The sequence below is a fragment of the Lepus europaeus genome, chromosome 9 (assembly GCF_033115175.1).
Source record: "Lepus europaeus isolate LE1 chromosome 9, mLepTim1.pri, whole genome shotgun sequence".
In the NCBI taxonomy this organism is placed as follows: Eukaryota; Metazoa; Chordata; class Mammalia; order Lagomorpha; family Leporidae; genus Lepus; species Lepus europaeus.
In genome coordinates this window covers 4160986-4233074 of record NC_084835.1, presented here as the reverse complement: position 1 = coordinate 4233074, position 72089 = coordinate 4160986, and positions in this window count along the sequence as shown.

Here is a 72089-nt window from a genome sequence, read left to right as displayed (position 1 = left end):
TGTTGCAGGCAAAACATTTCAATGTTAGCATATAATTAATGCACCTAATAATGGCAAAGGAAACAGTAGCAGAAAAAAACGCACGCATGAAAATCTAAAATTTGTCACCTCCACAGAGTCAATAGACACACATCAAAACACTACCAGCGATGAATCACTGAGGATTTTCCAGTTTTACACACATTATCTTGAAAATGCAAATGTCTATGCTAAAGAAAATTGGGTAGCTCATTGCATCTGAAGAGAGAAAAAAATGCAGCTGTTTTCAAGATCTGGGTAGGAGGAATTACAGACAAATTCTTCAAGGGCTGTCGTAAAACTCTGATTTTCTACTCTCTTTTGTTCTTAGGATACAGTTCCTTGTAGGAAGATTCTGAGTGGATTTGTATAGGTCAAGTACCCACTTCTTAGCCAGATAATAAAAGGCAATGTGATGGACAGCCTTACCAAGAAATCACAGAAGTGGGGGAGTGGCAGAATTTTTGCGAAACCACATTATCACGTTACTAACTGCGGAAGAGTAAAATGTGGCCAAGGTTAAAAATGACATGTACTGGGGCCAGCTTTGTGGCATAGCAGGTAAAGCCACCACCTGCCACGCTGACATCCCATATGGGTGCCAGCTCAAGTCTTGGCTGTTCCTCTTATAATCCAGCTTGGTGCTGAAGGCCTGGGACAAGCAATGGAGGATGGCCCAAGTCCTCGGGTCCCTGACTGCTATCCATGTGAAAGATCCCGGATGAAGCTCCTGGCTTGAACCTGGCCCATCCCCAGACATTGCAGCCATCTGGGGAGTGAACCAGCAGATGGGACTGTGACTTTGAAATAATTAAACAAAAAAACACACCTAATGATGGTAAGAACAGCAGTTAGCATGTGCTGAACATTTCCTATGATCCCGGTAATTCTGTGACGGCTCTGCTTTACACAGATGTTCTCACTGCAACCTCTCCACACAGCAGGTTTTATGTTAACTCCAGTTCCTACAGTTACAAAGCACTCAGGAAGGTCAAATAACCTGGAATCTGACCCACAGCCTCGCTGTCCAGCTACAAAGCCTGGAGATCCAACCACCAGCGGCACCAGAGGCACCACGTTTCCATCACCACTACAACATTTCAGCGCCACTCCACCAACCCAGACGCTGGGCAGAGACCTGAGCCCAAAGCCCGTTTCTCCTGCACAACATCTGAATAACTCCCCACCCACTCTGGCTATAATTAGAAATATCCCAGCAATGGCATTGTGGAAATACCTCCTCTACAACATCAGAAGTTCAGTTGTACAACTGTGTATCAAGCACTTTCACTTATTCTAAAGGGGAAAAGATACAGCCACATATTACAGAACACCCCAGCTGCAGCGAAGAATGATCCCAGAGCCGTAGTTAGGAATGGGGAGTGCACCCCTCGGACAAGTGGAGCCCCTCTGCCGTTCTCACAGCACAAGTCCGTGAGGGAATATTCATCCTTTTCACTCCAACAATCTCAGGCAGGCACCATGCCCTGGATAATTTTTTCCCCTGTCACCCAGACCAATGTCTAATTTTTCAATACGAGCTTTGTTTCATTCCCTTTTAGTTACTGGAGATCTCAGAATTCCCTCCAGTTTAAACATCCACCTTACTTCAAAGGTTCCCCGTATTGATCAACAAAGCCTCAAGCCACAGTTTGCATAGCAATCGCCTCTTCAACTGCTTTAATCTGCAAATGCCCAGACAACACTCCCCACCAACACATACACGGAAGATCTAATTCACGGGTCTTTCACAACACCCTGGTAAATGCATTTTACTCAGACTTAGATGGCCTCTGGGACACAAACTGAACAGCAGTGGCCCTGAGTCCACATGCATTTGACAAGGACATGGTCGGCACCAAGCCCAGTCCTTCCTGAGTGGGCAGAGTGGACAGGGATACCTGGGAAGGAGAGAGCACAGAGGCCCAATCTTCCTGAACTCCTGGCAAGCATAAAACAGGCATCTGTTGAAGCAAGAAGCTGCATCTGATCAAGGGTTTCACCAAGATGGACAGAGGGCTTCCAGGCTCAGTTATGGTCCTAACCCCAAACTCTACAGATCTGTGCAACATGGCCCCCCGAACACATCCTCTAAGCACTGTGACCGTGCGGTTCCTGGAGCCCTCATCTCCAGAACTCTGTCCTGCACAGTTCTACCCACTAACTGAAGTTATGCTGCCACACACCCACACAGTTTCTGCTGGACCATGGCCATACTGCCCCTTGTCAACTGGCTGATCTCACAGGACTCCGTGTCACCTCTCCAGGAAGCCTTGCTGGAGGCACAGCTCACCGGTCCTCTGTGTTGCACAGAAATCTGGACAGACTCTCTGCCTGGGTCCCTACCACCATGCCACACTTGCTGTTTCAGAATCTGGCATGATGCTTACAGTAAGTACCCAAACCTGTTTTTGTTTTGTTTTGTAGCAAATAATAGGTACAGGTGTTGGCCCATCTCAGGTACAGGCCCATCACAAACCTCATTCCAACCCAAACTCTTTGCTTTATCCTTATTTGCAATTTCTTGCATTTTTATTTATTGTGCTGGCTGGAGAGGCCGAGTGATGCAAATAGAGAAAAAAAGAGACAGAGATTCCACCTGCCATTCACGCCCCCAAAAGCATCCAACAGTGAGATCTGGGACAGAACCAAAGCTGGGAGCCAGAACTCAATCCAGGTCTCCCACAGGGGTTGCAGGGGGCCCAGCCACTTGCATCCGCACCTGCTGCCTCCCAGGGTCTCCCTGAGCAAAAGCGGTGAAGCTGGGACTCAGACCAGGCACTTGGATATGAGACCTGGACATGGACCTGGGCCACTTCCTGCGTAAGAGACAGCCACACAGACACAGGGGTCTGAATGGTCACATGGGCACATTCCCCAGCAAATTCCCCCAGGCTTAAGGGACATGACTGTCAAACGCCACACCTGCTGTGTGTGAAGGCCACAGAAGCTGTCCTGGGAAGACAAACAGCCCTGCTGAGGATTAAACCAAAGAGGAATTCACGAAGTAGGACCTCGATTCTGCACACTTTTGGGAAAAACACGACTTTGTGAACACATTCTCTTTCAGATTTGAAAAGGCTTCCGTTGCTGTGTACCAGTTTCAGGCTGCAAGATCATAGGAAGCACAACACGTTAGATTCAAGCACACACAACATGCCCACGGATCACACTGGAAATTCAAACCCATGACTGGGAAAGTGCAGCCCAGACTTCTGAGACATAGAGCTGTCACCTCTGAGGCCCAAGCCGCACCCCCAGGAGGACCTGTTCCTGAAGCTTAGATGGCTCTGGGGTGGTGATGCACTCCTGGAAGCCGACAGGAATCCTGGCGCCTCTCAAGCCTGCAGCTGTCGGCAGGCACCAGGCTGCAGGTCCCAGGATGGTAAGGACAGCTTTCATTCACAGCCACTCCCAGCACCTCACAAGGCGCGTGACACACAAACAAAGCACTCGGTCTGTTTTTTATTGAAAGATGAACAGACGATTGGCCTGAAACAACTCTTCATAAAATTATTTTTTCTGGGTAACTGCGTTAGCAGAAAATCCTTGCCGAATAACGCAAAGGGATACAGAACAAGGATGTCATGGATAAATCCGTCTGACAGATGTTTTCAAATGCTCATTTTGGGGCTGGGCATGCCTGGAGAAGGAGCAATTAGCAAACAGTATAGGAGCAAGGGAGGGGAGCTACCAGAATAGGAGATGAAGCAGCCTCAAAGGAGAGAAAGCCAAGCACAGATCTTCTGCTAGCTATTCATGAATTTTTAATGAGCTCCCAGAAGAAAGACACACTGAATTAGGGCTACTATTGTTTTCAGTTGAACCAAACGTGATAGTTTTGTGCACAAACAACCATGCTTTTGCTATTAACAGGATGCTGCGTCTCTTGCAGTAGACCAGAGGCATCCATGACAGCATCAAGCATTTGGGTACCATCCTTGGACAAACACAAATTAGCTTTCCCACCAGGAAAATACACCACGCAGGCAAGCAGGCAGCAGCTTCCCAGTTTCAGATAGAAACAGCAGACGTGAACTGAGGCTAGATACACGGAGGAGGCGCTGGCGTGCACCAAGAGACACACCAAGCACAATTCACACACGCGGTTTCCTGAGACTCCCTCCAGCTTGCACATGTTGCACTGGGGGTCCCTGACACAGTTCACACGAAATCTGATGAAATTTAGTCATAGTAAGAAATAGATTATGAGGAGCAAAAATAAAAAAAAAAAAAACAACCCACACACTTTTCACCCTGTCAAACTCCACCCTTGCAGTGCGTGCCAGGTGCTTGGCTGGAGTTTGCTCACAGGAGGCTGCCAGCTGCCTTCGCCGACACAGCCCTGCCTTCGCCAGCACCTGCAAGCGACCTCGCACAGCCCCCGAGCGGCTGTCAGTCCATCCTCCTCTCACATCTTTCTAGTGCCTCCACACCAGCCCACTTCGCCTTCCCTCCAAATCTCCATTCTGCCCTCCCACTCCCTGCCAGCCCAGTCCCACGGGTGGTCCCCAGCCTGGCCAACTCAGCCAAATCCTGCACTGGCTCCCCAGCCCCTCTGCCTGCCCACTCCTGCTCCTGCAGCCCCCAGGGTCCCTGCTCCATCTGACACCTGCTTCTCCTCCCTCATGTTTCTGTGCGGACGCCTGCCACACTTAATTCCTTAGTAACACTTGCATCCCACGTGGCTGCCTAGGGATCAGAACAGCCTTTGTGCCTGCCTTCCCACTCTCATTAGAGCAGGGTAGCTAGTCTTTTCTATTGCTGTAACAGAAGACCTGAGACCATCAATGTATAAAGAGGAGAGACTGATTTTGTGTACGATTCTGAAGGCAGGAAGTCCAAGCCATGGCAGCCACATGTGGACACTGTGGGGCAGCAGGTTAACCTGCCCCCTGTGATTCCAACATCCCGCATGGGCACCAGTTCGAGTCCTGGCTGCTCTACTTCTGGTTCAGCTCCCTGCTAATGCACCTAAGAAAGCAACAGAATACGGCCCAAGTGTTTCGGCTCCTGATACCCATATGGGAGACCTGGATGGGTTTCCTGGCTCTTGGCTTCAGCATGGCCCAGGTCTGGCTATTGCAGCCATTCGGGGAGTGAACCAGCAGATTGAAGATCTGTGTGTGTGTGTGTGTGTCCTCTAATTCTTCCTTTCAAATACATAAATCTTAAAATAAAGATGATGCCAGAGTGGCAAAGCTGTCAACACACAATGGAGGCCTAAACCGCACAGGACCAATGCCGAAGAAACCAAGACAGTCCAGGAGAGCAGCGACACTTCATTTTCGAGAGTCGCTAACAGCAAACTCAGGTCAGTAAAGGGGATGATGGACATCAGGAGTTTAATTTAGCCTGAAGCCAGAACACAAAAAGCACGCAACATCACAGCTGTCATTAGCATGGTCTTAATGCTAGGAATGCGCCCTCCACAAAGACTGCTGGCTAGAAGGGGGGACACAGACACACACTGGGGTGGGCACTTGGTGCCACAGTCAAAATGCCACTTAGGACGCCCACATCCCATATCTGAGTGCCTGGGTTTGAGTCCTGACTCCACTCCTGGTTTCACCTTCCTGCTGGTGTGCATCTTGGGAGACAGCAGGTGACCGCTCAGGTGCTTGGATCCCCATTACGCACACGAGAGATTCGAACGGAGTTCCAGGCCCCTGACTTCGGGCTGGCACAGCCCCAGCTGTTGTGGTCATTTTCAGAACGAACCAGAGGATAGGAACTCCTCTGTCTGTCTCTCTGACCCTGTGTCTCTGAGTTTCCACCTTGAAAATCAATAATTTAAAAATTTTGGAAACATTCCCAGGTACACAGTGGCCTGGAAATGGAAAGACTGGGACAGACTTGGAGGCTTGGTGGAAGTGCTACAAGCATTGGCACAGTGCAGACAGCCATGCTGGGGAGAGGCTGGCGAGCCTCTTTTTGCCTGCAGCATCCTCCAGCTTAACCCCATCTTCCTCTATCCACAATGGACCTATTTCCAATAGGGTTCCCATTTGAGGTCTTGCAGTTAGGTCATTGGAAATAAATTTTAGGAAAACCCAATTCAAGCTCCAACCGGTGGTGAGAAAGACACAACAGGGTTCTGTAGAACAGACAGAGCCTCAGATACGAGGCTTCAGTGCAAGGCATATGTAAAATATAAATAAAGGAAATAATATATTTTAAGCTAAGAAATACTGAAATAACCCAAGTACTTAGTAATAGGCATATGATTATGCCAATCTTGGTACACAAATTTATGTTTTCAAGTAATTTTTAAAAGATTTACTTATTTATTTATTTTAAAGTCAGAGTTAAACAGAGAGAGAAGGAGAGGCACTCCCCAAATGGCCGTGATGGCCAGAGCTGCGCTGATCTGAAGCCAGGAGCCAGGAGCTTCTTCTAGGTCTCCCACATGGGTGCAGGGGCGGAAGGACCTGGGCCATCTTCTACTGCTTTCCCAGGCCATAGAAGAGAGCTGGATTGGAAGTGGAGCAGCCGGGAGTTGAACCAGCGCCCATATGGGATTCCTGCATTGCAGGTGGCAGCTTTGTCCGCTACTCCACAGCACCAGCCCCTTTCAAGTACTTTAAATATAACTGGGAGTGTTATAATATGCCATTAAAGAACCAGACACATTTTTTAGATTTTTTGAACTGTTTAGGACAATGTTTTGGGAACTAGGCTACGTTATAGCTGGGAATTCCTTATAATATCCACTTTTGAAGTTTCCAAAAAGTACATTACACTGGTTTTCTTTTTATTATTATTAAAAAAAGATGTCACATTTTACAGTGTCCCATTAAAAAAACCCTGCATCCTTACCCAGACTGGTTTCCATTGCATCTGGGGTTCTTCTCACACATATTTTTATGCTTATTGTGATAAATGTCAATTTCTTTTACTGATTCAAAACTAAAGAATAATGCAGATGCCCTGGTTTGTCCCTGTTTCCTTAGGCACCTCTGCCGTGAGTGCAGTCTTGCCCAATAGCAGTGCTACAGCTGCTGACCCGCCCCTTCACTCCACAGTCACTTTGCTACTGTGTTTCACAGCCCCTGCCGGACTCCGCAAGGTGCAGTGCAGAAACCAGAGCAAGTCTTGACAGCACGATGTAAAAACTGCATTTACTGGTAACTTCAACGCAAACTCCTTTGGGTCAGGATGTTGGGGGCCATCACCCAGCCAGCTACTTTTCCTTCATGGGTGAAAGCTGTCTGCTGTGTCTGGGCTTCCTTCCTCCCACGTGGGAGACCGGGAGAAAGCTCCTGGTTCCTAGCTTCAGACTGGCCCAGCCACAGCCTGTGTGGCCTTTGGGGAGTGCACCAGCAGACAGAAGACCTCCCTCTCTTTGTCTCTCTCTATATATATATAAAACGCTGCCTCTCAAATAAACAAATAAAAAAACTTAAAAAAAACAAAAACCCAGGGATGATGCTCAGTATCCTGAATATCCAGAATCCCAGAATAAAGTCCTCCCCAAGAAAGGATTATCCCGCCCCAAACCAGGGTTCAGGATGAGAAGCCATGATGATGTGCACCACACTGCTGACTTATTTTCCTAACATCCAGATGCAACGGCGACTAAGTGAACAGCTACAGTGCTCCGAGCTGAAGCGTTCCACCAGAGGTCGATGCACTGTCACACAACTTGGAAAACTGAGTTCTAGTTAGCGACCCTCAACCATGGAGCAGCTACGACACAGACGGTCCCCTTCTCAGAGCCCCACCCCACTGTGGGTCCAGGGGAAAGTGTTTAAATGGTGAAGGCAAAGCTAATCATGTCTCTCGTAGGCCCGGGCCACAGCCTTCCTGCAACGTATACGGCACCAGTAAGCCCAAGTGCACCAACCTCACTCTGCGCAAGTGCACATGGACCACACTGACAGCGGCTGTCCCCAGCGCACCGCTCAGCACCCAGAAAACTGTGATTCTCCACTTTTTACTCAGATGATACCTCTGACGGCCCAGCCCTGTCTTCAGAATCAACATATGATGCCAAACAATGAGGGTTTCCAACACCAGAAGCCTACAGGGTGTTTTGAATATTCATCTTCTGGGGAGTGTGGGGCTGGGGGGTTGGGGCAGTGGTTCTGCTTAGGCCAGGTTAGATAAGGCATTAAATGGATTTTCAAGGAATAAACCTGAAACTCATTTGCATGAAAGCTGTGTTTCCTAGGCATGTTTCCCTGGTTAATTGCTAGATAGCCCATGGTAAGCAAGTTATCAATTAATTGCTAGGAAACGCAGTTGTGTGTATGACTTTGGTCTTTAATTGGATGCAAGTTTTCTTTCTCATTAAATGCTAATTTGATTGTTTAAATAAACAAGGCCATTACAACACTATCAATTCTTCAGGAAAATTGTTTAATGAAATACAAATTTCACTCATAATTATGAATCAATTTTTCTCTAAGGAACAGACCTCCAAGTTGGACTTTGTTTAATTACAAAAGTTGAATGCCAAGGAGGTAAGATACATAAAGCAGAGGAACCCTTGGCATTCCAGGGAATGAAATATGCCTCTGTGTATTAATGTGTGTATTTTTATAGTGTGTAATCTCCTTTATTGACAAAGTGAGCAAACTTCTAAAATAACTATGAGTGTCTCTCCTCTAAGAGTGATCTCTCTGATAGGAACCTTAAAAATGTTCTTTATGTCCGTAGTTTTGAAAGTAGGGAATCTCAAGCAAAATCTAATATCTTCATTACTTTTTTCCATAGTACTGACCAGTCCCTGCCTCTGGCATACTATATATATTTCCCAAATTCACAATTATTTAGAAGGCACCAGATTTATATTTTGCAGCCATTGTCCATCTTTAAATTATTTGAGTCCTAAATTTTCCATGACATTTCTAACACTGGTTTCTTTGTTCCTGATGAACCCTTATGGATAAACAGTACCTTGTTGTCATGCATACTTAGAGAACGATTGACTTAAATGACAAATTCATGAAACATATCGAGCTGCTAGGTTGAACATCATAATATGGTATGGCCTTGAAACGTATATGCTTTTACATTGTTCCATCAGCAAGAGAACTAACTCTCTCACAAATTAGAAGAAGCACCAACTATTTATTACAGCATATGGACGTCATCTCCTAAGTTTTTGCTGGAGTATCTGAAGCTATGTTACCAGAGATGAGCTGCTCATGGGGTCTTGTCTTCGTGAAAGCAAGACTTCAGATGTGAGACAGAGAGCAGGGGTCAGCCAGGCAGCAATCCATAAGATCTATAATGTATTGATAGCCTGATTCTATAAACAGCATTCCTTAACCTTTTCAGCCACACAATTAATTTGCTACATTAAAAAACCATTGAGAACCCCCAGAAGACCCTTACTTACATGGTTTAAATATTTATTATTTTAGAAGGCAAACGTGCAACTTTTAATAATTTTACTGTAATTAGAAATAAAAATAAACATCAAATATTAACATAAACAACAATTATATGAGAAATAATTTTTCCAAAGCAAGAAAAAAATCATAACAATGAGAAGAAGGGCCTTATTTTCCATGTTTGCTCTCATCTCTGTAACCGCTTTTATAGAAGACTGTTGGCTTCTCATATCTGTGTCTACATTCAGTTGAACTTAATAGCTCACACCATGCTATGTAGCCATCGTTGGTGAATATCCAGGAAAGAGGAAAAGCAAGAAGCAGACTCAGCACCACCAAGGACCTGGAACAATGTCAGGACACTCTGCCTTCGCACTGACTACTAACAACAACAAGAGGAACCAAGGAAGCAGCAAAGAAAACCCAGGGGCAGGGGGAGAGGGCACCGAGAGGAGGCAGAGGGGATGATTCTCGACCTCTTCAAGCCCCAGCTGCACCCATGATGTTACTGGATTTCATCCTCACACAGAGCCCTCTGTGCCTCAGCGTTTGCATTTTTGGGCCAAAACCCCCATTTTTGCAGACAGAGGTGCCGCTCAAATGCTGGTCCTGTCAGCCACCTCCCCGCCACTGTTTCTCCCAATTCTTCCTGGCAGAAGCCCACGCTCACGGGAACCGGGCTCCTCCTGAGCCAGCCATCGTGAGCACTGCACACTGGTTGGCTTGCCGTCCCTCACCCTGAACACAACACCTGAGGCACGTAACTTTGCAGGGAAGAGGACGTGCTGAGCTGACAGGTGCATGGCACTCCAAGGGCCTGACGCCAGCAGCAGCTCCGCTCTGTTGTGGACCACAGGGCCCACGGCCTCACAGGGGAGGGAATCAGGGAGGCTAGGGGAGGTCCCACAATTCCTCTGTGGGGGCCCCAGTGTCTTGAGGACCCCTCTCACAGATGCCACCTCCCTTAGCTGCCACACCGAGGCTCAGACACACTCACCCTGGGGGAACAGACTCAAACCACAACCTCCACTCACAGCAGTTCAGGAGCACGGATTCAGGAAGAGAGTGTGAGGGTGGGGAAGACGCGCGTCCTGCCCACACCAGGGCCTGCGGTGGGTCTGAGCCTCTGCAGTCCAAGCTGTGAGCACCACACGGTCACACGTGAAGCAACACAGAGGTCCTGGCCACAGCAGACAGCTTTGTGGCTCAGGAGGGGACGCAGCTCAGCCAGGGCCGTGGGGGGCAGGCAGGGAGCTGCTGAAGGCTCAGCAATGCGGCGGCTCCCTGCCCTGGCCCCGGCTGCCACATTCACCTCCTCCTGTTTCATTTCTCTCCTCCTGGATGCCCAGGAAAGCCACATCCCACAGCATCCCCTACGCTTAGGTTGGGGCCATGCTCCTGGGTTCTGGGGGCCGGAGGGAGAGGAGTGTGAAGACCTCCCGTCTTCAACACAAAGATCCCTGCCCATGCAGGGTGATGGTGCAGTGAAGAACCCCTGTGTACAGCGGGTGCAGTGCTGGGTTCCGATGAGTGGACTTGCTTGTGATCAGACTGCTCTCAATGCCACGTGTGTGTGAGCTGTGTTGACGAGGAGATGTCACAGTGAGCCCTCTTGCCGTGGAGCGATAGTGGCCATGTCTGATATGTGATAACTGTCAGTGGTGTTCTCAGAGTGGATTCTACAGATGAAGCACCCCACAAACACAAGCTGGCCTCTGAGAGAAGAGAAAGCCACACCCCCGTGTCCAGGCTGGGCAGATGGCACCAAGTTCACAGAGATGAGTCTCACGTTCACTGGAAGTCATCCCCCCTGTTCCACGCAGGACCACGAGGGTGCACTGGGGTCCATCCTGTGACAGTAGGTACCTCAGCCTGGTTTATCTTAACACATACACATCTCTTTTTATTCTCATCGCATGGTAATTAAAACAGAAGATAGGAAAGACAGGTGGACAGGAACCTGAGTTCTACTCAAGGAAGAAGACAAAGATGCTAACACTTAGGCACTGGTGTCTTGTGACAAAACCCTCTAGTCTTTAAATATCTGCATTACCACGTATCCTAGCAATGACATCATCATAACCATGACCATAACGAGAGTTTATTTTCGGCGGGCAGGCTACACGTGAGCACTGTCGTCCACCTGTCTACCTCTCCGAACACTGCACAGTTATCCCTCACTTGCCAACAAGGAAGCTGAGCTCCAGCAAGGAAAGTAATTTCTCTGAGGTCGCTGCTTAGTCAGCTCTTCACCACTTTAAGTAAAACACACAGGAATGGCAATTTAGGAGAGAACAATGACTCGGGGCCTACAGTCTGGAGGTTCACAGTCAAAGACATTGGTGGGAGCTGGCCATGCCACAGCACGTGCACGGGAACAGCCCAGGCCGAGCCAGGAAGCAGGGAGACACTGGGAAGCACATGCTTCCTTCTCCTCTCTGGGGCCTCACCTGATAAAGCCATCATACTCTGATTTGGGGCTCACCCCAAGCAGCCTAATCCAACCCAAGCTCTTCCCAAAGGCCTCCATTCTAAACCATCAATCACTAATCCAATAACCATTCACAGACGACTCTGGGGGTTAAACATCTGCAGAGTGTGGGGAGTCAATCCTGTTCAAACCACAACAGACCGCAGGCCTGGAACAGCTTCTGAGCCAGCTTTGAATGAGAAAACCCAGCTTCAGAGGGCAAGCCCTCACCCCTGTGGTGCTGTCCCCAGAGATGTGCACCTCCAGTGCTCACACCTGCTGTGGTGCCTTCCCCAGGAGCCAAAACTGGCCGACACCTGCTGGATACAGAAGACATGCAGGGGGCCAGCGTTGTGGTGCAGTGAGAGCTCCAGCTCTCTCTTGCTCTTTCTCATTCTGTGTCACTCTGTTTTTCAAATATTTTTTTTTTTATTTTGACAGGTAGAGTTATAGACAGTGAGAGAGAGACACAGAGAGAAAGGTCTTCCTTCTGTTGGTTCATCCCCCAAATGGCTGTCACGGCTGGTGCTGCGCTGATCTGAAGCCAGGAGCCAGGTGCCTCACCCCGGTCACCCGTGTGAGTGCAAGGGCCCAGGCACCTGAGCCATCCTCTACTGCCCTCCCGGGCCACAGCAGAGAGCTGGACTGGAAGACGAGCGACCAGGACTAGAACCTGGCATCCATATGGGATGGCGGTGCCGCAGGTGGAGGATTAACCAAGTGAACCACAGCGCCGGCCCCTCAAATAAATTTTTTAAAAGATTTATTTACTTGAAAGGCAGAGTTAGGGAGAGAGAGAGAGAACTCTTCCATTGGCTGATTTACTCCCCAAATGGATGCAACAGCCAGGGTTGGGCCAGTCAGAAAACAGCAGCCAGGAGCTTCACCTGAATCTCCCACATGGGTGCAGGGGCCCAAGCACTTAGGCCATCCTCTGCTGCTTGTCCCAGGCCCACTAGCAGGGAGCTGGATAGGGAGTAGAGCAGCCAGGACTGAACGAGCACCGATACTAGATGCTGGCATCACAGGCAGCGAGTTTACCCACTATGCCACAATGCCAGCCACCAAAAAAATAAATCTTAAAAGAGCAACACGCACAGTAGCTTGCACGTGAAAGTCATGGCCAACCAGATGCCACCGTGGTCTCCAGAACACTCACCCACGGGCTGTCGGTCACTGTGTCCAATTCCTTTGAGGCCCCCTCGATCAGGCATGAGGCAGAGAGGTGCCCAGGAGAAGGCCTGAGACTCCAATGTCTCGGAGTCACCTCCAGCCACTGAAGCCACCCACACGTGCAGGGACGAGGTCTCCCGCTGAGTGCCAGCCGAACTGCAGATCTGCCGGCGAGATGACCAGCAGCTGTTCCTGTTAGGCCACAGACTTCTGAAATGATTTCTCAGGACAGTGCATGAGCAGAACAGCCACTGCAAGACCCAAGCTCCCCACTCCCCAGGGACACCCTCAGTCCTCCTCCTCTCAACCTGTTCTCCCCACCCCACTCTCACACACCAGGATTCATACCGGGCTGAGTACGGATGAAGAGTGGACAAGCACCTCGGCTGATGCCAGACACCCAGGATATAAAAATGGCAAAAGAGAAAAACCTAGTGTTTCAAAACCTGTTTTCCTCACTTCTCAAAGGATCTATTCTCCCAGGAACATATTGGCTGATTTCCATTTGATAATCAAGATTTTCTCAAAAACAAAAAGTTTTCTAGATGAGCATTTGACACAGCAGTTGAGGACTCTGCACAGGAGAGTGAGGAACTCTCTGAGTGGCAGAGCTGATGGCTCAAGTAGTCAGGTTCCTGCCACCTGTGAGGGAGACCTGGATGGCCTTCCTGGCTCCCAGCTCCATCCTGGCCCAGTCCCGACCACTGCAGGCGTCTGCGGAGTGAACCAGCAAATAGGAGACCTCCCTGCCTGTTTGTTCCCCACTCTCACTCTTCTTCCCTCCCTCCCTCTGTCTACTCTTCATTCTCTCTCAAATTCTTTTACAGGCAGAGTTAGACAGAGAGAGAGACAGAGAGAGAGTTATAGACAGTGAGAGAGAGAGAGAAAGGTCTTCCTTTTCTGTTGGTTCACCCCCCAAATGGCTGCTACGGCCGGCGTGCTGTGCCAATCCAAAGCCAGGAGCCAGGTGCTTCTTCCTGGTCTCCCATGCAGGTGCAGGGCCCAAGGACCTGGACCATCCCCCATGCCTTCCCCGGGCCACAGCAGAGAGCTGGACTGGAAGAGGAGCAACTGGGACAGAATCCAGCGCCCTGACAGGGACTAGAATCCAGTGTGCTGGCACTGCAGGCAGAGGATTAGCCTAGTGAGCCACAGCGCCAGCCCGCTCTCAAATTCTTTAAAACTGGTGCTTTCTTTTGGGTAGAAACAAATGCTTGTTTTACAACTGAAAGAGTATTTTAAAGGATTTTAACAGTTTTATGTTTGCAAAAAAATTACCTGGGAGGCCACGAGGCTGGGGTGGCTTCAGCATCCCAGCTCTTGGGTACACACACACACATTCTAGGTCACTCGTGAAATGAAAACCAACCCCCAACTAGGGCCTTCCTGCCGAGGCTTAGCCCATCGCTGTGGTTGGGATGCTGGGGTAAGCAGCTCCCAAAGGCCCGTATGTTTAAGGCTTGGGAGGTGGGGGAACCCTTAGGAGGTGGGTCCAGTGGGGGGTCCTCAGGAGGACGTCCTTGCCTGAGTGCTGGGCAGTTCCCATGGGAGGGCTGTGATGAGAGCCCCAGTTGGGCATGACCCAGCCCCTTTGCTGCTTCCTGGAGATGTGACCATGCCCTCAGATACATGCTTCCACACATACTCTGATACGGACAGCTGACACTGTCATCGATCACGTGGTCCTGTCCAGAACCAAGGGGACACAGGCACCAAGCCCATAACCCCCAGGAGAGCAAGCAAATAAACCTTGTCTCGTAACCAATTAACAATTACCGACACAAAGCTGGGTGACACACAGTGACCACCCACTGCCTTCCAAGCAGGAAGCTGACACTGCAGAGAACGGAACCCAGCACTGTTCCACTTGAGCCAAATCAGGATTTTCTTTGCATGGCTTCCAAGTTGCCCTCAGAAAATCCTGCCCAAGACCTCCCCAATGGAGGCCCAGAACACAGAACAATCCATGCGCCATCGAATTCATGAATCTGAACCTGCAAATAAACTCTCCCGTCTTACTGTACCTAAGTTCATCTTTGCACATGCTTACCCTTAACAGAGGTTCCAACATGTTCAACTCAACCTGCTGAGACCACCAGGAACCTATGCAGGCACCCCAGGTAAGTCCATAAAAACCTTCCACTGTCTGGATGGATTTCTAAGACCAGGAACTTGAACTTTTTGGTAACAAAGAAGAGAAATGTCATCAACGTCACAGCCATCCTGGACTGTAGGTAACAGAATAAGATGCAGTGCAGTAAAACGCCCAGGGCTGGAGGGAAACAAGGAGATTCCTGGGCTCGCTCCCTGCTGCTCCCTGCCAGGCCCTGCGGACTTACCAGCTTGGCCCCGGGCACTGGGAACTCACGTGTCGTCCACAGAAGGCTTGGTGCTCTATGCTCTGCTCTGCATGGCAGGAAACACAGTGCTGCAGTTAAACAAGTTGATTCCCAGGCAGCCTGGTTGGCTCCCTGTCTCCTGTGCTGCACAGGGGGAGGCCCCCAGCGTTTGCCATCACAGACCACTCCTGAAGGTAGCTGGTCAGTACCCTGACACTGCCGCTGGACAATCTCAGACCCAGAAACGCAGCAAGCAGGACAGGCAGGGGCTGCTCTGTGGGCGGCTCAGCTCCCCAAGCTCCTCTGGGGCTGGCAGGCTTCGTGAACCCACGTGCGAGCTTGAAGGGCTGTAATCCCAGGCCCAGGTAGAATCCGTGATGGATTCTACTCGAGCTGTGATTTAACCACTGGACAAGGAAGAAATGAGTCTGCTCCATCCCTGACACTCAAACTGAGACCACAGACAACATTCACAAACATAACTGTCAAGACGCGACAATCCTGTATTTTCCCCAATTATTTCATGTCTTTGCTCTCATGAATCTCATATCCAATATATCCTTACCTCATGCAAGCCAACTTTCATTTCAGAAAACAGCGCCACAAAAGAGTTTCATGAAATTCATGGAAATGGAATTAAAAAATAAGTCTCTTTTGGTGCAATAAATTCTGAAATCTAAGCATCGCTTTTTCTTAGTGTACATGTTCCATGGACTCTTTTTTTTAGGTTTTGTAAAAAAAAAAAAAAAAGCAGAGTAACAGATAGAGGAGAGGGAGGGAGAAATGGAGAGAAAGAGACAGACAGACAGACCTTCCATTTGCTGCTTCATTCCCCAAATGCTTGCAAAAGCCCAAGCTGGCCAGGCCAAATCCAAGGAGGCAAGGCTGAAGGAGAGTAGTGGGGACTTGGGGACTTGATCCAGGGACATGGGATGCTGGGGTCCCACGTGCCAGTCTGACCAGCTCTATGAAGCCTTTGGAGAACCTGGTACACACGTGCTTCGGAGAAATAAACTTATGTTCAAATTCGATTGTCAGTGGGGCTGGCACTGTGGCACAGTGGGTAAAGCCACTACCTGCAGTGCAGGCGCTCAATATGGGCGCCAGTTTGAGTCCTGGCTGCTCCACTTCCAATCCAGCTCTCTGCTGTGGCCTGGGAAAGCAGTGGAAGATGGCCCAAGTCCTGGGCCCCTGCACTCGCGTGGGAGACCTGAAGGAGTCTCTGGCTCCTGGCTCCAGATCAGCTCAGCTCTGGCTATTGGGGCCAACTAGGGAGGGAACCAGCAGATGGAAGACCTCTCGCTCTCTCTCTGCCTCTCCTTCTCTCTCTGTGTAACTCTGACTTTCAATTAAATAAATAAATATTTTAAAAAATAAATTCCATTTTCCATCAACTTCTTCAAGCATCCTCATACACATATAATAAATAAATGCAACATGGCATTTTAATTACAAAAATGACAGACTTTAGTAATTCATAAGCAAGGCATATAAGCAGTAAGTTATAAATTGCTTCACTGAAAATATGTGTATACAAGTACCTACATGAATTTTCTGTACACAAGTATATCACACAGTTTAATAAACCTTGATTACGTTTTCATCAGCTCTGAAAACATGCCAGCAATGCTGCCAACCACTCTGAACCTTTGTGAGATAGAAGCAACCACACAGGTGCAGCCTGAGCAAGGCCTGGGCACCTGCTAAAGCTGAGTGACAAGAACGGGGTGGGCACTCCCATCAGCCTCTGCCAACAAGGCCCACACCAAACCCCCCTGGATGAGGGGCTCCAACTCTTCAGAAATGCTTGTGTCTTCTGACGAGGTGGCTTTGCTTCACAATTTTGACCTCTTTCCTAAGGCTAAAGCCCTTCCCTTCCCCTGGATAACAGAGGAAATAAAAGGAGAGAGTTCTTTTGCCAGCAGGATGCAGGGTTTCTTTCTTTTACTTATTTTATTAAAATTTTATTTATGTATTTGAGAGGCAGAGTTACAAACAGTGAAACTTTAGCCCACTATCCCATGGCCTATAGCCAGGCCTGAGAGAGGAGAGCGTTCCCACAGCCAGGCCTCCCTCTCTGCAGCACAGGTGGGTCCTAAGGCCCACCTGGGACCTTTCTTCCACCCCTCTCTCTCTCTCTCTCTGCTTCCTACAACCCCAGGCCCAGGAACTGACAGAAACCAGTGCAAATGAAGGCAAGACGAGAACTGAGTATCTCAGTTGACTCACAAAACGGCTCAGAATGAGAAAATTCCAAAATCTATACTCGTGGCTAAAAGAGGGCCCACATGTGAACAAAAGCATAATTCTGAAGAAGCACAAGTCCTCTGGTAAGAAAAGAACACACACCAACCCGTAAATCCACCGGTGTCTGTCCTAAGGGGACAAGTGGACAGGCACGCCGTGCGATTCCACCCTCCTAAGGAAGCACTCAGCTCCATGATGGTGAGACAGGCACCGGGCACTGGGTCAGCAAATCCCTGCTGACATCCTCTGTGTGGGACACAGGACAGAGCCCCAGCACTTCCCTGGGGTTCCTTTTTATTTCTGCCCCAGTCTCCAATAAACTGGGATTCTTCCTATAATATCTTTATTCCCCCAGCCAACTGTCAAAAGAAGGTCAGTGCTTCTCCAATCAGCTGTAGGATGTTGGCCCTTCTCTCCTTTGTCATACTCATTCACACGGTCAATAAGCATTTACCAAAAGCGCTGTTAAGCACCAGACGCTGAATCAGACATAGGAGACAACCACCTCCCCCTTTAAAAGGAGAGGTCACAAAATGACCACAACTACCTGTCATATTTTTCTTCAAGATTTGCTTTTATTTACTTGAAAGTCAGAGTTACAGAGAGAGAAGAGAGAGACAGAGAGACAGAGAGACAGAGAGACAGAGACAGAGAGATCTTCAATCGGCTGGTTCACGCTCCAAACGGCTACAAGGGCACAAGCTGGGCCAGTCAGAAGCCAGGAGCCAGGAGCTTCTTCCGGGTCTCCGAAGTGGGTGCAGGGTCCCCAGCACTTGGGCCATCTTTCACTGCTTTTCCAGGCCCAGTAGCATGGAGCTGGATCGGAAGAGGAGCTGCTCGGCCTGAAACCGGCACCCATATGGGATGCTGGTGCTGCACATTGGGGCTTCACCCTCTATACCACAGTGCTGGTCCCACACCTGTCATATTAATAAGACAGATACAAAGAATGCTGGCAGAGAGGGAATGCAAGAGCATGTGTGTGCATTTTTCCCAAAAAGATGTATTTCTGATCTCTCTTTAAAATTCAAAGGATTGAATTTGATACACAGTAACGAAAACTATGATGCCGTGAATGTATGGGAACTTTGCACTTTCAAAGTATGCTTGGCACTGCTCACTGCTTTGTATCAAAAACAATGAATTTGTTGTAACTTTGCAAATTTGCCTTATAATAACCAACTGACGCTTTAATGTACACTAACAAGGCAAACTTGTGCCCTGCACTTTGTCATGTGAAGCCATTAAACTTAATCACTCAGGACAGTGCAAGACGTTGGATTTTTTTCTGTTTTGTTTTTTTCCTGGTATGATCAGATTTCTCCCCAAGACATTCGCATGTCCGGTCACAGTCTCCTAACGGGGAAGGAGAATTAACACAAGCAAGGGAGCTTCCCTGCAAGAAGGCCAAGGCCCAGAGGGTCCCTGAGGCTGTGAGAGCATCACAGCTCCTGACTCTGCTGTCCTGAACACCCACCTCCTGCCCCACACTCAGTGGTGTTCTTACCAGGCCTTCTTGGCCACGCACATCCAGTTTCACGATGAATATTCCAGACTGAGGGAGGTCAGCTCACCTACCAAAGCAGCCGACAGCCGCCTACCTACTGCCCCACACTCAGTGGTGTTCTTACCAGGCCTACTTGGCCACGCACATTCAGTTTCACGATGAATATTCCAGACTGAGGGAGGTCAGCTCACCTACCAAAGCAGCCGACAGCCGCCTACCTACTGCCCCACACTCAGTGGTGTTCTTACCAGGCCTACTTGGCCACGCACATTCAGTTTCACGATGAATATTCCAGACTGAGGGAGGTCAGCTCACCTCACCAAAGCAGCCAACAGTCGCCCACCTACTGCCTACTACAGCCATGGGGTCTGCACTCTGCAGCCAGAGGGAGCTCTTCAAACACAGCCCATCTTGCTGCCATGGAAACCAGGTAAGAAGCCCACCACAGAACTGCTACATGACCCAGCAACCCCACTTCTCTGCAAAGACCCGAGAGGATGGAAAGCAGCAAGTCAGGTGGCAGCCTGCACCCTCGTGTTCACTGCTGAACCCCTCACAGTGCCCAGCAGTGGGGGATGCTTGAGAGTCCACCCAGAAGAGACGGACGGATGGACGATGGATTACACCTACACAATGAACCAATGCTATTCTGTCTAATTTTCTGACAAAGCTATTATGTGAATCAACTTCAGGCATAAAAGCGAAAACACTGACTGCTTCTACCACACACAACATCTGGAACAGGCAAATCAAATTCACAGAGACAGAAAGCGGAACCCAAGTCACTGAGGACAGGGATGGGGGAATGGGTAACTGCTTAGTGGGCACCCCGTTTCTTGTTCTGCAAATGGTTAGTGGTGATGATAACACAACTTCAGGAATAGAATTAGCACCTGTGTGTGTTTCAGCAGCATACACTCAAAAAACTTATAGCAGCAACATTTTTGTCATTATATTTTCTTGCATTTTTTAATAATTATCAATTAAATAACCTCCCCCACCACCAGAGGTGAGACTTAAGAGGTCACTTCTGGGCTTACGTCACTTCCACGGAAGCAGCAAGACAGAAGGCCACACTGAAAACCCGGCCTGAGTGTCATGCCCAGGCCTGCCGCCCCACCTGCCCCCTCACCAAGGCAGCCGCCATCCCTGGCTCCACTCCCCACATTAGCATATTTTTTCTAGATCTGAGAAGAATGTTATTGATATTATTATTGAGACTGCATTGAATCTGTGAATTGGTTTGGATATTATTGACATTTTGATGATATTAATTATCCAGTTCATGAATATGGAAGAGTGTTTCATCTTTTTTGTGTGTGTGTCTTCTTCTGCTTCTCATTGTTATGCAATTTCATTGGAGAAATCTTTCACATCCTTGGTTAAATTTACTCCAAGTTATTTAAGTATTAAAAGAACTTGGTCTTACAAGTTCTTTCTCAGCCATTGCATTGTTTGTGTGTGGTTTTATAACCTGCAACTTTACCAAACTCTCTTATGAGTTCCAATTGTCTCTTAATGGAGTCTTTCAGTTCTCCTATATATAAGATCATGTCATCTGCAAACAGGAATAATTTGATTTCTTCCTTTCTAATCCCATTGATTTCTTTTTCTTGCCTAATTGCTCTAGCTAAAACTTCTAGAACTAGACTAAACAGCAATGGTCAAAGTAGGAATCCTTGTCTGGTTACAGATGTTAGCAGTATGCTTCTAGCTTTTCCCTATTCAATATGATGCCTTGACTATGTTGAGATATGTTCCTTCTATACCCATTTTGCTTAAGGTTTTTATCATGAAAGGATGTTGTACTTATCAAATGCTTTATCTGCATCCTTTGAGATGCATTTTTTTCACAATAAATATTTTGGAACTTCCTAAGGGTTCCTGGTGTACCCCAAGCCCTAGGCACTATCTGACCTAAGGTAGATACTCAAGAGAAACTTGCTTCATGGATGAAAGAATAAATCAATCAATCAACCCAAGTGGCCCCAGGGGTTTCCTAGAAGCCAAGTATAAACCTGTTTTCATCACAATCTAACATGGCATGGGAAAGATCAGCTCATTCCAGCGCAGGCTTCAATTATAAACCAAGCATTATTCACAAACACCCCAGGCAAGAAAAATCAGTGCTCATAGACCATACAGCTAGTCGGGAAACCTGAAAAAAATGTGGACTTTTGTAGACAGAACAGAGAACGGAATAGAGGGATCTCTGCCAACAACGTAGGGCTGTTCCCCTACAGAAACTGAAGCCCCCACCAGCCCTCAGAGGGCAGAAGCAAACGAGAAGCACACAGAGAAAGTTGCCTGCCTGTCAAAGTGACTGACAGGTTTCCCATGAAAACAGCTCAGATCCAACTCCAGCATTTTTATAACCTTACTGCAAAGGAATTTTTAAATGATTTTTCATGTCTGGGGATGCTAGTTAAATGGCGGGGGTGAGAGGAGAAATCAAATTAAATAAGACCCGCACAGCAACTGATACAGCATGAGAGTCAGCGCTAATCCATTAGAAAAAGAAGTCAAGGGCAGACACAGAAACATGGGCATCTACAGGTACTTCTAGAAGTCTTCAGAAAATGGAATTAAAGGTAAATTTATTTTGGCACAAACATTTCTGAAATCCATGCGCAGTTTTTTATAGAAAGCATTTTCTGTAAGCTTTCTGAAGGACCCTCTTGCTTTCCCATGATTAACAGCATGGCCGTATGGCAATACGCTAGGCAGGCAGCGGGGTCACTCTGCTGAGCTGGAGGAACCTGCAAGCCAACTCCCAACACACAACGTGTAATCCTATCTTCTCCTTGTCAATCAAACCCCCCCCCTTTCCTGGGGTGCCTGTGCTTCATCGGGGCCTGGGCAAAGACATCACGGAAGCATGACTACTGAGCTCCATGTGGAATTTGTGGAGGTGCCACGTAATCCCTGGGTGGCTTAACATCTCGAGAGGCACCGCCCTAGGCTCACAAAGGAGACCAACAGCAGGGAGGGAGCCTCTCTTCCCCTGGAGACCACGACTCGAGAGACTGCCAGGCTACCTCTCTGTCTCCCCTCCTCCAGCCCCTTCTGGCCTACCGCCCACTCATAACAGATGTTTCTCTGTGGGACAACCCACGCTTACGTGTGTGTGTGTTCACTTTCTCATCTTTTGAGTCAAATTCCCCTTATATACATCAGCACTTAGGATTCTTATCTTTGTGCATGACAATGGCCTAAGTAAAAAAATATTAATACCCGCTCACACACACCCACATCAATGACAAACACGTAAAGCAGCTTCTCCAACGGCTCCCTCTACTGGATCAACCGTCTAAACGTGACTCAGACCAATGGAACAGGAAGACTCATCATCTGTGGATGAAGAAAAGGAGGCGGGGGACATGGGAGCCACACTCCCGGGAGACATTGGAAGGCAGGGCTGGGCCAGCAAGCATGAAGGCGGCATTGTCTGGTCCCACTCGTGGGCCTGATCTGTTCCCTCCCTGCTCAGACACTGCTCTGAGACCAGCATGTCCATGACTGGCATGACCGCCATGGAGAGGCCGAGCCTGGCAGCAGGTATCCGGGGACATTGTTCTCTGGCCTGAGTTCCAGCACTCACGTTCTGCTGTGGGTCAAGGACACAGATGAAGCTTATACGGGGTTTGAAGTATACAACATTAGAAATGGAAAGGACTGGGGCTGGTGCTGTGGCGTAGCAGGTAGAGCTGCCACCTGCAATGCTGTCATCCCATATGGGCACCAGTTCAAGTCTCAGCTACTCCTCTTCCAATCCAGCTCTCTGCTATGGCCTGGGAAAGAAGTGCAAGATGGCCCAAGTGCTTGGGCTCCTGCACCCACGTGGGAGACTGGGAAGATGCTCCTGGCTTCTGGCTTCAGATCAGCGCAGTTCCAGCTGCTGCAGCCATCTGGGGGGTAAACCAGCAGATGCAAGATCTCTCTTCTTCTCTCTACACTTCTGCCTCTCTGTAACTCTGCATTCCAAATACATAAATAACCCTTAAAAAAGGAAATGGAAAAATCCCCCATCTTACTTATTTTACATTTGTATTTCAAAAGGAAAAACCTGAGACACCAGTCAATCACCAGTTCCTCTGCTTTGTTCCTATCCTAGGTGTCCCTTCCTCCCTTGGAAGCAAAGCATGGCCAGCACAGGTGGGAAGCTAGAGCCGGGCCAAGGGACTCAGATGCAGGCGTGTGAGCCCTGCAGAGATGCATCAGCCGTGGGTGGGCGTGCTTCTGGCTGACCCAGAAGACAGGCTGAGCAGCTAGGAAAAGGAGAACCGAGGATCCCAAGATGGGGAGGGAGGCTGAGCAATGAGCACCGTCCCGGGGTGACAGTTACTGAGAGGATGCACGTGGAGCTTTGCATCCAGAGCTGAAGGAGTGAGCTGTGCAGAGTCCTGACCCGGGGCCACCCCGAGAAGTCAGGCGAGCAGGGCCCGGGGAGCACTGTGCCAAGAACAGGACTCCCTTCTTTTCCTTCTCTGGGTCTCTCCAGGGACCACACTCCATTGAGAGCTTGGTTTGTTTGCTTGTTCACTGTACGCCAGGAGAAGGGCAGCCTCCTGTCTGGTGACCCCGCAAGACATCAGTCAGTGCCCCCCCTCCCCAAATTTAAGAAGGAGATGCATGCTGGGAAGATCGACAAATCTACATGAGGAGGACAACTGCTGTCCTGCTCGGTCCAAAGTGGATGGGAAACGAGTGGGGCGAAAGCCAAGGCCAAGGCTTCCTATGTCTGAATTCACAGCAGTTGCCAGGAGCCTTCTTGTGGGAAGCAGCATTCCAGGTCCAGCACCAAGGCTGCCCTGGCTCTCGCCTGCCCATCACATGACTGGGTCCACCCACAGCACCGGGCAAGTCAAACATCCCTGTGGTGTGGTGCTGGCAGCTGGGCAAACACCCAGCAGCTGCCTCTACTACAAGGCAGGGACACAGCTCTGCACCTTCCACTTGTCAGTCCAGACACTGGGACAGAAAGGAGCTGTCCGGCTCCTTGTCCTTTCTTCTGTCCTTCCTCCGGGCAGAGTAACCTGGGGGAGTGCCGTAACCCTGGGGGCTGCTGGGCCCTGTTAGGAGTGAGCCCGCCCACGAACGAGACAATGGGACCTGGGCAGAGACGTTTGTGCCTGCTGATTGCCCTCTAGCTCCTGCTTGCTTCAGGAACCAGCTGTTCTGCAGGGAGATGATGAGGCGATAGCTTTGGCTCCCAGCCAAGAAAGAGCAATCATCCTCACTGACAGAAGCCATCGATTCACACACACAGCCCATGACGTGTCCACTTCAGCCCCAGAGCCCCGAGCTCCCTGGCTGAAGTTCCCAAGGGGCCAGCATGGGACGCTCAAACTCTGACCACATACATGGCTGCAAGAGGCAAGGCGACCTCACACCAAAGTGTTCTCAGCACCTGGCCGGTGTTTGCAAAACCTAAATAGTGACTATGAAGATAAAGGAAAAGGAACAAAGTTGAGGTAAACCTGAGAGAGAGAGAGAGAGAGAGAGAGAGACAGAGAGAGACAGAGAGAGCGCATGTGGATTTCAGGGCGAGTTCTGCACTGCTGGGTTGGCTTTAACATTCATAAAGGGAAAACATCACTGCTTAAGGAGCTGGTAGCAAGATTAACCACCGAGACAGATGAAGCAGCAGTCAAGGGGCCCGAACTGATGAACAAAAACCAATGGCTTTGTGATTTTGAGCAGAAACTCCCCAGGGAGCATGTTTCCTTCCTGTGCAGCAAAGCAAAGGAGAAGATGAGGCCCTTACAGGTTCGCAGGGTCTGAAAGGCAAAGATAGGAGCACCAGGGCAGACCAGGTTCCCCTGGCGGAGCCGAGGCACCCTGGAGACCAACCTGGATCAGAGCGAAGGGGAGGTTGGCAGAAAGGCAATGCTGGCTCATGAGCCCTGCATCCTTGCCAGGGAGCCTGGGCAACAGGACCAGCGAGGAATGCAGGAAAGCGAATACACCCCCAGTCCCGGCCTCAGCAACAGCTATTTTTATCCGATTTGAATCTTCTCAGTCTAACAGAGAACCCGGTTGCAGCCTGATCTCCTGCGATGCGGATACAATAACAAAGAGCGGTGTAGTCTGCAGCGCCCTCTAGCTGTACCTCAGAAGTGACTGCAGAGCAGGGAGGCAGCCCGGATAGGGACCCGGGGCTGACAGAGCAGAAGAACAGATTGTCTTCAAGTGAGCTCAGCAGGAAAGGAGCCAGGTGATTCCAGGGGAAGCTGTTTGGCATCTCACCCGCAGCAAACAGAGGCACTGAGGGCTTTGTGAGTTAAATGCTGCCCCCAGAGACCTCCAGGGTAATGCCGGTCACAAAGCCCCTGCCGCTGTCTCCAGAGAACTCACTGCTGCAGCCTTAAACCAGGCTGCCCTGCTCTCCTTTTGTCCCTGCAGGCCAGGCTTGCTGTCTAGAATCAGAACGCAGTTTGAAAACACAAGACAAAGCCAAGCAAGATGCCAACACGTGAACATACGCAAGGCAATGTCACAGAGCCTGCAGGGACTCATCAAAGCCACAGAGCAGCCTAGGGAGTGTGATGAGGCTGAAGCCATACAGTCAACGATCACCCAAGTCACTGAACGGAGAGCCTAGCCAGAGAGCCAGCTGCTCCAGGAAAATCACACAAAATGTGCAGTTGCTCCTTAACCACGTGTTCTTGCTGTACGTGAAGCAGGGTAGCTGGGGGGGAGGGGTACTTCAACAGGTGCACGAAAATGTGACCTCCAGAGACCTGGTCTGCACAGGTCCTCCCAGGAGGCCCCTGAGCAGGTGCGGTGCTTCACCACATTTCAGTCCCTGACCTCAAACCCAGCACGGAGCCACAGGAGGAAGCCACCCTCTGGACGAGGTCATGTGTTAGGAAAGACAGAGTCCCAGCGGGAAAGGAAGGCAGCACAGGGGGTGACCGCGGAGGTTTAGTAGAGAGGCAGGGGTGGGATGAAAGGGGGCAACAAGACCGGGAGAGACTCTGAGTCTAGACTAGTCCTCGGTGTCACCCCTGGGTGACAGCAAGGGACGTAGGCAGAGTCCAGCGATACAGGAGCACGGAGACGCCGGCTGCCTGGGAACTAAAGCACACAGGTCTTTTCCACGGGCAAACACATTTGTCCACGCAACAGAGCCCTGCTTCTCTCTGCATTTGCCCTCCCCTCTGCTGCCGGGGCTTCCTCCCAGAAGGCAACAGCAAGGAGGCCGCGTAGTCCCCTCCCCAGGAGCCAGATTGAGGCAGAGATGTTGGCTTTGGGGGGACAGAAGGCACAACCAGGACATATCCTGTACCCCTCCTCCTATCCCAAATGACAGTATCTTCCCCAAACAGCAGCTTCAGCCACTCCAGCTGGCAGGAAGTAAAAGTCCACAAGGCCCACTGTCCTTTTTCTCATTCTTTACGAACATTAAGCCACAGCGCACATGAACTGCAGAGTTATTTTGCTGACTCATGGTCCCAGTTCCAAGTGAATGGTCCATTCTCCTACTTCCAAACTCATTCATCACCAAGTATGACACTTAGCATGTGCATATCGTAACAGGCATACAGTTAGTGTTTAATAACTGGCCTCCTACTTGTGTTGATCATTGTGGGCCACTGTACGTGAAGTCACTCCCACAAAGACAGATTAGCAGAGTTTGTTGTAACTCTCATAGCACCTTTAGGCAGGGGCTCTGGAAGGTCACCCGGCTGGTCAGTGTCCTGGAATCCACAGGCACCACCACCCTCTGTGGAGCTGGAGACACACGGTGTTGACTGCAGGCTCCCAGGCTCTGGTCGTCCCAGACAAGTGGCACTGGGGTCATGACTGTCTCCAAGTGTGTGACGGAATCCCTGGAAGGAATCACCGGGACGCAGGGACCTCTCCTCTCCCTGGCTCAGTTTGAGCTCAGGCCTCTTAATCCCCAGAGGCCTCAGACCCTCATACTAAGAATAAGCAAGTTGAGAAAGATCGCTGAAATCTAAACCCGTCGGGTTTAAGTGGATTCACACTGTCACATAAACTATCATGGGAACAGATAACCAACACACACACGTAGCCCAGAGGGGCTTGGGCTCCCTCACACCATCCCCTTTCCATTCCTCATCCCAAATTCCTAAGGAGCGTTGGAGAAAAAAACGCCCCGAACTGGGGAAATCTAAAGTCTCACTGGTAGCCCAACTTCTCCCAACATTAGTTTCTGAAAATCTCACGGGGGTGTAGGAAGGGAAAATGCTTAATTTTGTTCCCATAAAGCATAAAATTTAGCAGCAAACTTTTGAAGACAATACAAATTGTATAATAAGTTCACTGTCCCGTAGTGTCTGCTCCATAATTGTGCTCATTCCCTCTGTGTATTTTAGTAATGAGAGTATAATTGTCAGTGCTTATAATACACAGAATCTCATTACTGTCACTCCCATCAGTATGCTTTCACGGTGGCCTCTCCTCAGTGTTACAGTCTCTCTCTCGTTGAAATACATCAACACCTCCCCTCTCCGGCATCCAGACCTCAATCTCAATTCCAGACAGTCACCGTGGCTAATCACGGAGACCATGCCGCCTGCCTTGTTTGGAATACGTTTAATTTACCACCCTGGACACAGCGCCAAGGAGTCAGCCTTGCACGGATGTCGAATGGCCCTGGCCGCGTCCTTGCCTGTGCACCAAGAAGCCAGGGCCTTCATTTGCGACAGCCACAGTGAAGACCCACAGCCAAGTGCACTCCTGCCGGGGCTGTCGGGAGACCTCTGAGAGCAGACACGGCCACGTCCTGCCTCAGCACTGGCCAAGGGACGTGTCCGCTGCTCTCGTCCCAGAGGTCCTCTCCCCCTCACATTTTTATTGCCTGTAAAGCATGCAAATCACTAAAACCTATCGTAAACTTCTTTCTAACTGACTCATTTTCTCGCAGTGATAAAAGGCTACTTTGAAAAGTTCATGGAAATGGATTAAGATAGCTTTAGTGCACAAATCTTTGAAATCCAGAGTTCTTTGTAACAAGCCTTTCTCTGAACTTTCTGAAGATCTCACCTATGTGCGTGCCATTTAAAACTCAGCAGTATCAACAGACTTGGGAGAAACACCGAGGGTATTGGACACATCCCTCCCATTAGCAGGCAGCCCTGGCCAGACGGACTCCAGATCCACCCAAAGGTACAGAGCACTACATGTTATGTCTCACATCTACCCACTTGAGACATCACCGCCTGCCCTTCACCAGGTAGGTGCAGGTGCATCTCAGGCTCCGAGGTGTTACAGAAACCTTTCTGTTTCTTAAACTTGAATTTACCATCTGCCAAGTGGCCCCTCTGACACTCGTGGCCTGATCATTTCAGAAGCTATCAGAGCAGAGCCCAAGAGCCGAGAAGCTCAGATGCTCATCCCTGCCTGTCTCACCGACTCAGGGCCGCTTCCGAGTGACTGTTCCTCCCCCCAGATGGCCTTTGATGGCTCCTGGCCTTCTGACGCTAAAGCTCCAAAGTTGTGTGCATGGCTGTTTCACTCCCGAGGCTGGAGCTGCACCCTCTGGTTGAGGGTCCCACCCTCTGTTGGGACTCTGAGCAGGGTTGAGGTGTCTCTCTGCAGGCAGTGCCTACGGACCCTGTGCTCCACACTGGGTGAGTCCACGTTGGTGACTCTGTCTCTGATTGTGGGAGTCCACTGTGACGTGCCACACTCATGCAGGAACTCGAGCGGTGGCACAGTAGTCTGTGTTGTTGGGATTCTGTTGGGGCTTCAGGTTTGAAGCATGCCCTTGTGTGGGCTGTGTGAGGCTACGTGAAGGTCCGTGGTGATGAGTGGCTGGGAGCTATGTGTTTCTGACTTCTGCATCCCGCAGCCGGGGTGACTGGCAGGTTACTCGTGTTCTTTGGAGGAGGAATCGTATCCTCAGTGGTTTCTTTTCTTTTCTTCTCTTTTCTCTTTTCCAGGCAATTTTTGCCCCACAAATCTTCACATTTCTGAATGGGCTCAGGCCAGGTACTCAGGTGGCACAGGTAGGTAATCTGCACAGACAGAGGTTAGTCAGGAAACGTGGATCTCGTCATCCACCATGTGTGACTTGTTTAGCATACACACACATGGAAGGATCGTGACTGTCAACCCACACCCGTGTGTGCCGTTACATCATAAGCCACAGTGCCCGTGTACATTTGTTTTGGATCTCGCCTTACAGGACTTACTCATTTCCAGGGTGACTTCGGCTGCTGCATTTCCCTCTCTCCCTCCGTGACGCTGTTTTTTACATTGTAATACAGTCCATTTGTTCTTTCACCTTCACATTCTGCCTGGGAGACTGCTGACCTCCTAAACGACTTCCAACGTTTACACATATTAGTGTTTGAAGCCCCATGTTTGTTAAAGATTTTATTTATTTATGTGAGAGGTAGAGTTACAGAGGGAGAGAGGGAGACACAGTAAGAGAGATCTTCCATCTGCTGGTTCACTCCTCAGATGGCTGCAATGGCCAGAGCTGGGTTGATACAAAGCCAGGAGCCAGGAGCTTCCTCTGGGTCTCCCTGGTGGGCACAGGGCCCCATCTTACACTACTTTCCCAGGCCATAAGCAGACAGTTGGATCAGAAGAGTAGCACCTGGGACTCAAACAGGTGCCCATATGGGATGCTGGCATTACAGGTGAAGGCCTAGCACTGGCCCCAGCCCCCTGGGCTTTGACAGGTGTGTCATGTCATGTGTGTGCAGTGCATGTATCATAGAAAGTTCTTTTTTTTTTTTTTGACAGGCAGAGTTAGAGACAGAGAGACAGAGAAAAAGGTCATCCTTCCATTGGTTCACCGCCCACATAGCCGCTATGGCCAGTGCGCTGCGCCAATCCGAAGCCAGGAGCCAGGTGCTTCCTCCTGGTCTCCCATGCGGGTGCAGGGCCCAAGCACTTGGGCCATCTTCCACTGCACTCACAGGCCACAGCAGAGAGCTGGACTGGAAGAGGAGCAACCGGGACAGAACTGGCACCCCTACCGGGGCTAGAACGCTGAGTGCCAGTGCCACAGGCAGAGGATTAGCCTAGTGAGCCAAAGCGCCGGCCAGAAAGTACTTTCACAACCTGAAATTGCCACTGTGCTTTCCTCGCTCACCTACCGCCCCCAAACCATCTGGCAGCTGCCAATCTTAGTGTCATCTCTGAAATTCTGCTGTCTCCAGAATGTTCTATGACTGGACTCATGCAGCCATTTCAGCCTGCTTTCTTTCACTGAGTCATGTGCTTAGAAGGTTTACCTGGGTATTTTTTTTAAAGATTTATTTACTTGAAAGTCACAGTTACAGAGAGAGGGAGAGAAAGATTTTTCCATCTGCTGATTCACTCCCACAAATGGCTTCAACAGCTAAGACCGGGCCAGGCCAAAACCAAGATCTTGGAACATCTTCCCTGTGGGTACATGAGCATAAATACTTGGGCCATCTTACACTTCTTTCCCCAGGCCATTAGCAGGAAGCTGGATAGGAAGTGGAGCAGCCGGGACTTGAAGCAGTGCCCATTTTGGATGCCAAAGGCAGAGGGTTTACCCACTGCGTCACAATGCCAGCCCTTCACCTGGGTCCTCCTGAGCCCTGACAGCTCTCAGTAACTTCCCTTGGTGCAGGTGTACGAGAATCTGTCCACTTACCCACGGAAGGACATTTTCTCTGCTCTCAGATTTTGGGGATTATGAATAAGGCATTCGTGTGCAGGTTAACTTTCAACATCCAGTGGGCTAATGGCTTCATTGCCTTGTATCCCACAGATCATATCTATCTTCGGTGATAGCCTACCAATGTTCCGTTTCCATTCACTACCAATCTGCACAGTGTGAACTGAGAGTGCACTGTGAGAAGGTCTTTCTGGGTTCTGGCTGATGACAGGAATCTCTTGTTGCTGTCTTCCCTGACTCACGGAACTTAGCCCTCCCCTGGAGGACACATTCGCCTCCAAATCATACATCTAAGATTGCAACTGCACTGCCTTAACAAATGACCGAGGTGGCCATTGTCCTGTGTCTGTGATACAGAGTACCAAGGTGAGGCAGAGAGCACCTCTCGTTGGGTATTCCTGCTGCAAACAGAAGACCTGAATGCGCACCTCGGAAAGTGGGATCTTATGTTTCTGTAAGACTTTCCCTGGGGGACACTTCACAGAATGATTGTGTGATCGTGGGGACTCTCCAGGAAAACAGAACCTGGAGGAGACACACACACAGGGTTTATTAGGGACCGGGTCACGCAATGATGGAGGCCGAGAAATCCTCTGATTCTGCGGTCTGCAGGCTGGAGGCATTGGATAGGTGGAGGCGTGGTTACCAGACCTGAGTGGGAGGGTGGATGGTGCTGACTGTGGGCATCATACAAAGTCCTGTGGACCAGGAGCCCCAGGTGCAGGGAAGGCTGGGGTCCAGCCCCAGCCCTGGGTCAGAGGAGGACACTTCCACCCTCCCAGTCCTTTTGTTTTACTCAGGCTTTCAGCACACTGAGTGAAGCCCACCACACTGTGGCGACCATCTGCATTCCACATCCAGCACCTCAGATGTTGCTCATGTCTGGAAATTTCCTCACTGACACACCCAGAAACACGTCTGCTACCTGGGCACCCATAACGTGGTCAAGATCACACACAGAGTCCATCGTGTAAGACTGGTGAGTGGTTTTTAGAGTTGTCAGCATCACGGAAGACAAATACAAGTGAGGAGCTCTCCCAGATTAAGTCACACTGAGGCGCCATGTGCTGTCCTAGGGTAGATTTTGAGCAGAATTTCTCAAAGCCATGTGAAGAAAATTAATGGAAAATGTTTGCAGGATGAATGAAGTCTGTTAATAATGTTATGCTCACGTAATTTCCCAAGTTTGCCCCTTCAGTCCTGGTTGTACAAGAAAATGTCTCTGTCCTTAGGAAGCATGCAATTATTTTGGAAAGGGTTGCATCATATTTGCAATTTACATTTGTTTATAAAAAGGGAAAATAATAATTGGCATATGTATGCAGACAGTAATTGTAAGCGAGTGTGGAAATTTTTAACACTTGAACAATCTGGTTGAAGGGTATACAGGGCTTCATTGTACTCTTGCTACTTCTTTGTCAATATGAAATTATTTTCAAATAAAAATAGACAAAAATAAATAAAAATGTTAACTATGGTAGGTTCTCAGAGTGAGATGGCCATGACGTTTCATGGAAAAAGGGAAGGGTTAGTAGGAAGAGGGTTAGCAAGCCTATTAACCACCAAATGATTACTGATCACTCCCTATGTTCAAGGGAGGGGCTTTGGGTGCTGAGGGCAGGATGAAGAGAAACAGTTTCTATTCTTAAAGGTGAAATTCCCAAGGGAAAAAGCAGCTGTAAATACAGCAAGAAAATCACAGGTGAGTCACCAAGGTGACGTCTGGAAGACCTGCTGGACTTAGCAACAAGAAACTGGACCACTGCGGTGGTGGATTTAGAAGCAAGTGTGTGGATTCTGGAGAGAGATTAGTCAGTAGGAGGAGACAGTGACACAGCTTGGTGCGTTGACGTAGGAGGATGGAGTCCATAATCAGTTTCGGGATCCTGCATTTCAGCTTTCATTAGCCTCTCAACTACTTCATCACCCAAAGGCATCCAAAGGTACCACAGCTATGAGAGCTCTAAAGTATTCGTGGACAATGAGAGTTACAAAATCATGGGAATCTTCCATGGTTTTTTGAATGCTTTTGTATAAGATCAACTCTGTGTTTTTATTTTGTGTGATTGTTATTCAAGGAGATTTTCCAGTAGCTTAGGTTAGCATTTTGTAAGCCCACCAAGTACTTTCTTTCTCGTCTTTCTGTACTCAGGGGTTTGACTTCATTGGCCATTCCTCCAGCAGTTCTCTCCTTTTGGCCGTTTCTGTCCTCTCTTAACCATCAAGAGGTTTTATTGTTTTTTTATAAATAGTAATTTTAATTCTACTTAAAAAATGGAGAGCAAGCAAGAGAAGGGAGTGAGAAGGAGGGGAGTCTTTTGTCCACTGGTTTATTCCTCAAAGCCCACGGCAGCTGGAGCCTGGGTCTCAATCTGGGTCTCCCAAGTTCTTGAGCTACTCCTGCTGCCTCCCTGGGTGCACATTAGCGGGAAGATGGAGTCTAAGTGGAGCTGGGACTCGACCAGGCACTTCAATGTGTGTCTCCTGAGGTGAGTAGCCACTGTGGCAAATGCCCGCCTCTCTCTCGCCTCTAAATGCCTGATTCAGGAACTCTGCTCCAACTCTGCTTGCCCTGCTACTGAAAGACCCTCAGGTAGCCTCTCTCTGTATAGACTGAGACTTGACTTCCTTCCTTTGAATTCCTATGATCACAATGGCAGACAAATCCCGTGTCCCCACACCACCAGGGAGGTTTTTCTAACTTTCTAGGAAAGCAGACAAAAAACTTGAACAATGACTGCAGCACAAGTAGGGCAAAGAGAGCATAAATCTGAGTTGTTTCAAAGGTAGCATCAGCAGTGTAGTGACTGCTCTGTCACAATAGGACAGATTAAAAAGGTTATTTGGAGGCCGGCGCCGCGGCTCACTAGGCTAATCCTCCGCCTTGCGGCGCCAGCACACCGGGTTCTAGTCCCGGTCGGGGCACCGATCCTGTCCCGGTTGCCCCTCTTCCAGGCCAGCTCTCTGCTGTGGCCAGGGAGTGCAGTGGAGGATGGCCCAAGTGCTTGGGCCCTGCACCCCATGGGAGACCAGGAGAAGCACCTGGCTCCTGCCATCGGATCAGCGCGGTGCGCCGGCCGCAGCGCACCAACCGCAGCGGCCATTGGAGGGTGAACCAATGGCAAAGGAAGACCTTTCTCTCTGTCTCTCTCTCTCACTGTCCACTCTGCCTGTCAAAAAATAAATAAATAAATAAAAATAAAAATTAAAAATTAAAAAAAGGTTATTTGGGGAGTTTGTATGTTAAGATGACATACTGGCTATATATAATTTAACTCTTGCCAGCACCGTGGCTCAATAGGCTAATCCTCCGCCTGCAGCACTGGCATCCCAGGTTCTAGTCCTGGTCACGGCGACGGATTCTGTGCCTGTTGCTCCTCTTCCATTCCAGCTCTCTGCTGTGGCCCAGGAGTGCATTGGAGGATGGCCCAATTGCTTGGGCCCTGCACCCGCAAGGGAGACCAGGAGAAGCACCTGGCTCCTGGCTTTGGATCAGTGTAGTGTGCTGGCCGCAGCTCGCCAGCCACAGTGGCCATTGGGGGGTGAACCAACGGCAAAGGAAGACCTTTCTCTCTGTCTCTCTCTCTGTCTCTCTCTCTCACTGTCCACTCCGCCTGTGAAAAAAAAAAAAAAATTAACTCTTCATGGAACACACTAGAAATGCCCACATGGCATCTGAAAAACAGGCCAAGACCCATAGTATTTGGAAGCCAGCAAGGAGATAGTCTGGGAAGAAATAATTAACTAAGGATGTGGTAATCCAAGACCATCAACTTAAGATCTGAGAACTTGCTGGTAGGCCTGACAGCATTGCTGTGTAGGGACAACTGCAAAGTCCCTGCAAATTCCATCCAGGAATTCCTCAAAGAGAAGAAAAATTGCTATCAGTGGAGGAAAACACTGAGGGGTTGCACTCGAGTCAACAGTTCACATACGCTTCCTCTGCAAGTCCAGTAACAGGGGACAGCAGAGACAGGACCCCTGGGCAGACCTGCGCGAGACCCCCTGCAAGTGAATATTCCCTGACTTCTTACAGGGACAGCACAGGGTAGTGTGTCCCAGTCAGTTCTCATCACACCTTCAAGTCACCTGAGCGTTTACTGATGTAGCCAGTAAAAGTCTGTGGATTTCCCTGTATGCAAATTATGTCTCAGGACAAGAACTATAAATCAATTTTTTAAAAGATTTATCTTATTTATTTGAAAGACAGAGTTATGAATCAAGGTAGAATACATACACACAGAGAGGTCTTCCATCCACTGGCTCCGTCCCCAAATGGCCACAACAGCCAGAGTTGAGCTGATCAGAAGCCAGGAGCCAGGAGCTTCCTCTAGGGCTCCCACACAGGCCATCTTCCACTACTTTCCCAGATGCATCAGCAGGGAGCTGGATTGGAAGCAGAGTAGCTAGAACTTGAACCACTGCCCTTGTGAGATGCTGGCCCTGTAGGCCAGGTCTTTAAGTCTCTGTGTTATAGCACTGGCCTCCAGAAATAAATTTTAAGTTCCCATTAATGGTATTTCTTTCCATAGAGGTATGGTACTGAGCAATTATGAAACCACTTTTCATATCCCCTGTGATTAAGTAAACAGATGCACATACAAGGGTCTTCCAGAATTTCCTGGAAAATGCATATTATGAAAATACTATACAAATATTTCATTTTTCACAAAAATTCACGGTAACTATGATAACATGTATGAACAGGATCTAGTTGGATGCACTAAGGGTAAGACTCAACTCTGCAAAGAGTCCCTGTCAGAGCACCCTGAATTCTGCTGAAACAGCAGCGAGGACAAAAAGAAAAAAACCATCAAATTATGGTGAAGCTTGGGTTGCAGAATGATGATCCCACCCACACGTTGTGAGAAGTCAATGGGGACAAAGCCACAAAGCTATCAGCAGTTTACAAATGGACAACTCCATTTAAGAAGAAGGAGACAATGCCGATGACGAAGCCCACAGTGGCAGACCACCCACATTTGTTTGCAAGGAAAAAAATCAATCTCTGCCCTAACTGAAGAGAGCTGATGACTAACACAGAAAAACAACAGCAAATACCACAGACAGCTCAATTACTCCAGCTTGAATAACTGTGAAAGTGGAGTGAACTTTCTACTCCACGGGTGCCACAACTACTGCCACAGATCAGCTGCAGTAAGAGCAGGGCTTTCAATGAACATTGCAGCAAGCAGGACCACGATCCTCCTCGGAAGCACTTCTTCAAAGAGCTTGGGAAGCTGAAGCATGGTTTCATGGGTACCAGCCTGAAGACAGCACAAAGCAGAGGCTAACAAGAGGCAGAAGTGGTCCTACCTAATCAAAAGCAAACAAGTCAAGAATAAAGACCCTGGCAACAGGTTTGGGGGATGCTCGGGTGCCATTCTGGTTGACTTTCTGGAGAGCCAAAAAAGCAGGAACACCTCATTGCTATGGTAGAATTGTCAGAAGGTTAGCCAAAGCTTTACCGCATTCATTCCCAGGAAAGCTAGAGCAGAGTCTTCCTCCACCATGACAGTGCTCCCACTCATTCCTCCCATCCAGCTATGGCAATGTCAACAGAAGGTCGTTAGACACGCACCAGATTTGTCTCCTTTTGTCTTCTGCTTTTTGTTTCCTAATATTAAAAAAAAAACCTAAAAGTCACCTATTTAATAGTATAAAAATAAAGTGTTGACATGATTACCATTTACAAAAGTGTCTTCCACTCGATGGAGCTTATGGTGAAAAATAGTTGGTATTTTTATTTTATAATTTAATTTCAATTTCCCAGAGATCTTGGAAGTTCCTTTAAAGGTAACTTATGGGATTAGGCTCAACCTTGAATTTACTGACTTTAGCTCATATTTTTTCATCAGACAGGTAGGTTGACAAATATGTTAAACAACAAATAAAGAGAAATGAATAAATCCATATGCATGTGGAAATAGAGGAATGGGCACACACATTTCCTACTCCTTCTCAAACCACTCCTAGAACCCCATTCCAGGTTCTGTAATTCCATTCTCTTCTGGCAAAAGTCAGGAGTTTTTGAGGAAATGTTTGATTCCAAGGCTACATCCAGGATGGAAGGCTTTTTCTCTTAGAAACATTAAGGCACAGGTTTGTGTCAAGCAGACGTGTGAGTGAGCCTAGGGAGCGCACACTGAGCAACGCATGGATGACCAAGTGCAAGAGAAACAAAACAATTCCCTACAGAAGAAAGCCAGCTGACAATCAGTACACAGGAGGAACCCCCTGCATTCAGACAGGCACTGCCACAAAAACTAACACCCCTTGGTGAACAGGTCGGGGTGCGGGGGGGAGCAGGTGTCAGTACATCATCCGCCAGCACGGCAGACCATCACCACGCATGAGTCACACAAACCACAGTCAGACCAGAGCTCAGGTTCTAAGAGAATGAGGGGATCCCCTCTTGTGAGCAATCAACAGAGGCAAAGAAAATCCTAGTTCACAGTATTTCTCATGGGAGCTGCTAAGATTAGTTTAAGTGATGATATGTAGTTTACCAAAAGTTACCATGCACCCCAAGAAACAATACCACTCAATGGAAGAAATCAAGAAAAGTTAGGATGGGGTAGGATAGGACAGAATGAATAGAAAAACATAATAGAAAGAAATAGCTCAATAGATAATCCAGATAATGCTGTCAGCCAAGATTTTTTTTTTAACTTTTATTTAATGAATATAAATTTCCAAAGTACAGCTTATGGACTACAACGGCTTCCCCCCCACACATAACTTCCCTCCCACCCACAACTCTCCCCTCTCCCACTCCCTCTCCCCTTCCTTTCACATCAAGAATCATTTTCAATTCTCTTTATATGCAGAAGATCAGTTTAGCATATATTAAGTAAAGATTTCAACAGTTTGCCCTCACATAGCAACACCAAGTGAAAAATACTGTTGGAGTACTAGTTATAGCATTAAATCACAATGTACAGCACATTAAGGACAGAGGTCCTACATGATTTTTTTTAAGAATTAATTAATTTTCAAAGCAATTTCCAATTTTAACACCAAGTTTTTTTTTTCATTTTCAATTATCTTTATATACAGAAGATCGATTCAGTATATACTAAGTAAAGATTTCATCAGTTTGTACCCACACAGAGACACAAAGTGTAAAAATACTGTTTTAGTACTAGTTATAGCATCACTTCTCATTGGACAACACCTTAAGGACAGATCCCACATAAGAGGTAAGTACACAGTGACTCCTGTTGTTGATTTAACAATTTCACACTCTTGTTTATGGCGTCAGTAATCGCCCTAGGCTCTAGTCATGAGTTGCCGAGGCTATGGAAGCCTTTAGGGTTCGCCGACTTTGATCTTATTCTGACAGGGTCATAGTCAAAGTGGAAGTTCTCTCCTCCCTTCAGAGAAAGGTACCTCCTTCTTTGATGGCCCCATTCTTTCCACTGGGATCTCACTCGCAGAGATCTTTCATTTAGGTCTTCTTTTTTTTTTTCCAGAGTGTCTTGGCTTTCCATACATAAAATACTCTCATGGGCTCTTCAGCCATATCTGAATGCCTTAAGGGCTGATTCTGAGGCCAGAGTGCTATTTAGGATATCTGCAATGTTGTACAACAAAAACAAAGCCGGATTTCAGGACATACTACAGGGAAGTTGTTATCAAAACAGCATGGTACTGGTACAGAAACAGATGGATAAACCAATGGAACAGAATAGAAACACCAGAAATCAATCCAAACATCTACAGCCAACTTATATTTCATCAAGGATCCAAAACCAATCCCTGGAGTAAGGACAGTCTATTCAATAAATTGTGCTGGGAAAATTGGATTTCCACGTGCAGAATCATGAAGCAAGACCCCTACCTTTCACCTTACACAAAAATTCACTCAACATGGATTAAAGACTTAAATCTATGACCCGACACCATCAAAATATTAGAGAGCATTGGAGAAACCCTGCAAGATATAGGTACCGGCAAAGACTTCTTGGAAAAGACCCCAGAAGCACAGGCAGTCAAAGCCAAAATTAACATTTGGGATTGCATCAAATTGAGAAGTTTCTGTACTTCAAAAGAAACAGTCAGGAAAGTGAAGAGGCAACGGACAGAATGGGAAAAAATATTTGCAAGCTATGCAATAGATAAAGGGTTGATAACCAGAATCTACAAAGAAATTGATCTTTATCTTACACCATGCACAAAAATCAACTCAAAAAATATTAAAGACATGAAACTGGAACTCCTAGAGGAAAACATGATGGAAGAGTGCCACGACACCACTCATGCTGAAGATTTTTTTTAGATTCCCACAGCGAGGCAAAAGCATCACGAACAAAATAAACAAGTGACATAAAAAGCATCTGTTCAGCAAAGAAAACAATCATCAACATGGAAAGGCAACACATGATAGGAAAAAATATTCACAAGCCATAAATACAAAAAAGGATTAACATATGGAACAAGTATGGAACTCATACAACTCAACAGCAGAAAAAAAACATGCAATTAAAAAGTAGACCTTTTCCAAAAGAAGTCATGCAAATGATTAAAAGATGCAAATTAAATCACTGTGATGACTGGGCATTTGATGCACCTGTGTGGGACACCCACATCTTTATCACATTGCCTAGGTTAGAGTCCTGGCTTCAAGTACAGTTCTGACTCTAGCTCCCTGCTGAGAGGCACCTGTAAGAGGCAGCAGGAGATGGCTCAAGTGCTTGGGTGCCTGCTGCCCACATCAGAGACCCAAAATGAGTTCCAGGCTCCTGGCTTCAGCCTGGCCCAGTCCCAGCTACTGGCGACATTTGGAGAGTAACCTGGTGGATGGGAGTTCTCTCTTTCCATCTGGCAGTTTCTGTTTCACTTTCTGCCTCTCAACCTTTCAAATGATTTTTTTAATTTAAAGAAGAAGAAAAAAAAACCACCAGTATGGTATCATTTATACTTGTCAGGATGACTCTTATCAAAGAGACAAGAGAAGACGTGGAGAAAGGGGGACACTTGTTCTCTGTTGGCAGGAATGCAAACTGGTAGAGTCACAGCAGAAAACATCGTAGGGATTCCTCAAAATATTCAAAAGAGAATTACAATACAATCCACAACCCTGTGTCTGCAGATATCTCCAAAGGAAATGAGATCAGTGTGTCAATGACATTATCTGTGTTCAGTGCAACTTATCCACAGTAGCCAAGATATGCAAACAACAGCAGTGTCCAATAACAGATGAGTGGATACAGAACATTTTACATGGAGGAATTTATTCAGCTTAGAGAGAAGGAAATCTTTCCATTTGCAACAACAGAGAGGATAGAATGCTACGTAATATAAGGCAGAGACAGAGAACGATTACATGATTTCCCTTAAATCTGGCATCTAAAGATGTAACAGAGAATATTACAGTGGTTATCAGGGACTAGGTAACAAGAAGTGGGGAAAGAAGAAAGGCTGATTGAAAGGTACAAAGCTACGGTTATGAGCTATACTAGATGAGGTAATGCGTATGTTGGCTTATGCAAAAAAGGAAAGGAAAATAAAAGATTCTAAGATGAAGGAGGAGTCGGGTGTAAACAGCAGGTTTATGTGGGAAGATATAGAGAATGAAGCAGAAGCAATATTTAACTTAGAAGTCATCAGCTGGTGGACATCTAGGTTGATTCCATATCTTAACTTTTGTGAGTTGAGCTGCTACAAACATGGGGGTACAGATAACTATTTCATACACTGACTTCCTTTATGCACATGGGTTAAACAACTCCAGTAAGAAGATATGTTGGCAAAATAAGTTTTTTAAAGAAAGATTATGTCAAATTATGTCACAGACCTTTGAAAATGAAAGAATAGAAAAGGATATGCTAAAAACAGCAACCAAAAGAGAGAAGGAGAGGCTATATTAATATGACACAAATGAACTTTAAGTCAAAAATTGTTACAAAAAAAAAAAACAAAGAATGACATCACGTTCAATTCATCAGGTTCAATTCATCAAATAAAAAAGCCAGAAAAACCATAGAGAAAAATCAACAAAACAAAAGTTGAATTTAAAAAAACTTACCATAAAAATGACAAATATTTAGCTACACTGTCTAGGAAACAAAGAGAGAAGAGTTAAACAATCAAAATCAAACATGAAAGAGAGGAGATAACTGCTGATAGTACATGGATAAAAAGATTTCAAGAGCATACAATAAATAAATACACAGCAGCAAACTGGGTGACCCAAATGAAATGGATGAACTTCTACAAACAAAACTTACCAAGAATGAATCATGAAGATATTAAAAATGTGAATAGACCGATTATTACTATCGATATGAATCAGTAAAAGTAAATTAATTAATTAAATAAATAAATTCCCAGAATAGGAAACTCCAGGAAGAGATCATTTTACTAATGAACTCTATCAAACATATTTGAATTAACATCAAACCCTCTCAAATTTGAAGAGGGAATAGTTCCTAATTCATTTTATGAGGCCAGAATTATCTCAATACAAAAATATAAAAAGACACCACAAAAAGCTAACATTATTTATTAATAATGATGCAGAACTCCTCAACAAAATACTCATGAATTGAATTCAACAGCACATGGCAAGGATTCCACACTGTGATCAAGGGGAATGCAAGGATGGTTCAATACATCCATGTCAGTCAATGTAATGCAGTACTTACAGAAGACATGATCTTCTATGCAGAAAACCAACATATGTCACTAAAATACCTGTCATGACTAATAAACAAATTCAGAAAGACTGATTCAATATATTTTCTATCAAAAGTACAAAGAGACTCCTACTTGAAGAAAAACAAAAAGCCATCCTAAAATTAACAGGAATTCCAAACAGTCAGAACAATCTAAAAAAAAAAAAAAAGGTAGAAACTTGGAGATAGCATACTTCCTAAATTTACTACAAACTATAGTAAACAAAAGAGCACTCACGTTAAGAAAGACATCTAAACTTGTGAAATTAGTGAAACGGAGGAGAGAGCACAGAAAAAAAAACAAGGCAACCAAGACCATTTGACTTGAATTGAACAATGTTTTCAAATAATGGCTGCTCTCTCTCTCTCACACACACACAAATGAAGGTGGGCCTTTAACTAACATAATATATAAAAATTAACCCAAAATTCATCAAAAGCCTAAATTTAAGAGTCAAAACTCTGAAAACTGTTAGAAAAAAAAAAATAAGGGGAAAAACTGCAAAATCTTGGATTTGGCAAGGAACAGAAAAAAAGGAAAAACCATATATATTTAACAACAATGAAATCTTTAACATGCAAAGGACGCTGTTAGAGTAAAACTGCATGCATTCCCTGAACTCCTTTGTCCCAACTGAAAGACACAGAAGACTTCGGTGCTATCACCCCTTCAGTCACCTTTCTACAAAAAATTCCTCTACAATTCTATCAAATTCCTCTCCAGGGATTTTATTACTCTAGGTTCCTCAGATGAGTGGAATCATAGCATTGTCATTTGTGACCATCTTATTTCACTCAGTGTAATGTATGGAAGACTCACTGTTATGGTCACATGGGTCAGAATTTCCTTGTTTTCAAGGCTGAGTCATTTTCCATTGCCTGATGTGCCTGTTCATCCATTCATCTGTTGGTGAATCCTGGGCTGCTGCCAGCTCCTGGCTGCTGTGAATACAGCTGTGCACCTGCTTACACGTCTTTTCAGCATAAACCCAGGAAAACTGCTGGGCTTACACAATAACGTCAACACACTGAACTGCACTCTTTAAAACACAGATCTTGTATTTGTATATTTTATCACAATAAAAATAGGAATAAATGATTATGATTACGAGGGAACAAAACAGTGATGGTGGAAGAATAATTACCTTGCTAACAATAGCCACAACTCAGATAGAATACTAGGAACAGATAAAGCTTAAATGCATGGGGAAAAAAACTAAATATGAAATATTGCATAATGACAATCCACCAAGAAGATACCATATTTGTAAATTTTTATGTGCCCAGTAATGGAGCGTCAAAATATACGAAACAAAAAGGAAGAGGACTTAAAGGGGAAACAGCAAGACTGGCGATTGTAGTGGGAGACTGACACAATTCTTTCAATGATGGCAGAATTAGCAAAAAAAAAAAAAAGTAAGAAGAGATGAGAAACAGGATTATAAAAGGCCAAATTCTCATACAGAGTACACAAAAACTATGTACCAGAAACGACAATGTTCTAGGCCATAAAGAGAGCCTCAAAGGAGTGAAATTTTTCAGAGTATTTCCTGTAAGCTTGCAGAATTCAGCTACAAAGCAGTCACAGAAATACAAATAAAAAATATCCAAGGGCTCAGAAATGAAACAGACACTTCTAAATAAGGCATGAGTTAAAGGAAAAAAAATCAAAAAGAAAACTGGAAAACATTTAAAACTGAAAGATAATAAGAGGATCTTTTTAAAGTTCAGCAATGCAGCTAATCAAGGTAGTGCTTCAAACATCAGTATCAGATGAACGTTCACTCCGTAAAAAGATGAGGCGCGCTTCAATCTCCAGCAGCCAGGAGAAAAATCCACCAGCCACAGCATTATTTCATTACTGGTGACTCCCAAAGAGAAATGTGCTGTACCATGGCAAGATCTGGCAGACACCTTCGAAGCAGGCGGGTGCACCTGCCATCACTCACCGTGCACCAAACCAAAACGTGGGACTCCTGGCACAATGCAGCACAGAGCAGATAAGTGAGCGGATGGAACCCTCGCCAAAACACCTGGTCTACTGTTGTAGGAGGAAACAATTCCAGAAGTGGGCAGAGTCTTTGAAACAGCTGAGTCAGAGATATTTTAAAAAGGAAAAGTTCAGTGGAATTTCTAGATCAAGCACGAGCAAGCCCTTCTCATAGCAGGCACAGGAAATACACCTGTTTGAGGATTTCCCACGTGGTTTCTGTGGCAAACCTTGGCTTGCAGGAGCTGAGGGCTGCTGCACTGCCTTGTTTTCTTGTCCACACGGTACACACTGCACCAATTACCTGCTACTCTGATCCGTATTTTAAAATCTTTCTGCCCTTCCTGCTACACACTGCAGTTTTAACTTCATACATACCAATATGTATGACACTTAAAATGCCTGTTCAATGTAGCTGATCTATTTAATTTATTTTTTTTTTTATTTTTTATTATTTTTGACAGGCAGAGTGGACAGTGAGAGAGAGAGAGAGACAGAGAGAAAGGTCTTCCTTTGCCGTTGGTTCACCCTCCAATGGCCGCCGCGGTAGGCGCGCTGCGGCCGGCGCACCGCGCTGTTCCGATGGCAGGAGCCAGGTGCTTCTCCTGGTCTCCCATGGGGTGCAGGACCCAAGCACTTGGGCCATCCTCCACTGCACTCCCTGGCCACAGCAGAGAGCTGGCCTGGAAGAGGGGCAACCGGGACAGGACCGGTGCCCCGACCGGGACTAGAACCCGGTGTGCCGGCGCCGCAATGCCTGTTCAATGTAGCTGATCTATTTAACATTCAAGCACTGTGTGTGCAGTACGTTGGGGAATTTGATTATTTGTGTCCTGTCAAGAAGCCAGGGGAGGGGAGGGAATGAGCTAGGCCAAGCTCTTCCTGGTGTGAGGCACAGGAAACCAGGCTGGGAGAGGACAACAGGCACACTGCCGGGGCTGCGATGTCAGGGTCAGAGGTGGAAGAGAAGGGAATCCACCCAGCTCCACAGTAACCCTGCCAACACCTAACTTCACAAACACTACCACAGGTAAACTTCATCGACACTGAAACATACAGTTAACCACAGCAAGCCTAGGGAGCAACGCTCAGCACGCGTGTGGAAATGAGGTTAGGAAAGGTGAGGCCCCAGGTCCACAGCAGCACTGGGAGGCAGGACGTGACACCTTTCTCCTGTGATGGGCTGCGGCCTTGGCCTGGAACCCCAGGCCCTTTGGTTGTGTCTCACAGTCAGTCAACCTTCAGGGAGCAGCCTCTGCAAAACTACACCCTTGAGTTACCATCGTTCTGACCACAGAATGCTCTCTGTGACCCAGAGGTGGGAGCTCCACGCCTGGACAGGAGACAAGCAGCTGGCACATCTGGTGACAAAGAGGAAGCCGAGGAGCAGGGCAACCAGTAAATACCAGAGACACAAGCTGCCTTCAGGCTGGCAGAGACAGACAGCTAGGGGCTTATAACGGCATCCACCCACCCACCCATCCACCCCTCCATCCACTCACCCCTCCACCCACCCATCCACCCACCCCTCCACCCACCCATCCACTCACCCATCCATCCACCCACCCACCGATTCAAGCATTCTCTACTTTTTCTTACATATATGTGCACAAAGTAGATTCAAAAAGTTCATGGAAAACAGAATTAAAAAACAGTGCACACTGTAAGCAAACTGTAGATCCTTGTGTACACACAAATACACAGATACTCACACACATATATACACCTATTCACACACACAGATACACAGATACACACAGACATGCACACACATTCACACACACACACGCTAGGGGTCTTCCAGAAGTTTGTGGAAAACTACATATGGATTTCGAAAATTTTTGAACCAAAATAAACAACTTGTAATTCCATTTTCCAGGAACCTTGTAAAGTCCTCTGGTAACAAGTGTATTTGTTCAGATGTTTCTCTGTTCAGTTATTAATTCACTTATGTATTAATCCATTCATGCCTTCATTTCTGTAATCATTCCTCCAAAATTTCAGTCAAAAAATACTTAAGTCCTTACTATGGGAGGGGCAGCTTTCCGTAAGAAAAGATTAGAAATTTAAACAAAGCATACCGCAGCCACAGGGAATCGCAGAAAACAATCATCAAAACTAAAACACAGATGTGCATGTAACATATACGGTGTATTAACTAGTGATTAATAAAGAAACACAAATTTCTAAAGAGAAAACACAAGGAAATAGAATAGCAACTGATAAGTAAAATGATCAGAGCTAAAATTCAGACAGGAGGCCATACAAGTCTCACAGAAAAGGCAGGTTCTGAGGCGACCTTGACATCAAAGACTAAAGGGATAAACAGCCAAGTAAGATGCTCGCACGTGAGGGTCAGCGTGTGGCACAGCAGGTTTAGCCATCCTTCGCAGCACTGGCATTCCATATCATCAGAGTGCTGATCCTCAAGGGCCAGCTACTGCACTTCCAACCCACTCCCCGCTAAGGCACTTGGGAAGGCAGCAGAAAGCAGCCAAGTGCTTGGGTCCCTGCCACCTACATGGGAGATCAGGATGGAGCTCTAGGATCCTAGCTAGAGGCTGATCCAGCCCTATTTGTCAAAGGTATTTGGGGAGTGAACCAGTGGATGGAAGAGCTCTCTCCTTCTCGCTCTCACTCTCGCTCTCAATCTCTCTGCCTGTTTTTCTTTATCTTTCTCTCTATTGCTGTCTTTGAAATTAAAATAAAACTTTAGAAAAAGAAACATATGGTGCTACAGGTGCACAAACTCACGTGTACATACACCCACCCACCACTGCATTCTCTTCACTAAGAGCTGCCAACAACAACGAAAGCCAGCTTCATCACTGGTGCTGACTGACACTTGTCAGGGTTCTGGGTCAGCCTACAGGAAGTGGTGGCCAAGATCCAGGAAGAGGGTGTGCACTGGCAGTGCACACACAATGACTGAAGGCACAGAAGGTCGGGGGTGCAGTTCTGATTTCACACTGAACGAGACCAAAAACTCCTGCAGGCTTTGCAGCAGAGCACAGACCTGGTCCAACCGACCTTTCAAGACCTAACCTTAGAGTGGTGCATCAGGCCCGTGACTACAGACTGGACGGAAATCATGTTCTTACAGAAACAAAGCAGTAAGGGAGGGAGGGAGGGAGGAAGGGGATTGAGATTGAGGAGGGAGAGATTAAGGGCTACGATCGCTGTTTCTGAATTGTACCCATGAAATCTGTTCTCTTTATATTAATAATTTTTTTAAAAAAAATTAATCTTTACTAGAAAAATTATCATTTCTTGAAATGTACATAAAATGGGCCTTCATGCCATCACAGTCTCTTGTGGGAGTTTGGGGCTTACCTGGAGACATTTCCCAGGTCCCAGTGGGGAAAGCACCCTGAGCTGGGCACCCTATTTCAAAGGCCTGCTTTATAGACAAATCTGGTTCAGAAACACAAACTGAGCCAGCTCAAAACCCTGGCATCCAAATGCTACACTGTCCCCACATCTCATTTCCATCTGCTCTGTTCTGTGAGCAGGGACTCTGCTTGAAGACGGCAGGGGGGCGTCTCCAGCCTTGGAAGCCAGAGGCAGGTTGTCATCCAAGGAAGGGGAGCTCCTTGGTCACCGGAGTGACTGCAGGACCCAGAGAAGGTCCCTCTGATGGTGCTCGCACACCAGCTCCGCTGGAGCTGGGCCTGCACAGAGAAGCCACGTAATACACAAAAGGCAAGCTCCGAGCTGAGAAACCTCAAGACAGCAGCCCTCCCAGGAGCTGTGACATCTTAATGAGCTATTTCTGGGAGCTCACCACTCCGCGGTAGGGCGGACTGAATTTTTATTCAACGCCGAGTTTTTCAAGCCAAAGAAAACAGATTTGATTCCTATTCTTGCTGGTAGTTTCTTTTTTCTGCACCTAAAAACACAACAGAAAGTTAGCATTTCTCCATTGAAACTTCCTGCCTTCTCTCTTACCCTCTGGGTCCCAGCAGTAACAATGCTTCCCAGGGACACTATTGCGGCTGCCTACTTGCCAAGAGACCACAGAGTTCACCCATTAACTAAGACTGGGATGAACAACAAGAGACCCAGAGCCACTTCCAGTCCCTGCCTCTCCTGGCCCCCATCGCCCAAAAGGAGCTACACATTGACCTCATTCTCTGAGAGGCTACCACAAGGGAGCTTCCTAGATTTTAGGAAAGGAACTGACCAGCTCTTTGCAGTCGGTTCAGTCAAGAGGGTGGTATCTCTCTTCTCCCCTTAGGATCTGCACACCTCATCCCTGGTACCCACGAGCTCGTTTAGATGGCAGAAGGGTTCTGTGAATGGAGTGAAAGTTACAGGGAAATTGTCCCTTCAAGGAGGGGTATTTCTGTGCATTGTCCTTGCAGCCCAACGTCATCACGTGGATCTTCTCAAGAGGAGGAGGGAAGAGGGAAGAGGGAAGCAGAAGAATGTGTCTCAGTGGACAGAAGAGGAGGCGAGACGGCAGGCAGGCTCAGAGGAACTGGACCCACCACTGCCAGCGCAGAGGCTGGAGGATGGAATCACAGGCCAAGAGGTCAGGGTAGCCTCTGGCAGCTGGGGTCACCCATGGTGATCTTCCGTCATCCTGAAGAAGTGGGAAGCCGATGCCCCCATGCCCCATCCCCAAAAGAAACACGGCTCTGGCAATATCTGATTTTTGCCAGGTAACCCGTGTCAGGCTGCTGACCTACAGAACCACAAGACAATAAATGCACGTGGTGGGAAGCCACTGGAGTTTGGTAACTTGTTACAGTAGCCACAGAAAACAGAGCTGCTCCGATGGAAGGCACACGGTGAACTTTAGGAGGACATGGCAATGAAGTGTCAGGAAGCAAAGGGGCTTCCGTCCTCTGCTCCATTTGTTCACCAACATTTTACTCAATTTTACAAGGGGCAGGGAGGAGGAAGGAGGAGACAGAGAGAGAACAACTTTGAAGGTTGGGCGCACACCCAGAGGTCCTCTCCAAGTTCCCAGCCGCATGTAACTCTCAGAGTAGCAGCATCTTGTTATGCTGAATGTCAGCCCAGCATTCAAACACATTTTCCAGACAGGGAGCAAATAGGGCCCAACGTCAAGCCAAGCCATCAACAGGCAGTGGGATGGAGAACACATGACCCACTCCAAGATGTAAGGAAAAGCCAGCAGTGTCAGCTGAGTACTGCTGATGGGGCTCTCTAACAGTGTACCTACTCCAACACCATCCAGGAGAACTGCTGGAAAGATGTCTGCTTTAAAATCTTAACCTCAAGTAAAACTGACTCCACTCCCAAGATCCACCAACAGAGAGAACAGGATCCCGTAGTCACCTTCCACAGTGAATGCCAGTTGATGAAAAATTCAATTATTCCTGTTACAGACACAAATAACAGATGTGCCAGTTGCTACCTGTAATTCCTGGCAGGTCACCCCCAGCCCAGCTGACCGCCAGGCTGTTGGCTCCCCGGACTCAGCATACACAGCCCTCCCCAGGGTGCCCAGGGGCAGCTTGGGAACATCTCCTGTGCACACACAGACACACACACATGCGAACCCAGCTGCTCACACCCAGGGACGGTCTCCTCACAGGCCCACAAAGGTGTGACTTCAAATGACAGCCTAGGAGGACTTGCTCAGGTAACAGAAGATTCTAAAACGCACAAGTACATGCCTTTTCAGGGCAATCCGAGCCAACCCGACCAACCGGAGGGGAGACTTTGGGACAGGAAGCTTCTGAACACTGCCAGCCGTATCACATAACCACGGTGCTTTGCCTGGAGACGCAAAACCACCAAGATCCGGGAAACATCTCAGACAGAGAAGATGCTCACTGCAATGGAATCTCTTTCATTTGCTGTTGGAAGAACTGGGCTTGAAGAGGCTGCAATGACTCAGCAGTGCAGTACATGAGTCAGCGGATTTGCCTCCTACCAGGCCCATTCACTGCTCCTGATTCATTCATTCAACATTCTGAGCGTATGACAGAGTGCTTTTCTTTTTTTGTCTTCTTTCAATTTTTGATTAGTTTTTAAAAGATTCAATGTGCTTTGGAAATATAATTCTCATAATGATACTGCCTTCCTCCCTCCCTCCCCCTCTCTAACTCCCACCCTCCTTCCTTTCCTCTTTTTATTCTTTCTGAGATAACATAATTTAAATTTATATTGCAATAAAAAGGCTTTATAATTCACCGGATAAGAAGTTTAAACCAGGACTCACACCATCCATGTGGGATGCCAGGGCTACAGGCAGCAGCTTAGCCTACTTTGCCAAAACACTGCCCCAATAGGATAACATTCTTAATCATTGGTTAGACAAAGGTATAAGACAAAATTCTGCAAAACTACGTTTGTGGCAATACTGATACACCCCTCCCTCCCTCCCTCCCTCCCTCCCTCCCTTCCTTCCTTCTTTAAATTTCAGCTCCCATATATAAGGGAGAACATGCAGTACTTGCTTTTCTGGGTCTGGCTTTTTTCAATCAATATGATGTCTTCCAGTATACATTCCACAATATGCATTCATCTGATGATGGACACCTTGGTTGATTCCATATTTTTGGCTGTTGTGAACAGCACTGTTACGAACATGGTGGTGAAGGTATCTCTTTGATACACTGCGTTCAAGTCTTTCGGGTGTATACCCAGTAATGGGATTGCTGGATCATATGATGGTAGTGTATTTCTTGTTTTTTAAGAAACCTCCACACTCTTTTCCACAGTGGCTGCACTAATTCACATTCCCACCAACAGAGTCTAAGTGTTCCCCTTTCTCCACTCCTCACCAGCATTTGCTACTCTTTGTGTTTTGGATTGTAGCCATGCTGACAGGGGTGAGGTAAGATCTCATTGTGGTTCTGATTTGCATTCCCCTGATGGCTGGTGATGTCGAGCATTTTTTCATATATTCATTGGCCATTTTTATTTCTTCTTTTGAGAGTTGTCCATTGAAAAACTTTGCCCATTTCTCACCTGGACTTTTTTTTTATTTTTTTGCTGAGTTTTTTAAGTTGCTGATACATCTGAGATATCAATCCTTTATCAGATAGCTAGTTGGCAAATATTTTTTCCATTCTGTTGGATGTCTCTTCACTCTATTGATTGTATCCTTTACTGTGCAGAAGCATCTGAGTTTGACATAGTCCCATTTGTTTAGTTTTGTTTTTGCTGCCTATGTTTTGAGTGTGTTGTACAAGAAGTTGTGCTCTACACCAATGTTTTGGAGGGTTTCCCCTACATGTTCTCCCAGCAACTTCATTGTCTTAGGTCTTAAATTTAGGTCTTTGACCCATCTTGACTTAATTTTTGTATATGGTGAGAGGTATGGATCTAATTTCATTCTTCTATGTATATTCATCTTGATTTTCCAGCATCATTTGTTGAAGAGACTGTCTTTACTATATGGTCTGAGCACTTTTGTCAAAATCAACTAGCTGATTGTGCATGAATTAATTTGGGGCTCCCGATTTGGTTCCACTGATCTGTGTATCAATTTTTATGCCAATACCATGCTGTTTTAATTACTATAGCTTTGTAGCATGTTTTGAAGTTGGGTATTGTGGTATCTACAGCTTGATTTTTCTTGTTCACGTTTGCTTTTGCTGTTATGTGTCTTCTATAATTCCATATGAATTTTAGGATTATTTTTATGGTCCTATAAAGAATGTCACCGGTATTTTGATGGAGATTGAGTGAAAATGTGAAAATGTAGGTTGCTTTGGTAGTATACACATTTTAATGATATTGATTCTTCTAATTCCTTATTCATACAAGGAATATGTTTCCATTTTTGTGTTGTTGATATCTTTCATCAATATTTGATAATTTTCATTGTTGAGACCTTTCACTTATTTGGTTAAATTTATTTCTAAATATTTGAATTTTTGGTGGCTATTATGAATGGAACTTCTTTCTTGATTTCTCTTTCTGTGAGTTCATCATTAGCCTACAAAAAAGCAACTTTTTTTATATGTTTATTTTGCAACTTTACTGAATTGGTTTATCAATGCCAACAGCTTTTTGCTGGAGTGCTGAAGTTTTTCCAAGTACAACATCATGTCTGCTGCAAACCTGGATAATGTGGCTTCCCCTTTTCCAATTTTGATGGCCTGTAGTTCTTTCTCATTCCTAAATTTCCAGTACCATACCGAATAATAATGGCAAGAGTGAACTGAGAGGAAATTTCTTTTTTTAAAAGATTTATTTATTTATTTGAAAGTCAGAGTTACAGAGAGAGAGGAGAGGCAGAGAGAGAGAGAGGTCTTCCATCCAATGGTTCACTCCACAAATGACTGCAACAGCCGGAGTTGAACCGATCTGAAGCCAGGAGCCAGGAGCTTCTTCCAGGTCTCCCACATGGGTGCAGGGGCTCAAGGACTTGGGCCATCCTCCATTGCTCTCCCAGGCCATAGCAGAGAGCTGGATCAGAAGTGCAATGGCTGGGTCTTGAACCAGGGCCCATATGGAATGCTGGTGCTTCAGGCCAGGGTATTAACCCACTGTGCCACAGTGCTGGCCCCAAGAGAAAGGAAATACTTTCAGCTTTTCCACATTCAGTATGATATGGCTGTTGTTCTGACATATATAGCCTTTATAATTTTGTGGAAAGTTTCTTCTATACCTAGTTTGTGGAGGGTTTTTATCATGAAAGGGTTCTGAATCTTACCAAATGCTTTCTCTGCATTCATTGAGATGACCAGATGGTTTTGGTTCTTCATTCACTGATGAGATTTGAGAGATTGATTGATTTACAACTGTCAAACCACACTTGCATTTCTGGATAGATTCCACTTGGTCATAATGTGTGATCTTTTTGATCTTTCAATTTGCTGGTTTTTTGTAGAGAATCTTCACATCTATGTTCATTAAAGATATGGGTCTGTAGTATTCATTTCGTGTCATGTCTTTGGTTTTGATATTAAAGTTCTGCTGACCGCAGAAAGAGAGTTTGGCAGAATCCCCTGCTACTCAATATTTTGGAATAGTCTGAAGAGTACTGGAGTTACTGCCTCTTTGAATACTGTGTAGAATTCAGTAGTAAAGCCATCGGGTCCCGCACTATTCCTTGATGTAAGACTTTTCTTTACAAAGGTTGCGGCCTCTTTAGTAGTCCAAGTGCACTAGATAAGCTTTCTCAAAATGGAGAAAGGAATACCACAGAGAGAGAAATCACATCCAAACAAGAAAACACAGGTCCTCCGCAAGACAAACGCTAGGTGGAGAAGTCTCCCAAAGAGCTGGCATACGACCTCAGTCTTCATCAGGATTCCAGCGGGGCCCACCCAGAATGGATGCAAGAGGGGCTTCTGGAAGGGAGAAGAAAGGGAGAAAAGGAGCAGGCAAGCAGGAAGCCTGAGGAGCTGCTGGGAGCAATGAATGGATGGGCTGCCTCTGACAGGGCTAATCCACACTATCTGAAAAGTAACCTGTGAAGTTACCAACATCTGAGCAGAGAGGGCTTCTCTTGGCTGAATGTGTTGGCCAGAGGCAAATCAGATTCTTGCTTCTGCTTCTTTGATACCTGTTGTCCGTATCACCCTCAATCCACAGCTAAGAACTTCTACCTCCCACTTCTCCAGGGAAGAGGAAATGTTCCTCCTGAACCTGACAGGCTCCCACATCACCGGAGTAACCTGAAGCCATCTGAGTATCTCCAACTCTGTGGATACAAGGCACCCATGTTCTACATTGACATACAAATGTATGCAAGTGTTTGGAGGTTGAATTTAGAGCATCCTTTGATCATGCTGACCTTTTTCAAGGAATCCTAAAGGAAAGGCGGTCAGCACTGCGCGGCTGGGGAGTCGAGAGCCAGTGTCAATGACGACAGTCTTCACAGCCACTACCACGATGCACAGTTCTCAGTTCCCTGACCCACCAAAGGCTCATCAGCCTCTATGGACTCAGAAATAGCCACTTCTGTCTTCTCTCATGGGGAAAATGCCACACAGAAATGATTAAAAAATCAGTTAACAAATTGCATTCAACTCCAAGGATCATTTAACTCAAGTTATCAAAGCTGACACGAGAGCCAGCCTACTCCTTTGCAGTCATGAGCGTAATGCTGGTCTGGGATGGGATTTAGCTACGTAGAGCTTTATTTTATTTTCTCTACATGACTACACTTTCTGCTTTACCACTGCAGCAGAAGATACTCTGGCTGGAAGCCTCCTCTGAGCACCAAAGTTCACTGTAAAAAAATAGCCCTGTATCCTATCTATCCACAGATGGTTACCCCAAGTACATCACCAGCTTAACCTCATAGACCCCTGCTTTTCATACCTGAAGAGGAGAATGGCAGGTTGTTATGAATCAAATACATTTAAAGTGACCAGGCTGCCACAAGATTGAGCACAGAAGATTCTAAAGATGTGAAGAGAGCTGGGGCTGGTGTTGTGGCATAACAAGTCTAAGCTGCCACCTGCATTACCGACACCTGTTTGATTCCTAGCTGCCCCACTTCTGATCCAGCTCCCTGCTAATGCACCTAGGAAAGCAGCGCCCACGTTTGTGGGACCTTGCATCCACATGAGAAGCCCAGATGAAGCTCCCGGCTACTAGCTTCAGCCTGGCCCAGCCCCAGTGTTGTGGCCATCTGGGGAGTGAACAGGCCGATGGAAGATCTCTCTCTCTCTCTCTCTCTCTCTCTCTCTGTAACTCTGCCTTTCAAGTAAATGAAATAAATCTTAAAAAAAAAAAAACAGCTAACATCTGGGACATCCAAACAACCTAGAGGGAAAGGAAAAGGTCTTCATATTACAAACACTGAGAACAGATGTTTGAGGGACTTTTCACTTGGCTCAATTTCTCTAAGAAAGCCTAGCTAGAAATCATTCTTTGAGCAAGAGAGAATGAGAAATCCAAATTTCCAAGGCCAGTGTCTTCCTACCAATCTTAGATTTCCTGCTGGATCGTGTAGGGAAAATTCCACTCAAGGTCCTCACAGGCTAGGCCAGCCTCCTAGGCACGCAGCCTGGGGAACCCCATGTGCCCCGCACAGAGAAGGACCCCTCACTTCGTTTAACGCTCTGCTGGCATTGCTTGGAAATGCTTCCTAATCTTTCAAACAGGAGCACCTCACTGCATTTGTAACTAAACCCTGCAAATTATGTAGCCAGTCTTATACTGAGGAATTTATAACAGAACATCTTTGTTTGCAAACACCATCAATGAAAACTGGCTTAAACCATGTCGAAAACTTACCTGACATAATAAGAAATCATAAGTTAGGTGAGCCTTAGGAATAGGGAATTCAAGAAAATCATTAACCAAACACATAAAAAATATAAAGTATTTTACAAGCATATACAACATTGGCCATTCTAATAATAACCTTATAGGACATCTGTGTCCAGTGGGGTGGATGTGGCAATATTTAAAGCTAGGATCAGCTAACCACGTGGTCAACTGGCTGGCAGAGTTCTCTGTCATGTGTAGGGTTTCTGGGCCCTGGGTACAGTTACAAGGTATCAGACACCTGGTTCCTGCAGCACTACAGCAGACTGTATAAGCTCTCTGGTCAACCAGCCGTGCCAGTGACCAATGAAAAGCTGTTTCCAATACCTCATCTGCTAATTAGAAACCTTTTTTGCACAAATTTCCTTAGTAATATTTGAAGTGATGATTTAATCCTTCCAAACCATGGATTTTGTTTAGGGCCATGGCGCGTATAGACTAGAGTTATCTTATATATACACACACAAATAAAAGCCTTTTATACTTGTATTTTTAACTCATTTATCACACATGTAACATACTCTTTCATCAAGAGGCAAAGAGATCCACTCAACATTTTCTCCTCTGATTTAATAACTATTTATTCCTAGAGTACTTTGTTGTCCCACAAGAGAAGAGGCTACCCAAAGTTTTTGCACAATCCCTGATTACAGTAACAGGGGTTTAGTAAATATTTGCAGGAAAAAATGAAAGAATGATATTTTATAAAAGAAAAACACTGGCCATGCTACAGAAACACAAGGAATACAAAAGCAAGGCTTATTCTTCATTTCTTTCCTTGCATCACAAACATACAGCCATCTAGCAGGGGATGCAAGCGCCCCCCAAACTTTCAGTGCCCAGCTTAGCCCGCTCTCCCCTGGAAGCCAGGAGGGCCTGGACACAGTCACGAGGCTTCTCATCACAGGCCACCACGTGTGATACAGCATGCTGCTCAGCCGCCCCTCCCACACCCAAACCCTGCCCCATCCCCCTCTGCGCTGTACGCACTCGCTGGTGCGCACCCTGAGGCTCCATTTACGAAGCTGCTGGCACTTCCTGAAATGATGCGTTGCTCTGGCTTCACAAATGCCAACAGTCCAGAAAAGCCACTGGGGCCAGGCAAGAAAGGGCCCTGCAGTGCCCAGGTTCCAAGTGGTCTTGGGGAGCACAATATGCAGCAGGGGGAGCAGCCCACTCTGCAGACACTCACGTGCAGAGCCAGGCCTCTCAGGGTAGCGTGAGGATGTACAAGCACACACACACACACACACAAGCACATATGCACCATGTCGAGGGGTGGTGACTGATGGGCAGGCCTTGTTAATCCCTGAGAACAATTCAGTGAGGATGCCAATGAAACCAACAGTCGTTTCTGAAGGTCCCAACACTGTTACAGGTGAGTGGACTGAGAAAACAGTTCATGCAGACACCTGCAGTGTAGGATGTGACGCTGTAACTTCTCCCCATGCTGACTTGCAGCAAAGCAAAACAGCCGTGTAATACATTTTTTGAAAATCACCCCAGCATTTATCCTTCTAGAATGTCTTAGAACCGAGGCTTTGCCAAGGCAGGATTTATATATACAGATTATATATACATATCATTGGAAAACCTAGTAAACAGGGGTCTGTCACCCTGAGAACAAAGGGATCTTAATTACCGTTATTCAAACAATGCTGCTCTAAGTTTCCATGTATTGGGATGAGAAAAATGCTCAGAAGACAATAAGTCATATTTTCCTTTTAGAAAATTCCAGACAATCCACTAATTTTTCCAATACATGATGCAGAAGCCAGACGCTTACACAGGCTCATCAGATGGTCTTCTCATGGAATTCCAGCCAGTACTGAATTCCAGATTCTACACTGAGAAGGCTCCTGGGGTCAGTGCATTTGAGCACTGGTAGAAGATGGCAGAAATAAGCAAAACAGCCGACTCCATCATGTTTCACAGACCTCACACGACTGAATGGGAATAACCAACGACTTTGTTGAATCACTTTTAGCTTTTGTCACCTGCCCAGTACAAAAGAACCAATAAGCCAATCTTCCTAGACAAAATCAGTAAATGATGCCATTCCCAGAGACAACAGGTGCCCACAGATACACACAGGGGCCATGTCTTCCATTAACAGAAATTCCTGCAGGTGCTGAACTGGTGTTGTTCTGGAGCAGACAGCCCTTCCCTTGCCAGGACTGCCAGCCTCAGGAAGGAGGGGACCCATTGGGGTCCTGCAGGGAAAAGAAGGCTGGGAGAGGGAGAGGATGCATACCCTGAGTCAGAGGAAGGCTTCCCATGGCCAAGGCCACGTCATGATTCTGTAGGGGGAGGGGAGCCCAGAGCTGAGGCATGCAGGGGCCTGTGCCCTCCACGCTGGGCATTAGGACCAAGGGAAAACACGCCAGTAAGGGAGTGGTCTCTTCATGGGTTATGACAAACACTCCTGTATCCAAGGAAACCACAGTCCTGCACAACAAGTGATGTCGGAGGCAATTTTTTTCCAACTCCCAAAGTAGACAGAGGACCCAAGACTGGGAGGGCCAGGAAACCGACTCAGATGCCAAGGGGTCTCAGCGAGAATTCCTGCACTTTGCAGTCACCCACCTTGCACGCCTCCACAAAGCTGGAGAGAGAGGTTATTTCTCTCGACACCTAGGCGACTGAATCAGCTACTTCCTTTCAGCATATTTTACTGTTTCTTTTGTGTAGGAGAGACTATAGCGCCCAGTTTAAGAGTCTGGAATCGGGTGGGTCCTGAGTTTAAGCTGGCGCTGTTCTGCTACCTAATTACATAGCCTTAGGTAGGTCATTTAATGACTTAGTCTCAGTTTTTTCACTGTAAAATGGTGTTCCTGGCGTAGCTGTGAGGATTCTGGGAGAGAACGTATAAAAAAGGCACAACGCCTAGCACAAAAGTGCCTTATCAGTACCAGCCACCGACCGTGGCCTTACTAACACATCTGGAATCCACAAGACTGTAAATTAACTAGTTGGTTAAGTCACGGCAGATCAGAAAAACAGGCACCAGTTGAGCAGCTCAGATCACCACTCCTGCATCAAAAAGTCAAATGTAGGCCCAAACACAGTTCCTGGCGGTCTCTCTTGTTCTGGGCGAGACACCCACACAGAACACAAAGAACCCGTGGGGGGACTGTCCACAGGAGGTGACACCAGCATGGCAGGGCCAAACACCCACACAGAGCACGCAGAACTTGGGGGGAGGTTACCCAGGAAGTGACACCCACACGGCAAGCAAGACACCCGAGGTGACACCAGCATGGCAGGGCCAAACACCCACACAGAGCGTGCAGAATGGGGTGACTGTCCTCAGGAGGTGACACCCATATGGAAAAGCGAGACGCCCACACACAGCACAGAAACAGTTTCATGATTCTGTGCCAAAGGAGAGCTATCCTCAAACTTAATAAAGAAACGGACAGGAGAATGAGAGGAGGAAAGCGCTAGTGTGAGCTGGGGGGAGGTGGTGGACATGGCTCGGGCAGGACGGCACCACAGACCCGGGCAGTGTGCAGAAGGGCTGCCGCGGGCTTGGTGGGCTCTGAGGCATGGGGAATACTGGCCCAGCAGCAGACCTGAGTTGACAATCAGGGCACGATCCTGCGACTCGCCCACATCCCCCACTGTTTTCACACACGCAGCTGATACCCCACGCCAGCCTCCGCGATTCTCTTCCCTGGGTACTTTCCACGCTGCGGGAGCCGGGCAGAAGGGTGCGAGGGGTAAGAGCCACCCCCAAGAACTCTCAGTCTGCTGTGGTTGATGGATCAGTGACAGTTTCCTCATTGCTCCATCTCCCGCCACGTCCCCCAGGCTCAGTTCTGTTGCCTGCATGACAAGTGCGCTGTGGACAGCACATCCTGAACCAGTCTCCTTCCCTGCTCTCCCTCACTGCTCCACTCCCCTCCAACTGTCACGTGGACCGCTCCCTACACAAAATTCCTGCACATCAACCCCTGTATCTGGACAAACAGAAACAGAGGGGACAATGGCACACTGTTCCGTGCTCTCTCACACCAGGCCACCTGCTGATGGCAAAGATCCAGCAGAAGTGGACAAGGAGCTCACGGAGAAGCTGGCAACCTGAGAGCCACTGAAAACAAGTTGTGTGGGGTTAATGTGACCTTAAACTCCTTGGCAACACAGATTGGGCTTAATTTTCACTGTCACTCACCAAGTAACGAGTACAGCGCTCGGTACAACACCCAGCACATGGTGGCTGCTCAAAAAAGAACCGAATGAAAACACATTTGGTGCCAACAATGCAACGCATTTAAAAGTTCCTTTAAACTGTCACTGCAGAAAGGTCTTTTCCTAGGTAATCCGCTGGGGCACATGTCAGGCTTCACAGCTAACGCCCTCGTTGGGATGAATGCATTCCTCATCAGAGAGCCTGGTTTGAGCCCCAGGTCCTCCACTTACCATCCAGCCTCATGTTAATATACATCCTGTGAGACATCAGGTAACAGCTGAAGTACTTGGGTCCCTACAGCCCATGTGGGAGGTTCAGACTGAGTCCCAGCTACTGGCTTTGGCCTGGCCTAGCCCAAGCCATTGCAAGCATCTGGGGAGTGAACCAGCAGATGGGAGATTTCTCTTACCCTGTCTCCAACTGCTTCTCTTTCTGCCTCTCACATATTCTGAAATAAGCAGAAAAGAATTCCATGTATCACGAGCGCTACCAGATGGGCAGCGTCGGTCTGCCCGAGCAGATTGAGAAGCTCAGGCTCCAAGAAGTGATGGCCCCAGCAAGCAGCTGAGCGGACTGGTGCTGAACATAGTGCTGTTGGATCCCAAACTCAGGGCCCTCCGCAGCTGTCCCAGCCCGGCTTTCTCTCCCCCGGTGCCAGGCAAGCAGAAACAAGAGAAATCTTCACTCATGTTACAAGCAGTTTGGACTATGGGACAAAAGAAATGTGACCGCTGAGCTCCTTCAAAACATGTGCTGGACTCTCACAGTCCAGGATGCCTGCTTAGTCAGTTCCATTATCTCCATCTAGGGGTGGATAAAAACGTCCCAGAGTGAACCTGGCATGTGCCCATCTCCTCCACCAAGCGCAGGCAGGAAACCCTCCCAACAACAAAGGCCCCTTCCAGCTCCTGGACCCTTAGGAGCCACACGAAGCAGAGACACCAAGAACTCAGCCTCACACACCATGACAGCCAGTGCTGTCCACACCACACAGAGTCAAGAACCAGATCCAAGTTTTCCTGAACATTCCAACTCCAGACAGGTTGAATACAATTATGAACCTCCTGCCGTCAGACAACGTTTCTCAACACTCACTGCCAATGGCTGTGCTTGGGTTGGCACAGGCCAGGAACAACACTGTGTGGTCTGGCTCTGGCCCCATGACCACACACACTGAGCAGCATGGAGCAGGGCAGGAGAGGCTGTGCACAGAGACCACGGCGCCCATCCTAGTGCATCTGCTTCTGCTGTAGCAGAATACTTGAGACCATCTTCCTCTCATATGCTTTCATATGCTCTCAAGACTTTCTCTCATCTGTAGGGAAAGGAGACTCGTTTGTTTTAAAATTCTATTTAAGGTATACAAATTTCATGTATTTCATAGATACAGATTTAGGAACATAGTGATACTTTCCACCTTTCCCTCCCCGCTGCCCACACTCCAACCCTTCCTCCTCCTTCCTCTTATTCCTGCCATTATTTTTTTTGAAAGATTTATTTATCTATTTGAAAGTCAGAGTTACACAGAGAGAGAGGAGAGAGAGAGAGAGAGAGAGAGAGAGAGAAAGAGAGGGAGGTTTTCCATCAGATGGTTCACTCCCCAACTGGACGCAACAGCCAGAGCTGCACCAATCAAAAGCCAGGAGCAAGGATCTTCCTCCAGGTCTTCCCACATGGGTGCAGGGGCCCAAAGACTTGGGCCATCTACTGTTTTCCCAGGCCATAGCAGAGAGCTGGATCGGAAGTGGGGCAGCCCTGTTCCTCCACAGTAGAGACAAGGGCTGTAAACAATCATCGAAGCTCAAAATGTCCACTTCGCTCGTATATATTTTTGCTCACAGTTCTGGAGTCTGTGCAGTCCACGGACACCAGAGCAGAATTTGGTAAAGATGCCCTAACAGGGAGGCAGGCTAGAGGCCAGGAAATGCTTGCAGCCGAGAGAAAACTCCAGGGGCTGCCTTGTTCCAACACCAGCCATGCTCAGGGTCACTGATGGGACCTCAGGAAATCACCCATCTCTTGGGGGCCCCACTTCCTGTCAACAGCACTGCAAGGGGTGTCTATTTCAGCCTGAGCAGTCACCAGGAACACACCAAATCAAACCCACAGCAGCTGTCCTCCTTGTCTTTCTGAGACAGTTGCCACCTGCAATGCCCTTTGCACCTCCTCAGACCCCATTCACACTCAAGTTGGCTGATGCCCTTCAACAGTCTCTTGCATGCTCACGAGTTTCTGCCTTCAAGGTCCCTGCCACTTTGTCTCCCCTTAGGAGCCCTCATCAAAATGTATCCTGCACTGCTTCTCAGCTGGAATTTATTCTCAGCTGAAACCGGGCAATCCTGGGGGACAACTTACTTCTCTGGCATCTACAGCACAATGGCTCCCAAAGGAAAAAGCTGGTGTCCTGGAGTGTACACAATGACCCACTATGGGACAGGCCAAGAAATTCTAGTTGCGGCTTATACTTAGCTTTTCTCTCGTTCTTTTAAAATTTCTTCTGATGAGATAGATATCAGTTATGAAGCATTTACCATTTCAGTTCAGCGCATAAAAAACATGTCCGTTAAGAAAAAAAAAACTAGTACTCAAGGGGAAAAACTGACTCCCTTTTAATTTTAATATATTGAAGACACACTGGGACACTTTGTTTAAAATATAGATTTTGAGATTTCTGGAGATCCTAGTTTATTCTGTCCCTAGTGGGTCCCCAGAATAGGAACACAGATTTTCATTAATCACACACACACACACACACAGAGTGACCTTGAGCATGCATCCTTGGACCAGCCTGAACTATTTCTTGAGCAGATAATAGCAGGACAGCTTGTTAAAGAAAACCCTTACAACTTTTGTGAGGTTTGAAGTGACGAATGATTACTCACAATTAAGAATGGCACAATGATATTCTTTTAACAGAGGCAATTGAATTAATTCTTACATTTGCAAATAGGGTCACTGTGGAAAACCCTGGTGCTTGTTAAGATTCCAAGAGGAGAAATTAATGGAAAGAAAGTCACTTCTTCCAGAAAATGCACATATCAAAGAGAGCATGCCTCTCTTTCTGGATGAGTCCCAGCGGATGTCATGTTCACCTGCTGAGAACCCATTCAAGTGCAATGGTGATGCAATCAGAGCACAAGAGGCTTTGACAGGCAATCTGCTGGACAGCCACGCAGGCCCGCCCACCAGGCCCAGGATGTGGCGAAGGCACTGGTATTCCAGAATGGGCCACGTGTCTAGACGTCTTGGCGATGGCAGCAGAAGCTGGAGGGAATCTGCAACGAAGCCTGATGGGACTTCCGAAGAGCACCGTGGCAGGCGAGAGCCAGGTTGCTGGAGGAATGAGGTCTACAGCAAGGGGTGGCAGACAGGGCTGTAACACAGGATGTCACAGTCACCAGGCTGGGGCTTGGGGCACACACGTGGGTTCCAAACGGGACTGGTGGAGGCAAGGCAGCTTCACCATGCCGAGTCCAAGGGGTGCAGGAGGAGCTGTCAAAGAAGGGACTCTGGGACAGCAGACAAAGGGACACTCTGGGGAGAAACAGGTCACAACCCAGGCAGAAGCTCGGCAGCGTGATTTGGAAACTGCAGTCAGACAGCATAAATCTTGCCGCTGCTGGAGCAGGAGGTGCACCTGGTGTACTTGGTGGTCCAGGTGGACTTATGAGAATGAATCACCAGTCATCGAGGATGCTGGTGCCGGGCACAGTCCCGTGTGCTGCGTTCTACTTGATGCCAGGAGAGGCACTGACTGTCTTTCAAAGCAATGAGTCTGCATTTCCAAGTCTCTGTGTCCTACCAAGCACTGTGCTAGGAGGACTGGTAACAGCATGTGCCTAGGGAGGTGGCGGCCACAGTTCTTCGAGGTCTGTTATAAGGAATTGGCTCACACAAGCAAGGCAGCAGAGCAGTCCTGGGATCTGTACCCAGCAAACTGCAGCCCCAGGAGACTGCCGTGCAGTTGCTCCAGTTGGAGTCCCAAGCCTGGGATCGAGGAGAGAGGAGAGCACAGTTTCAATCCAAACGCCAGCACCTTGAGGCGCACGTTCAAAGGCTGGACAAGACCAAAGCCCTAGCTCAGCCTTTCTGCTCCCTGCTGTCCTGGGACGGATGGGATGAATTCACCCGCACTTGAGACGGGAGCCTTCTGTACTCAGCACACCGACCCAGCCCATCCAGAAGCATCTTCACAGAAACACCTAGAATCATGCTTGACCACGTGTCTGGGCACCCTACTGCCCAGGCAAGTTCACACCTAACATTAACCAAGCCAAGGTTCTGACCAGCAGCTGCTGGCTGAGCTGAGATCTAAATGTGGGTGGGAGAAAGCGAGGTGAAGAAGCACACCAGGCAGAGGGAACTCCACGTCCAAGGTCCCTGGGGCAGAAAGGAGGCTTGTGTGGACGGAACACAGTTAGACAAAGCCCAGGCTGCAGAAGCCATCTTGGATGTGTACTGTAACTGGAATGGGAGCCTTAGAAAGGTTCTGAGCACAGGAAACATCAAGAGAGCCTGGGGTTTGGATGTCGCAGAGGCAGACTGGTGGCTGCAATCAGAAGGCTGTTAGACACCCTCAGGAGGGGTGGTGGCGGCTTGGATGAGGGAAGCAGCAGGAGACAGAACAGCTTAAGGTGGAAGTGAGGGATAAGCAGAACTTCCCCTAAGGAAGAGGGGCGTCAGAGCAGAAAACCAGACATGCCATACATGTCTGTCTCAGTAACTCATGTTAGCCCAAAAATATCCCTGTGGGTATGGCCTGGAAACATATATAGAGAAAAACAACAGGGAGATGCATGGATGGATGGATGATGGATGGGTGGATGGATGGATAGATGCATGGATGGATGGATGGATGGATGGGTGGATGGATGGATGGATGGGTGGGTAGATGGATGGAACGATAGGTGGATAGATGGGTGTGTGGATGGATGGTTAGATGGGTGGGCTAGTGGATGGATAGATGGATGAGTAGGTGTGTGGATGGATGGATGGATAAATAGATAGCAATAAATAGGTATAAAGAGAGAGAGAGAGAAAGAGGGAGAGAGAGAGAAAGTGAGACAGATAGACAGGCCTACAGACAGAGTTGCCACGGGAAACATTCTACCTCCAGCTAATCTGAAATGCCAGTGCTGCTTCTACCCAAGTATTTCAGGGCATCCAAAAAATACTGTGAAGAGATTTAACATTTTCCTCAGTTTAAACTCCCATTAAAAATAAATGTCTCAAACGCCTGAGGATCCTGGATTCCACTGAAGGAATTCTTTCAAGCATTTAATGAGTGTCCTGTGTTGGACAAGGTACGGTTACAGAAGGCAAAAGGCAAAAATTCATCACGATCTTACATTAAAAGGGGACCGATTATGTGTAAAAGAGAGCTGCTCTGACAGAAGTTTTCACAGGCTCAGGGTGGCTCACTCCCATTTTCCTGAACTTTGCACACAGTCCATCTCCTTCATTAACCCCACAGGCAACTCTTCCCATGCTACCCAGCCACGTCCACACCGCTAATGTACCGCTGGTCACATGGGACATCACAGGCCTAAGACCTTGAAGCAAACCCCCTTCCTTCATCCTGTGTCTCAAGAAGGCACCAAAGTACAGGAGTGGTTCATTCTCATCTAATCTACAATGATCAAAACACAGAGGCTGTGCACAAACCAGAAAGGAAACTTCTAGCTCCTTTCTTGTTCATTCATTCAGCAAACGGTTTGTGATGGGCATTGTGCCGGGCATGGATGATACGTGGTGGTGCCCACATGGAGAAAAAAACAAATGAGATATCCGAACAACTACAGGAAGAGGAATCCAGGCATCAGTGTGAGCAACCAGGAAGCCTCTCAAGGAAAAGCTGTGGGGCTTCCCTGGATGTGAAAATCCCCCACATGAAGATCTGGTTAAGATTTGGTATAACTGTTCAACGGTTCACTTTACAGAAAAAAAAAAAAAAAAAAAAAACACAAAATATAAGTCAAAATCAATCACAACACGGAGACAGCAAGAAGGTAAATGGTAAACATCTCTTGGCTCACAGACTTGCTCACTTTTCACTGAAAACTTACGAAACATCTATGAGTTGTCAGTCACTATTCAGGCACAGTGGTGGATTTTGAGTAAAACCTTCATTGTGGGAGAAGAAAATCCAGACACTAAATTCTCTTGCAAAGTCACTTACAAAGCTACGATAGTGTTAAGCGTTATGCGGAAAAAACACATGGTGCCCTAACAGCACTGGCAGGGGTCGGTAGGGAGGACAGGCCGGAGGAAGGGGAGAGGCAGCACAGTGGGGTCCTTCTGGTCAGGGCACAGCTACCACACACCCTGGGGAAGAGGAAGTCCGGTGAGAGAAGAGAGGAGAACATCCTGCGGCTGACCAGTAGCCAGACGGATGAGGACGGTCACATGGTGAAGGAACACAGACAGGAGGCACTGGAATATAAACTCTGCATATCACAAACACTGACCGGCAGCATCACACTGTCAGACCAGTTTAATTTCAGCATTCTATTTAGGGATTTCTAGCTGTTCTCAGGTCAAAGTTCATTGATAAAATAGGAACAGGGAGAAGTGCCAGGTATCTTAACTGAGTACCTGAGAGCCATACTGCTTGCACAATTGCATTTTCTACTTTGCTCATGGGAAAACAAGCTGGAAACAAAATGCTACTGAGCCACGCCCCCTGTTAGCAGCTCGGGTCTGTTGAGTCAGGAGGTCCAGCAAGGTCCTGTCTCCTGCAGCAAGGACACTAAGCCACTCTGGACGCCGTCTGTGCCTTGGGAACACTGGGGACAGAGGGGTCCTGCCAGGGAGTGGACGGGCTCCATCAGGGGGCTGCACACTGCCTAGAGTGGACAAAAAACATGAGCAGATCCTGTCAACTTTCCTATGGTCAGAACAAAGGCAGTTCTGTTTGTACACCACTTCATCCTAATATTTGTATGTGTGGTTTTTTTCCTAATGGAGGTTTGATTTTGAATGAGCAAACGCTTTGTCCCCTATTGGGCTATTCCGCCTCTCCAGTTGGATACGTACTTTGAGTTTCTCTAAGAACACCTTAAAAGTTTATGGTTGTCAGTGTTGGGACCGGATCACTTTCCTCTCTATTAATGAGACAAAAATTGCACTTAATGCTCGTAGAGGACATTCAAATGTTTTAAGTTGGCCAAAAGGAGAAAATGATTTAATTTTCCATGAAGCTTGTTTGTGAGGAGATAGCAAACTCTTGGCCTCGGAACTGCTTTTCATTTCCTCTAACAAACCTCACCCTTGCCAAATTGTTTTACAATAATTACAGCGTTTCAAAGAGTTTTTCAACAACACTCAGAGATCCATTTTGCTGTGTGGATTCATGTATATTACAATAGTTGAAAAACAATGTAAGATTCAATGGATCTAAATGCAAACAAATCTGCTTACAGAAACAGCATGAATTTTCTTTTTTTCACACAGAGCAGATGGCCATCATCACAAAATTCTGATACGCTCAATTTTCTGAATCCACTGCATTGAGAAGCCTACTGCACAAGAAACACAGCTGCCGAGCTCACTGCTAGGTGAGCAGCCACACCACTCTGTGCTACTCTGAGCTGAAGCTGAAGCTGTCCCCTGCAAAGCCCCCCTCCCAAACTCAGGGAACCCCCTGGCGGCACGTGGACAACTCCATGGCTGAGGGCTTTCCGGCTGCAGGGACACCTGCATCCCTCACTCCGGCTGACAGAATGTCTGAGAAGTTTCTGACTGCCGGAGTGGGCTCCAGCCAGTAACAGAGGAGTCACTGGCCTGCTCGCCCCTCACATGGAGCCACTCTGAGGCTTCCCCTGCACAGTGCACCAAGGCCCACGGCTCCTACCTGCTCTCTCTTTCCTTAATCCAGCTTCCTTCCTGCCCTGTCTCACTTCCAACTCTCCTACTGCTCCTGCCTGGGTTGCCTCACAACCACACACCTTGCTTTCATGCCACTGTTCCAAGGCTTTCAATTCCAAGAACTCAGAAGAGCAAAACAAAACTTTGCAGCTAAGTTCCAGGCTGTCACTTTTTTTAAAAAATATTTTATTATTTGAAAGACAGAGCTATAGAGAGAGGTAGAGATAGAGAGAGAGAGACAGAGAGAGGTCTTCCATCTGCTGGTTCACTCCCCCAAATGGCCACAACTGCCAGAGCTGAGCTAATCTGAAGCCAGAAGCCAGGAACTTCTTCCATATCTCCCACATGGGTAAAAGGAGGGCCCAAGGACTTGAGCCATCCTCCACAGCTTTCCCAGGCACATTAGGAAGGAGCTGGATTGGAAGTGAAGCGGCCGGGACATGAACCAGCACCCATACAGGATGCTGATACTGCAGGCTGGGATTTTAACCACAGTGCCAGTCCCTGAGTTGTCACTTTTATTCCAAAAACTATGGTTAGTAACTGGGCAGAAGCAATGACCTTTAAAGTTTCACACGTGATGGTCTCAAAGACACAGAGGGACAGAGTCTGTGTTGGAGACCAACAACACAGCAGATCCTGGGGAGAAAATGGTGAACCAGGAACCAAATCACCCTCTTAAGCAAGACAGTCTTGCTCCATGGTGATGAACCCCAGGTTTCTTCTCTAAAGGTTTTAGAAGCTGGCAAAGATCCCACATTTTTGACCTTCCGAAATTCCATGTTCAGATCCCACATCCTTCCATGAAAGTTCTAGAACAGTGGTAATGGCCCTTACTTGGTGGTCATCAACTCTGAGAAAAACCTCATTATATTCTGCTTAAAAATTCACACATGTATATGCACATGACACGGTGCATACTATTTCAGAGATTCCCTAAACCTTTTTTTAAAACTTTTTTTTTTTTACTTTTAAAATTCATTTATTTAGGGACTAGCACTGTGGCATAGTAGGCTAAGCCTCTGCCTGTGGCACTGGCATCCCATATAGGCACCAGTTCGAGTCCTGGCTGCTCCACTTACAATCCAGCTCACTGCTAATAGCCTGGGAGAGCAGTGGAAGATGGCCCAACTCCTTGGGCACCAGCACATGGCAGACCCAGAAGAAGTTCCTGGCTCTTGGCTTCAGATCAGCCCACCTCCGTAGTTGAGGCCATTTGGGGAGTAAACCAGCACACTGAAGATCTTTCTCTGTCTCTCCCTCTGTCTCTCTGTAACTCTGCTTCTCAAATAAATAAATAAATCTTTATCAAAAATGTTTTGAAAGAGTTACAGAGAGGAAGAGATATGAGAGAGAGAGAGAGAGAGAGAGAGAGAGAGAGAATATGAAACTTCCATCTGCTGGTTCACTCCCCAAATGGCCACAAAGGCCAGGGCTGGGCCAGGCTGAAGTCCAGAGTCAGGAACTTCATCCAGGTCTCCCACGTGGGTGCAAGGTCCCAAGGACTTGGGCCATTTTCCACCACTTTCCCAGGTGCATTATCAGGGAGCTGGATCCAAAGTGGAACAGCCAGAACACAAACTGGTGCCTATATGTGAAGCAGGCTACAGTTTCACCCATTACCCCACAATTCCAATCCCCCACCACACTCCTGATTTCTAAAATCCTATGCACAAATACTTTCAGAGGTTATAGGGACCCAGTAAAAACCCATGCCCTCGACCACAGATATTCAAGGAAAATACAATGAAAGACACACGTGCAATTTTACTTTTCTGGTAGTCACATTTTCAAAAGGAAAAAATAAACAGGAGACATACTCCATCTCATCCAAATATATCCAAACTGTTCTGATTTCAACATAGAATCAACATAAAAATTATGAGTAAGCCATTTTACTTCAGGGTCTGATGTCCTCCACATGCAGCGTTCTGTTCCCCTCCAGAGCATCTGAATGACCCACGATGCGTGGGAGTCATCTGCCACGTGCTAGCCGTCTGCACGTCCAATGTTCCACAGCAAGACGCCGCCCAGCGGGTGCCATGCTGGACAAGGCAGCTCTAAGGAAGAGGTCGAAAGCCATTTCCTGACGCTCCTCTTGCCCCGCCTGGCCTTGGCGGATCTTCTCACTCTGCAATCCTTCCCTCCACCCCACAGTCAAGAGTTCTTATCTGTCTCCCTCCCACTGTGACACGCTCTTAGCTAGCTGTAACATTGGCAAAGATTTAAAAACCGACCCTGGCCTGATGCCAAGAATTAAGTTTTAGAGTAGGAACCCCAAGCAGGCTCAGTAGAAGCACCAGCTCTGATCAGTCCGGTGCTTTTGCGAGTTGAGACGGATTCCGAGTTTAATGTGCACACGTGGAAAAGAACAACACGATTAATCAGCCATGTTCTCCACGGGTACACAGTGAGACAGAGAGTATGGGCTATACGTCCCCTGATAAGACGTGTCCACAGAGTGCCACATGCTTCTTAAATAACCCAGGCAAGTTATTTTTCTTCAGTAAAGAACTTGCAGTCATGTGCACTTAGCAACTCAACCTATGCTTTAATTTCTCTGGTCTAGATTTTTTTAACTATTTATTTATTTATTTGATAGAGTTACACAGAGAGAGGAGAGGCAGAGAGAGAAAGAGAAAGAGGTTCCCCATTGGACTGTGCACTCCTCAGTTGGCTGCAATGGCCAGAGCTGCACCTATCCAAAGCCAGGAGCCAGGAGCTTCTTCCTAGTCTCCCATGTGGGTGCAGGAGCCCAAACACTTGGGCCATCTTCTACTGCTTTCCCAGGCCATAGCAGAGAGCTGGATCGGAAGTGGAGCAGCCAGGTCTCAAACCGGCACCCATATGGGATGCCAGCACTTCAGGCCAGGGCGTTAACCCACTGTGCCACAGTGCAGGCCCCCTCTCTGGTCTAGATTTTAAGAGATTTGTAGATTATGCAACATGTTAAGACATAGCGTTGTGGATACGGATATTTCTCTAGAAGGATGCTAAGGTGATTTTGTGACACATCGAAGAACAGACTTTGCCAACTCTATGCCAAGGTTTAGGGCCAGCAAGGCTCAGAGGTACTACTGGAACGTGGCCACCCCATGGCAGCTATGACGTGTGGGCTTATCCAGCTACTCATTCTCTCATTTGATTCTCATGACAGTTTTATAAAGCACAGAAGAAACTGTACAACTGCTACCCAATGGGCAGACGGAGACTGGAGTGGACAGTAACGGGTGCTCCCAAGCACAGGGGCATTCGTCACCCTGGGGGCACCCTTTCCACAACAGCTTCCACCAACACTGCGCTCCTGGACTCATTTCCAAAGTGACAGATGCTGACTGCCCACAGGAAGTGATTTTTTTTTACCTTGTTTTTATTTGGAGTTAGAAACCCTACCCATGCCTTTTGTTCTCAAAATTGGGCACGTACTGGGTTCTAATCATTGTCATTAAACTCATTCTTTTTCCTCTTTCATATGAAAGGGGGTAGGTGTTTCCAGCACCCTTCTCACCTGTCCCGTTGCTGTCAATAGATTAATTCTTTGTTCTGCCCTATATTTAGCCCTTTCTCTGGACTGTGCCAATAGAACACACAGGTGGAAAGAAACACTTCAGGGCTAAGGAACTGGAAATGTTTGCTTCCTGTAGAGCTAACTACAGACCATTCAGGGTAACAGAGAGGCAAGCACAGCTCGGATGTGAGCTGGCTTCACACAGCAAATGCAATCAGAGCACCATCAAACGAATAGTGGGAAAGCTGCCTCCTCGCCTGACTGCTGTGAGGACTGGGGAGGTGGTGCACGTGTTGCACCCACTGCCCCACAGCTGCCAATCCCCCATTCAGACGAATTGCTCCAGTCTATGAATCTGTTTATTGCGGTACTTTTGCTCCAGCACTCCCTGTCAAGGACATAACCCACCATCTCCTCTGTTCCCCTCAATTCCACTACCACTGGGCTCTACGTGGGGCAAAGATCAAAGGCAGCAGGCGAAGAAAGCAGTGGCTCCCACTGCAGCCAAGAGAGACCAGAATCAGAGTCCATTCTGCTTGGCGATACACAGGGCTCAGCTCCTTGGGAGAACTGTGGCCAGGGCTTGCTTTCTCTGGTACCACGGTTTTCCCTCTGGCTTCCTATTTGCTTCTTCTAGCTGTCTAGCCCACCATGCACGCTCTTGTCACTTTATTACATAAGACAACAAAGTTGCTTCTCTAAGATCTCTCTCTGCCAATATTCTACTCCCCCAGAACCACCACTCTCACAGCTGGCAGTCCATTATTTTCTCTCCCCAAACAATTGGAGTCCCCCCCCCCAAAATATATTGTCAACACTGTCTAAATAACAGAAAACTGCACTTTAGTCAGTTTCCCCAGAGGCAGACCGTGGGACAACAATTTGTGTGCTTCCAGAGGCCACTGGCCAGCAACACAGTGATGGGGAAGCATCCAAGACATCCAAGGGATGTCTCACAGGAAAAGGCCCACACCCCAGAGTCATCTCGACCAGGGAGCAGCCAAGAGCCACTTGCTTCGTCTGGGTTCTCCAGAGAAATCAAGCAGTAGAAGAGACAGACAGACACACAGAGAAGAGAGATGGGTAAGACACACACAACAGATGATAGGCAGTATAGCTCCTTACAACTATAATATATATACTACATGTTACACGATACAGAGCAAGAGAGATTGGTTCTTGTGGTTACAGGAGCTGTGACGTCTCACCTTCTACAGCAGGCAAGCTAGAGACCCAGCAAAGCCAATAGCTAGGCTCCCTTCTGAGTCTAAGTTGAAACATGAATAAAACCAGCACAGCCCACCACACCTGCTTCACAATAGCACCGATCACCATCACCTCTACAACACCTGCTTCATGGGAAATGCGAAGGCAGTCAAACTCCTCTTGGCAGCTCTCCCCTCTGTGTTCCCCATTCTCCAGAATACAGGTCATTAGGTAGCCTGACACCTGCCCCGTGCCCCTCTCTCCACCTCCCTCTCTGGGAAAATGTACTCCATCAAGGATCCCATTATCCTGGTAGCTTGAAGTGCTCTATCCAACAGCCAGCCAGTCAGATCTTCAAACCAAATACCTGAATGTTAGCACGTGTCACTGTCCAAGAACCATCCATACCTTAATGCTTGTCCCAGAATGAAATGACTCTTTAAAGTGACATCAACTTACAGACAACGCAGCATGAAAAAGCAGAAACATGTTTCAGAACACGAACCTTCCCTAATGGTCTCTTGGGAACAACAGAGCACTTTCCACTCATACCTACGTCCTTGGCACAGGTGGCAGAAGTCAGTGAAACCACTTATCCTGGCCTACTATCTGCCAGGCACAAGAATGATGCTGAGATAATGTTATATTAGTTAATCCTCACAATGGCTCTGTAGTCATTATTTCTTGGGGGTTAAGGAAACCTGCAGCTT